The 72,089-nt window shown below is 49.0% G+C and overlaps 1 protein-coding gene across 1 annotated transcript; it reads right to left on the bottom strand.

The window, feature by feature from the left end:
• Positions 1-41,139: 41,139 nt before the first annotated feature.
• On the bottom strand, positions 41,140-70,334 carry LOC140719891 (uncharacterized). Its single transcript, XM_073034817.1, has 8 exons — positions 70,199-70,334; positions 66,043-66,222; positions 57,997-58,116; positions 49,040-49,156; positions 47,147-47,518; positions 43,025-43,173; positions 42,203-42,264; positions 41,140-41,807 (listed from the first exon to the last, which is right to left on the bottom strand). Exons 1-8 carry the CDS (start codon positions 70,332-70,334, stop codon positions 41,612-41,614), a joined length of 1,332 nt encoding a protein of 443 aa, XP_072890918.1. The 3' UTR covers positions 41,140-41,611.
• Positions 70,335-72,089: the final 1,755 nt, after the last annotated feature.

The raw sequence follows: 72,089 nt of genomic DNA, 5'->3' as shown, positions 1-72,089 counted from the left end.
CTCCAGGGGTCAGGCACAGTGTGAATCTCCCTCCACACCGTCCAATCACACACACCCGGTGACAGACACAGATTGAAGCTACCTCCACACTATCACATCACACACTCCCGGGGTCAGACACAGAGTGAATCTCCCTCCACACCGTCCCATCACACTCTCCCGGTGTCAGACACAGAGTGAAGTTCCCTACACACCGTTCCATCACACACTCCCGGGGTCATACACTGAGTGAATCTCCCTCCACACCGTCCCATCACACACTCCCGGGGTCAGGCTCAGTGTGAATCTCCCTCCACACCGTCCCATCACACTCTCCCGGTGTTAGACACAGAGTGAAGCTCCTTCCACACCTTCCCGTCACACACTCCCGTGGTCAGACACAGAGTGAATCTCCCACCACACCGTCCCATCACACACTCCCGGGGTCAGACACAGAGTGAATCTCCCTCGACACCGTCCCATCTCACTCTGCCGGGGTCAGACACAGTGTGAATCTCCCTCCACACCGTCACATCACACGCTCAGGGGTTTAGACACTGAGTGAATCTCCCTCCACACCGTCCATTCATACACTCCCTGTGACAGACACAGAGTGAAGCTCCCTCCACACTATCCCATCACACACTCCCGGGGTCAGACACAGAGTGAATCTCCCTCCACACCGTCCCATCACACACTCCCGGGGTCAGGCACAGAGTGAATCTCCCTCCACACCGTCCCAACACACACTCCCGGGGTCAGACACAGAGTGAATCTCCCTCCACTCTATCCCATCACACACTACCGGGGTCAGACATAGAGTGAATCTCGCTCCACACCGTCCCATCACACACTCCCGGGGTCAGGCACAGAGTGAATCTCCCTCCACACCGTCCCAACACACACTCCCGGGGTCAGACACAGAATGAATCTCCCTCCGCACCGTCCCATCACACTCTCCCGTGGTCAGACACAGAGAGAATCTCCCACCGCACCCAGCATCACACACTCCCGGGGTCAGGCGCTGAGTGAAAGCCCCTCCACACCGTCCCATCACACGCTCAGGGGTTTAGACACTGAGTGAATCTCCCTCCACACCGTCCATTCATAGACTCCCTGTGACAGACACAGAGTGAAGCTCTCCACACTATCCCATCACACACTCCCGGGGTCAGACACAGAGTGAATCTCCCTCCACACCGTTCCATCACACTCTCCCGGTGACAGACACAGAGTGAAGCTCCCTCCACTCTATCCCATCACACACTACCGGGGTCAGACATAGAGTGAATCTCCCTCCACACCGTCCCATCACACACTCCCGGGGTCAGGCACAGAGTGAATCTCCCTCCACACCGTCCCAACACACACTCCCGGGGTCAGACACAGAGTGAATCTCCCTCCGCACCGTCCCATCACACTCTCTCGTGGTCAGACACAGAGAGAATCTCCCACCGCACCGACCATCACACACTCCCGGGGTCAGGCGCTGAGTGAAAGCCCCTCCACACCGTCCCATCACACACTCCCGGGGTCAGACACAGAGTGAATCTCCCTCCACACCGTCCCATCACACACTCCCGGGGTCAGACACAGAGTGAAGCTCCCTCCACACTATCCCATCACACACTCCCGGGGTCAGACATAGAGTGAATCTCCCTCCACACCGTTCCATCACACACTCCCGGTGACAGACACAGAGTGAAGCTCCCACCACACCGTCCCATCACACACTCCCGGGGTCAGACACAGAGTGAATCTCCCTCGACACCGTCCCATCTCACTCTGCCGGGGTCAGACACAGTGTGAATCTCCCTCCACACCGTCACATCACACGCTCAGGGGTTTAGACACTGAGTGAATCTCCCTCCACACCGTCCATTCATACACTCCCGGGGTCAGACACAGAGTGAATCTCCCTCCACACCGTTCCATCACACACTCCCGGTGACAGACACAGAGTGAAGCTCCCTCCACTCTATCCCATCACACACTACCGGGGTCAGACATAGAGTGAATCTCCCTCCACACCGTCCCATCACACACTCCCGGGGTCAGGCACAGAGTGAATCTCCCTCCACACCGTCCCAACACACACTCCCGGGGTCAGACACAGAGTGAATCTCCGTCCACACCGTCCCATCACACACTCCCGGGGTCAGACACAGAGTGAATCTCCCTCCGCACCGTCCCATCACACTCTCCCGTGGTCAGACACAGAGAGAATCTCCCACCGCACCGACCATCACACACTCCCGGTGTCAGGCGCTGAGTGAAAGCCCCTCCACACCGTCCCATCACACACTCCCGGGGTCAGACACAGGGTGAATCTCCCTCGACACCGTCCCATCTCACTCTCCCGGGGTCAGACACAAAGTGAATCTCCCACCACACCGTCCATCACACACTCCCGGGGTCAGGCGCTGAGTGAAGCTCCCTCCACACTATCCCATCACACACTCCCGGGGTCAGACACAGACTGAATCTCCCTCCACACTGTTCCATCACACACTCCCGGTGACAGACACAGAGTGAAGCTCCCTCCACTCTATCCCATCACACACTACCGGGGTCAGACACAGAGTGAATATCCCTCCACACCGTCCCATCACACACTGCCGGGGTCAGACACAGAGTGAATCTCCGTCCATACCGTCCAACACAAACACCCGGGGTCAGGCACAGAGTGAATCTCCCTCCACACCGTCTCATCACACACTCCCTGGGTCAGACACTGAGTGAATCTTCCTCCACACCGTCCACCACACACTCCCGGGGTCAGGCGCTGAGTGAAAGCCCCTCCACACCGTCCACACACTCCCGGGGTCAGTCACAGCCATTACCTCCTTCCATTTTTCTCTTGGTCGTCAGGCACAGAATGGGGATCTTTTTATACCGGTCTATTCACGGCGTCACTTTTAAAATGGAGATCCCACCGAACAGTCCGATCACACAGACACTGACCCATCAAATAATCATTTTATCAGAAAAAGCAGAGAATTTCCCAACACAATCTCCCAAAAGTCATTCCTGGAATCAGACCCAAAGTCAAGAATTCAAAACTCAACCCCAGCGCATACAAACTGTGTTAGACACATAGTAAATTTGCTTCCAACACCGTTCCATCTCACTCTCAGGTGTCCGACTCGGAGTGAAGCCCCTTCCACTCCTTTCCCTCGTACATTCCCGGGGTCAAACACAGAGTGAAACTCCGTCCACACCGTCCCATCAGACATTGCCGGGATCAGACTCAAATTGAAGCTCCCTCGACATCGTTCCGTCACATACTCAAAGGGTTAGATGAAAAATGAAGTTCAACGCACGGTCTCATCACATGTTCCCGAGATCAGACACAGATCAAAGCCTGTAGCTCAAAACGGATTCAGCAAAAAATCTCCCACTTCACTCCCTCTCTCCCTCTCACCAGTTATTCCTTCAGTCTCCAACTGTGTCTGTCTCAGAGATAATAAGTGTGTGTTAGAACAGAGGTCGAACTGAGGAGGGAGGGAGAGAGGAGGGAGGGCTATAGGGTGGTGAGATTCCAGACACTGGGAGGAAGAAGTCCGGAACCACAGGTTCAGAACCGAGAAGCCAATATTCGGTTTATGTGAATAACACAAGCGGTGTGCAGGGACCTTGACCATGTGTCTGACCCAGAGAGTGTGTGATGGGACGGTGTGGAGGGAGATTCACTCTGTGCCTGACCCCGCGAGTGTGTGATGGGACGGTGTGCAGGGAGATTTACTCTGTGCCTGACCATGGGAGTGTGTAATGGGACGGTGTGGAGGGAGTTTCACTCTGTGTCTGACCCCGGTAGCGTGTGATGGGATAGAGTGGAGAGAGCTTCACTCTGTGTCTGAACCTGGGAGTGTGTGATGGGACGGTGTGGAGGGAGATTAACTCTGGGTCTGACCCCGGGAGTGTGTGATGGGACAGTGTGGAGGGAGTTTCACTCTGTGTCTGACCCCGGTAGCGTGTGATGGGATAGAGTGGAGAGAGCTTCACTCTGTGTCTGAACCTGGGAGTGTGTGATGGGACGGTGTGGAGGGAGATTAACTCTGGGTCTGACCCCGGGAGTGTGTGATGGGACAGTGTGGATGGAGATGCACTCTGTGTCTGAACCCGGGAGTGTGTGATGGGACGGTGTGGAGGTAGATTCACCCTGTATCTGACCCCGGGAGTGTGTGATGGGACGGAGTGGCGGGAGCTTCACTCTGTGTCTGACTCCGGGAGTGTGTGATGGGACGGTGTGGAGGTAGATTCACTCTGTATCTGACCCCGGGAGTTTGTGATGGGACGGTGTGGAGGGAGCTTCACTCTGGGTCTGACCCCGGGAGTGTGTGATGGGACAGTGTGGATGGAGATGCACTCTGTGTCTGAACCCGGGAGTGTGTGATGGGACGGTGTGGAGGGAGCTTCACTCTGTGTCTGAACCCAGGAGTGTGTGATGGGACGGAGCGGAGTGAGATTCAATCTGTGTCTGACCCAGGGAGTGTGTGATGGGACGGTGTGGAGGGAGATTCACTCTCTGCCTGACCCCGGGAGTGTGTGATGGGACAGTGTGGGTGGCGATGCACTCTGTGTCTGAACCCGGGAGTGTGTGATGGGACGGTGTGGAGGGAGATTCACTCTGTGTCTGAACCCAGGAGTGTGTGATGGGACGATGTGGAGGGAGATTCACTCTCTGCCTGACCCCGGGAGTGTGTGATGGGACAGTGTGGGTGGCGATGCACTCTGTGTCTGAACCCGGGAGTGTGTGATGGGACGGAGCGGAGTGAGATTCAATCTGTGTCTGACCCAGGGAGTGTGTGATGGGACGGTGTGGAGGGAGATTCACTCTCTGTCTGACCTCGGGAGTGTGTGATGGGACAGTGTGGATGGTGATTCACTCTGTGTCTGACCCCGGGAGTGTGTGATGGGACAGTGTGGATGGAGATGCACTCTGTGTCTGAACACGGGAGTGTGTGATGGGACGGTGTGGATGGAGATTCACTCTGTGTCTGACTCCGGGAGTGTGTGATGGGACGGCGTGGAGGGAGATTCACTCTGTGTCTGACCCCGGGAGTGTGTGATGGGACGGTGTGGAGGGAGCTTCACTCTGTGTCTGAACCCAGGAGTGTGTGATGGGACGGAGCGGAGTGAGATTCAATCTGTGTCTGACCCAGGGAGTGTGTGATGGGACGGTGTGGAGGGAGATTCACTCTCTGCCTGACCCCGGGAGTGTGTGATGGGACAGTGTGGGTGGCGATGCACTCTGTGTCTGAACCCGGGAGTGTGTGATGAGACGGTGTGGAGGGAGATTCACTCTGTGTCTGAACCCAGGAGTGTGTGATGGGATGGAGCGGAGGGAGATTCACTCTGTGTCTGACCCAGGGAGTGTGTGATGGGACGGTGTGGAGGGAGATTCACTCTCTGTCTGACCTCGGGAGTGTGTGATGGGACAGTGTGGATGGTGATTCACTCTGTGTCTGACCCCGGGAGTGTGTGATGGGACGGTGTGGATGGAGATTCACTCTGTGTCTGACCCCGGGAGTGTGTGATGGGACGGTGTGGAGGGAGCTTCACTCTGTGTCTGACTCCGGGAGTGTGTGATGGGACGGCGTGGAGGGAGATTCACTCTGTGTCTGACCCCGGGAGTGTGTGATGGGACGGTGTGGAGGGAGATTCACTCTGTGTCTGACTCCGGGAGTGTGTGAATGGACGGTGTGGAGGGAGATGCACTCTGTGCCTGAACCCGGGAGTGTTTGTTCGGCCCTTTTGCCAATAGCCCCCCACCATTTCCAAAGACCCCTTTTACCTACCGCCTTGCTTACTGTGGTGGATGTAACTACTCCCAGCTGTTCAGTAGGCGACACGTTTCCTAGGCACGGGACAGACAGCCCGGTGATAGGAGAGACTGAGGGTGGGGAGACAAACAGAGAAGGCTTGATGAGGAGGGCAGTGCGATAGAGAGTTAGGGATTATTGGAGAAATGAGAGAGCTGGAGAGAGGAGCGAAATTGAAGTGGGTTAGTGGCATTCATGGGAGAGAAATAGGGAGATAGTGAGGGGAGAGTGAGGGACGCAGAGAGAGAAAATGATAGATAGAAGATGATGGAGGGTTTTTTGAGAGTGCTGCTGAACTTCACGTACTGGGCTGACTTCACTGCTATTTTTATTTTTTGCTGTCTGTATGACGGCCCAGTCAGTGCAGCTGCACGCTTTCAATACTTCTCTGAAATACTGACAACCCCCAGCTTGAATCCTCAGCCTGCGCTGGTTTCCTGAGTATAATAATATCCAATTTCTCTGAAAAGTACTACACAGTCTAAAAATGTCTCGAGAGCCTCGCATTTCCCCGGAACGGGACAGACGGTCCGGTCACATTTCAGTCCGAGAAATGTTCACTGTGAGTGGGAGAGTGTGGGAAGAGGGAAAGTGGGGTAAAGAGGGCGGGGAGACAAAAAGAGAAGGCTTAGTGAGGTGGGCAGTGAGATAGAAAGGCAGAGGAGAGAGAAGGAGGGAGGAAAAAGGAGAGAGCTGGAGAGAGGAGCGAGATTGATGCCGGTTAGAATGGGAGAGAAATAGGGAGATAGTGAGGGGAGATGAGAGACGCAGAGAGAGAAAATGATAGACAGAAGGTGATGGGGGGTTTTTGAGAGAGCTCCTGAACCCCGTCTGTCGGGCTGTCGTCCCTGCTATTTTTACATAATTATTTTTTGCTGTCTGTTTGACGGCCCAGTCAGTGTAACCGCACGCTTTCAATACTTCTCTGAAATACTGAAAACCTCCAGCTTATGTTCCAATGTGTGAAGAGAGTCAAACCTCAAACACTGCTCAGCGTGTGTTTGTTTCCTGCAAACTTCAATATCTAAATGTCACGTTTCTTTGACAAGTACTACACTGTCTAAAAATGGCATTCTATTGTTCTGACGTCTTCTCGGACGGAGGGGGCTCGCTTACTTCGGTGCGTGTTGTGGGTTTTGTCCGGAGCATAGAGGGTCTGAAGCCCCGGCGATAAGCAGAGCAATGGGAGCGCTGACGCTCAAACCATGAATCAACAGGATGTTGGGTTTGGGGAGGGGTATTCGTTGCAAATCTGTCTGTCAAGAAAGCCTATGAATGTCAGAATATATCAGTCCGTCTTTCCATCCTTGTTCACTCATCATCCCTCCCTCCTCCCCCTCTTCCATTCCTTTCTCTCTCCCTTCTCTTCCTATGTCCCACCAACTTCCATATTACTTCAACGTCAATCGTCCCTTCCCTACAACCTTCCGCCCTCTCTGTAGCGCTTTTTCTCTTCTCTCTCTCTCTCTCTCTCTCTCTCTCTCTCTCTCTCTCTCTCTCTCTCTCTCTCCTCTCTCTCTCTCTCTCTCTCTCTCTCTCTCTCTCTCTCTCTCTCTCTCTCTCTCTCTCTCTCTCTCTCTCTCGTCCAGTCAGTGTAACCGCCAGCTTTCAATACTTCTCTGCAATACTGACACCCACAAGCTTATGTTCCAATGGGTGAAGAGAGTCGAACCTCAAACACCTCTCGGCTCCTGTCTTTATCAGCCGCTCATTCGGTGTTTGTTTGTGTCGCTCTGATAATCTTATCAGCACGGGCTTCCTCTGACAACAGATTCTTCACCTCGCTCAGCTCAGAGACGCAAAGGATCCTCGACAGGATGGACCACAGCGAGACTTACGTGAATGTGCAGCTCGTAAAACCGGACTTACCATCTCCATCGAGAAGAGAGTGGGGCAGAGACGGATCGATGGAGATTCACTCAGTGTCTCACCCCTGCAGTGTGTGATGGGACAACGTTGAGGAGCCAGCTTCTCTCGGTCTGACCGCTGGAAAGTGTGACTTGACGGTGTGGAGGGAGATACACTTTGTGTCTGACCCCGGAAGTGTCTGATGGGTCGGTGTGGAGGGAGATTCACTCTGTGAAAGGGGAGAAAGGGAAGGGAGAGTGTGGAGTGTGTCTTACCCCAGGAGTATGTGATTGAACGGAGCGGAGGGAAATTAACTGCGTTTGTTCCCGGAAGTGTATGACCGGACGGTGTGGAGGGAGATTCACTCTGTGTCTGACCCCGGGGGCAGCGGACGGGAAGGGGTGGAGGGAGATTCAGTCTCTGTTTGACCCCGGGAGTGTGTGATTGAACGGTGTGGAGGGAGATTCACTCTGTGTCTGACCCCGGGACGGTGTGATGGGACGGTGTGGTCGATGATTCACTCTGTGTCTGACCCCGGGAGTGTGTTATAGACAGTTTGGAGGGAGATTCACTCTGTGTCTGACCCCAGGAGTGTTTGATGGGACGGTGTGGAGGGTGATTCACTCTGTGTCTGACCCCGGGAGTGTGTTATGGACAGTGTGGAAGGAGTTCCACTCTGTGTCAGACCCCGGGAGTGTGTGATGGGAAGGTGTGGAGGTAGATTCACTCTGTGTCTGACCACGGGAGTGTGTGATGGGACGGTGTGGAAGTAGCTTCACTATATTTCTGAGCTTGATGTATCGTAAGCGGACATTATTATCAAAGCCCTCTCTGCTCCCAGGGTCCGGTCAGGTGGAGGGAAGTTTCACTTTTGTTGTTTTGACTCTGTTTATCTGATGTGTTCTTTCCTGTTGAGAAATTTTATGGCAAGAACACTGTTGACGCTAATGATTCCCTGTGAGACAATAATCCAGAATCAATGCGTGCGACTGGCGATGAGATACGAGCTCCATGTGACAGTCGGAGAGGAGGGAGGGTCGGGGTGCAAGGCAGAGAAGCTATAGGGGCGGTATAGATGGAGAGCTGTGGAAGGCGATGTGGATATTGCGCTGCGTGGGGGTTGGTACAGAGGAAGCCATGGGATGTGTGCTGTGGTGGTAGTACCGCGTAAGGGGGTTAAATTGGGCGCAATGAGGAGGGTGCGCTTTGTGGTTGGAGGCGTGGTGCGAGAGCAGGGAGTGCAGTGTCATGGCCGGTGAGCAGCAGACATCTTGGCAGGAGTGGAGAGGAGGGAGTGGAGTGTAAAGAGGTGGTGAGGATGGGGAACACTCTCCTCGTTAGAACCCCACTCTCTCATTCCTCTCTCTCTCTCCTGCCTCCCACTTTCTTCCCCTATCTCTCACATGCTAATCCTCTCTCATCCTCTCTGGCCGACCAATTCCTTTCTGTCACCCTCCCTCTCAAGCTCACGTCCCTTTCCCAACCCTTTCCTTGACCTTTCCACATCTCTCCCCTTCTACGCCTCCTGCTTTCTCTGTTGCCATTTCCCCTCTATCTATTTCTTTTTTCCCACTCTCCCATTTCCCACACTCTCTGATCTCCCTCTGTCACACTCTCCCTCTCTACTGCTCTCGCTGTCCTCGCGCACCCTTTCCCTCTCCCCTCACTTCGCTCCCTCTAGTCTCAGTCTCCGTACCCTTTTCACCCCCGCTCCCAGGGTCTCTCTCACTCCCTAGGCATAACCACGCTCGTTTTTTCCCTTCCTCTCTCCCTCTCTCCTTTCCTCTTTCTCCGTTGCCTCAGCTCAATTCTCTCCCATTTTTTCGCCCATCACTCCATTCGCTCATTCCCCACTTCATTCATTTTTTTTCATCCACACTCTCCTGCTCTGTCTCATCGGCTTTCTCCCCTCACCTCCACCACCCTGTCACCTTCAATCCCCACCTCTCATCCCTCTCTTTCCGCACTATAATCCCGTCTCTCTGCTCCGTCTCCCTGTCCACACCCCCTCTCCCATTATTTACCGATCTGTCCTCCTTCTATTTCTCTCTCTCTCATTCTCTCACTTTCTTCCCCAGACCGTCTGACCTCCACGACTCAGAGCTGAACTTTGGGAAAGATGAACCCCTCGTCGATGAGGGTGAGAATCCTCCCATTGCCTCGGGACCGGGCGATCTGCGAGTCACTGCACAGACAGGTCAGAGTTCACAGTAGCGAAGCCATTCTGAAGGGGTCACGTGTCATACTCCCCAGGGTCCTAGTTTCCGATGCATCTGCCTTGACCACTTCCTCTGGCAGTTTGTGCCATGGACTGACCACCATCTGGGTAACAAAATGCTGTTACGCGGCTCCCCAGTTAAACGTATTTGCATGTTTCTCGAAGCGTTTGTTTTATGTTCATTTCTTACCGATTCACTTATTTCAACGGTGATGAGAAGACTGATGGGACTGAAGGCTGACAAATCCCCAGGTCCAGATGGTCTGCACCCTAGGGTACTAAAGGAAGTGGCTCTGGAAGTTGCGGATGCATTGGTAATCATTTTTCAATGTTCCTTAGATTCAGGATAAGTTCCTGAGGATTGGAGAATGGCTAATGTTATCCCACTTTTTAAGAAAGGAGGGAGGGAGAAAACAGAGTACTATCGACCTGTCAGTCTGACATCGGTGGTGGGAAAGATGCTAGAGTCCATTATTAAGGATGAAATAGTGGCATATCTAGATAGCAGTGATAGGATTGGGCCGAGCCAGCATGGATTAACCAAGGGTAAATCATGTTTGACTAATCTGTTGGAGTTTTTCGAGGATGTAACCAGGAAGTTAGACGGGGGAGATCCAGTGTATGTAGTGTACCTCGATTTCCAGAAGGCATTTGATAAGGTCCCACATAGAAGATTGGTGGGTAAAATCAAAGCTCAGGGCATCGGGGGGAAGGCATTGACATGGATAGAAAACTGGTTGGCAGGTAAAAAGCAAAGGGCAGCGGTGAATGGGTGTTTCTCGGAATGGCAGGTGGTGACTAGTGGGGTGCCACAGGGCTCGGTATTGGGACCACAGCTGTTTACCATTTACGTTAACGATTTGGATGAAGGCATAGAAATTGACATCAGCAAATTTGCTGATGATACTAAGCTGGGTGGCAGTGTGACATGTGATGAGGATGTTAGGAGAATTCAGGGTGACTTGGATAGGCTGGGTGAGTGGGCAGATACTTGGCAGATGGCGTTTAATGTGAATAAGTGTGAGGTTATCCACTTTGGGAGTAAGAACAGGAAGGCAGATTATTATCTGAACGGTGTAGAGTTGGGTAAGGGAGTAATACAAAGAGATCTCGGAGTCCTTGTTCATCAGTCACTGAAGGTGAATGAGCAAGTGCAGCAGGCAGTGAAGAAGGCTAATGGAATGTTGGCCTTTATTACAAAGGGAATTGAGTACAAGAGCAAGGAAATCCTCTTGCATTCGTACAGAGCCCTGGTGAGACCACACCTGGAGTATTGTGTACAGTTTTGGTCTCCAGGGTTAAGGAAGGACATCCTGGCTGTAGAGGAAGTGCAGCCTAGATACACGAGGTTAATTCCTGGGATGTCTGGACTGTCTTACGCAGAGAGGTTAGAGAGACTGGGCTTGTACACGCTGGAATTAAGGAGATTGAGAGGGGATCTGATTGAAACATATAATATTATTAAGGGATTGGACAAGATAGAAGCAGGAAATATGTTCCAGATGCTGGGAGAGTCCATTACCAGAGGGCATGGTTTGAGAATAAGGGGTAGGTCATTTAGGACAGAGTTAAGGAAAAACTTCTTCTCCCAGAGAGTTGTGGGGGTCTGGAATGCACTGCCTCGGATGGTGGTGGAGGCCAATTCTCTGGATGCTTTCAAGAAGGAGATAGATAGGTATCTTATGGATAGAGGGATCAAGGGGTTATGGGGACAAGGCAGGAACCGGGTATTGATAAGGAATTGATCAGCCATGATCTCAAAATGGCGCTGCAGGCTCGAAGGGCCGAATGGTCTACTTCAGCACCTATTGTCTATTGTCTATTGTCTATTCCAGTGTCATTGGCTGCAGGTCACGTGTCTGACCTTTAACAGTTTCCATTGGCTGTTCCAGGTCAGCATCCATTTATTGTCTTCTTACCAGCAAGTGACCATCTGTCATTTATGGCACTTTGTTCTCAGTCAGCTTGAATCGAGCAGATCAGACAGGCCCAAATCCACGGACTCCATCTACACTGTCCACTGCGCCGTTAAAGCAGCTTCCGTAATAAAGACTCCGACCTACCCTGACCCCCAACCCCACACGGGGAAAGATACGAAACCAAGCCTCGCCAGGTTCAAAGACAGTCTCGACTCGCTTTTATCAGATTATTGAACGGTCCCCTAGGGCGATAACTGGATACTTGACTTCAACGCCTTCCACGTCGAGGCCCCTTGCATCGTATTGTCCACCTGCACTGCACTTTCTCTGTAACTGTGACACTTTACTCTGCATTCTGTTATTCCTTTACCTTTTCTACTCCTGTCAAGTGTTCTGTATCTATGGCATTCCACAGGGACATCTCCTCTTTGTGATGTATGCAAGCGATCTCAGTGAAAATGTAGATGGGTTGGCTAATAGGTTTGCAGATGATGCGACGATAGATGGTGTTGTGCAAAGCGTAGAATACTGGCAAAGAATTCAGTGGGAGAGAGATCAGTTATTAATATGGCTAAAGACATGACAGATTGAATTTGATACGGACCAACGTGAAATGTTGAACTTTGTTAGGTCAAATGGAAAGCGATAATACAACATGAAATCCAAGTTCCAAAGTGGTGTTGATGAGCAGAGACATCTTGGGATCCATGTTTATAGATCCCTTATTATGTCTGCACATGTCAGAACCATAGAACCATATAACGTGACAGCCTTTTGGCCCTTCTTGACTGTGCCGAACCATTTTGTCTGCTTAGTCCCACTGACCTGTACCTGGGAAATTTCACTCCATACACCTCTCATCCATGTAGCTGTCCAAGTATTTCTTAAATGTTAAATGTCAGCCCGCATTTACAACTGCATCTGGCAGCTCATTCCGCACTCCCAACACTCTCTGTGTGAAGAAGCTCCACCTAATGTTCCCTTTAAACTTTTCACCCTTCACACTTCACCCATGTCCTCTGGCCTTTTTCTCTCCTAGCCTCAGTGGGAAAAAAACCTGCTTGCATTCAATCTATCTATACCCATCATAATTCTATATACCTCCATCAAGGCTCTCCTCATTCCTCTCAGCTCCACAGAATACAGTCCTAAACTATTCAACCTTTCTCTGTAACTCAGTTACTCAAGTCCCGGCAACAGCCTTGTAAACCTTTTCTGCAGGTTTTCAACCTTATTAATATCCTTCCTGTAATTAGGTGACCAGACTTCCACACTAGACTCCAAATTCCGCCTCACCAATGTCTTATACAGCCTCGCCATTGCATTCCAAATCTTACACTCAATAGTTTGATTTATAAAGGACAATGTACCAACATTTATCTTTACTACACTATCTACCTGTGACGCCACTTTTAGGGAATTTTGTATCTGTATTCCGAGATCCCTTTGTTCTACTGCACTCCTCAGTGCCCTACCATTTGCCTTGTATGTTCTACCTGGGTTCTTCCTTCCAAAGTGCAATACCTCACACTTGAATGTATTAAACTCCATCTGTCATTTTTCAGCCCATTTCTCAAGCTGGTCCAGATCCCTCTGCGGGCTTTGAAAACGTACCTCATTGTCCACCGCACCTCCAATCTTGGTATCATCAGAAAATTTGCTGAACCAATTTAGCACATTATCATCCTGATCATTGATATAGATGACAAATAACAATGGACCCAGCACTGATGCCTGTTGCACACCACTAGTCACAGGCCTCCACTCAGAGAAGCAATCCTCCACTACCACTCCCTGACTTCTCCCATTGAGCCAATGCCTAATCCAATTTCCTACCTCACCATGTATACCTGGTGATTGAATCTTCCTAACTAACCTCCCATGCCGGACCTTCTCAAGGCCTAACTGAAGTCCATGTAGACAACATCCACTGCCTTCCCTTCATCCACTTTCCTTGTAACCTCCTAGAAGAGCTCTAATAGATTGTTAAACATGGCCTACCACACACAACGCCGTGTTGACTCTCCCTAGTAAGTCCCTGTCTATCGAAACACTTCCAAATCCTATCTCTAAGTAAATCTTTCAATAATTCCCCTACTACCGATGCTAGGTTTAGATCAGCCATGTGATCTCCTGGACTAGTTTTCGATAGCCTGGATGGGTCGGAGAGGAATTTTCCAGATTATTTCTCCTCAATTGGCAACTCGTTTTTTTTATTCCCTGGTGATCACATGGGTGTGGGGCTGGATGAATAATAAAATAAAATGGGCGGCATGGTTGTCACTGTTGCCTTGTGGGATTCGGTGAAAACTAGAGTTAAGATTGGATCAGCCATGATCTTGTTGAATGGCGGAGCAGGCTTGAGGGGCCGATTGGCCTACTCCTGCTCCTATCTCTTATGTTCTTGTGTCGAATTTACCGGCCTGTAATTTCCCGGATTACTTTTAGAGCAATTTTTTAAACAACGGAACAACATGATCTATCCACCAATCCTCCGGCATCTCACCTGTAGATACAGACATTTTAATATATCTGGCAGGGCCCCTGCAATTTCAATACCAGTCCCCTTCAAGCTCCTTCCAGATCCTTGGGATTTATCTAATCTGATTTGTATCAAGGTAGCAAGCACCTCAAACCTGTATAGTTTCCATGACGTCATTACTTGTTTGCCGTATTTCCATGGACTCCATGCCAATTTCCTTAGTAGATACAGACGCAAAAACCCAGTTAAGACCTCCCACATTTCTTTTGGTTCCATACATAGCCGACCACTTCAAGATGACCAAATATATCCTTAACTATCCTTTTGCTTTTGATATACCTGTTGAAGCTCTTAGGATTATATTTCACCTTGAATGTCAAAGCTACCTCTTTTAGTCTTCCTGATTTTTTCTTAAGTTTTTTTGCACGTTTTATATTCCTTAAGTTCCTTATTTGCTCCCTGTTTCCAACACATGTTATACATCTCTCTCTTCTTCTTTATCAGATTTCCAGTATCCCCAGAGAACCAAGGTTCCTTAATTGTTATTCACTTTGCCTTTAAACCTGACAGGAAAACACTGCATTCTCAAAATTTCGCCTTTGACGGCTTCCCACTTACCAACGACATTCTTGCCAGGGAACAACCCGTCCCAATCCACGCATTTTAGATCTTTTTTTCATTTCTTCAAATTTGACCTTTTTCTAGTTTAGAACCTCAACCCTAGGAACAGATCTATCTTTGTACAGGACCAATTTGAAACTAATGGTGTTATGACCACTGGAACCTAAGTGTTACCCTACACACACATTAGTCACCTGTCCTATCTCGGTTCCAAATAGCAGATCTAATATTGCATCCTCTCTAGTCGGTACCTCTATATATTGATAGGGAGTAGAGACTTTCAGGATGTTTGGATAGACCCATGAATGTGATAGACGACAGAGAGACAGACATATTTTTATTGATCCCGAGGGAAATTGGGTTTCGTTACAGCCGCGCCAACCAAGAATAGTGTCGAAATAAAGCAATATAAAATCATGAATAATTAAATAATAATACGTTAATCATGCCAAGTGGAAATAACTCCAGGACCAACCTATTGGCTCAGGGTGTCTGACACTCCGAGAGAGGAGTTGTAAAATTTGATGGTCACAGAAAGGAATGACTTCCTAAGACGCTCAGTGTTGCAACTCGGTGAAATGAGTCTCTGGCTGAATGTACTCCTGTGCCTAACCAGTACATTATGGAGTGGATGGGAGTCATTGTCCAAGATGGCATGCAACTTGGACAGCATCCTCCTTTCAGACACCACCGTCACAGAGTCCAGTTCCACCCCCACAACATCACTGGCCTTACGAATGAGTGTGTTGATTCTGTTGGTGTCTGCTACCCTCAGCCTGCTGCCCCAGCACACAACAGCAAACACTGTGGTTGCATTGGCCACCAGACTCGTAGAACGTCCTCAGCATCATCCGGCAGATGTTAAAGGACCTCAGTCTCCTCAGGAAATAGAGACGGCTCTGACCCTTCTTGTTGACAGTCTCAGTGCTCCTTGACCAATCCGGTTTATTGTCAATTCGTATCCCCAGGTATTTGTAATCCTCCACCATGTCCACACTGACCCCTTGGATGGAAACAGGGGTCACCCGTGCCTTAGCTCTCCTCAGGTCCACCACCAGCTCCTTAGAATTTTTCCAATAAGCTGCAGATGATTCTGCTCGCACCATGTCACAAGTTACCCACCGTAGTCCTGTACTCAGCCTCATCTCCCTTGCTGATACATCCAACTGTGGCAAATTCATCCAAAAACCTCTGAAGATGGCAAGACTCTGTACAGTAGTTGAAGTCCGAGGTGTAGATGGTAAAGTTAAAGGGAGACAGGACAGTCCCCTGTGGAGCCCCAGTGCTGCTGAGCACTCTGTGTGACACACAATGTTGCAAGCGCATGTACTATGGTCTGCCAGTCAGGTAATCAATAATCGATGACTCCAGGGAAGCATCCACGGGCATCACTGCTAGCTTCTCACCCAGCAGAGCAGGGCGAATAATGTTGAACGCACTGGAGAAGTCAAAAAACATGACCCTCACAGTGCTCGCCGGCTTGTCCAGGTGGGCGTAGACACGGTTCAGCGGGTAGACGATGGCATCCTCAACTCCTAGTCGGGACTGATAGGCGAACTGGAGGGGGTCTAAGTGTGGCCTAACCATAGGCCGGAGCTGCCCTAGAACAGGTCTCTCCAGGGTCTTCATGATGTGGGAGGTCAATGCCACCGGTCTGTAGTCATTGGAGCCACTGGGGCGCGGCGTCTTCCGTAAAGGAATGAGGAAGGACGTCTCCCACAGTACAGCAGCCCTCTGGAGACTCAGGCTCAGGTTGAAGACATGCTGAAGTACCCCACATAGCTGGGGGGCACAGGCTTTGAGCACACTGGGGCTGACACCATCCGGTCCTGCAGCCTTGCTTGGGTGCAGACGTTTCAGCTGTCTTCTCACCTGTTCAGCTGTGAAGCCCACCGTGGTGGTTTCAGGTGAGGGAAGGGTGTAGTCACGAGATCAGGGTGGGGGCTGTGAGGAGGGGTAGAAGGGGAGAGCGGAGTATGTGTTGGTTGGGGGTGGGCAACAGATGAATCATGTGGGAGATGGGCAGGGACCAAATTGTCAAATCTGTTAAAGAACAGGTTAAGGCCGTTGGCCCTGTTCACATATGAAGGCGCATGGACACGAGTATGCAGAAGATACGAGGGCAGGAATTGATTTCCAGTGGACAATATCTTGCGCAGAAGGGCCTGTTCCTGTGCTGTACCGGTTGATCTATATGTGACAGTAATAAACCAAATCTGTGTCCGAAACACAGATGCCTTGTTGAAAATCCAGGTTTCTATCCAAATCTTTGCCAGAGACAGCACCTTTAAGTGCGTCACACCACTAGTCAGGGACAGCAACCTGAGATCTTCGCGCTCTTATTTCTGTGGCCAAGCCAATTGGAAAACAATTAGCCCAGTTACTGTGAATCACTTGCAACGCAAACCTATGAATAAATCTCCCAAAGGAGGGACGTTGCCAAAGGGCCGATTACATTCATATCTTTAACTACTCATCGATCTACGCGAACAACACAAAATCGCCTTCTCCGTCGCCACTTAAGTGTCGTGCTATTACCTGTATCCTGTCCTTTCGAATTTGACTTCCTAGAGCCCCGAACCTCACATTAATCCGGGTTAACGTCCGTTTGTCTTTTTTCTACACATCTGCAACCCTCTCCATAACACCACCAATCTTTGTGATGACTGCAAAATTACCAACCCATTCATCTCCATTTTCATTCATAACAGCCCTACGGATTTCGAACACCCGAAGGGTCGTTCTATATCTGTACTACAAACAACCGTGAGATTCATCTTCCTTTTAGAGAAAAAAAATATTTACTTGGCTTTTGAAAAACGGTGCCGCAATTCCCCAATTTAATCCTGGCCTTATAACTGCCCGTTTTGCAATGGCCAACTAACCTACCAGTTGGTATGTCTGCGGACGGTGGGAGGAGACTGGAGTACGTGAACGACACCTTCTCGGTCACGGGGAGAAGGGACAAAGTCCCTCCAGCCAGCGACTGGAAGGCGCTGGTACTGTAGAGCTGTTTGCTAAGCACTAAGTTACCTTACCGCTGTTCCTCTTGCCAGCAGTCACGAAACAAAGAAACACAAACGAGTCTCCGAAAATCCCTCAACATTTTAATTCCGACAAGACAGTCATAGGTCCAATGTGTGAAAAAAGAGCAAACGTTGCAAACAATAATACAACTACCTTATAAATCATATAACCACATAGCAATTACAGAACGGAAACAGGCCATCTCGGCCCTTCTAGTCCGTGCCGAACGCTTACTCTCACTTAGTCCCACTGACCCGCACTCAGCACATCGCCCTCGATTTGTTTCCGGTCCATATACCTATCCAATTTTACTTCAAATGACAATACCGAAACTGTCTCTACCACTTCTACCGGAAGCTCGTTCCACACAGCTACCACTCTCCGAGTATAGGAATTCCCCTAACTCCCCCTAACTCTCAACTCATGTCCTCTGTTTGAAACTCCTCTACTCTCAATGGAAAAAGCATATCCACGTGAACTCCATCAATCACCCTCATAATATTAAATACCTCTATCAAGTCTCCCCTCAACCTTCTACCCTCCAAAGAATAAAGACCTAACTTGTTCTACCTTTCCCTGTAAGTTAGGTGCTGAAACCCAGGTGACATTCTAGTACATCTTCTCTGTACTCTCTCTAATTTGAGAGGGAGCGCGCCCTCTCTCCCTCCCTCTCCTTCACTCTGCCTCCTGTCATTCCGGCTCTCTCTAACCCTCTCTTTCTCCCGTTCTCTACTTCTTTTCTCCCTCCCGCTCCCAATCTCTCGCCGAAACTCCTCATCCTCTATTCTCCACATCCCTCCTCCCACCTCGTGTTTCCCCATTTCTGTCACGCTTACCTTCCATCTCTCTCCGCACTCTCCCCCTTCCCTCTCAATGAAAAAAGCCTATCCACGTCAACTCTATCTTTCCCCCTCATAATTTTAAATACCTCTATCAAGTCCACTCCCAACCTTCGACTATCGAAAGAATAAAGACCTAACTTGTTCAACCTTTCCCTATAACTTAGGTGCAGAATCCCAGGTAACATTCTGGTAAAGCTAAACTGTAGTCCTTCTATTTTGCTGACATCTTTCCTATAATTCGGTGATCATAACTGTACGCAATAGTCCAAATTTGGCCTCACCGATGCCTTGTACAATTTTAACGTTACATTCCAACTCCTATACACAATGCTCTGATTTATAAAGGCCAGTATACCAAAAGCTTTCTTCACCACCCTATCCACATGAGATCCACCTTCTGGGAAATATGCACCAGTATTCCTAGATCACTCTGTTCTACTGCATTTTGCAATGCCCTAATATTTACCATGTGTGTCCTATTTGGATTATTACTACATAGATGTATTACTTCACACTTATCAGCATTAAACTCCATCTGCCATCGCTCAACCCGCTCTTCTAACTGGCCTAAATCTCTCTGCAAACTTTGAAAACCTACTTCATTATCCACAACGCCACCTACCTTTGTATCATCAGCATACTTACCAATCCAATTAACCACCCCATCAGTCAGATCATTAATGTATATGACAAACAACATTGGATCCAGTTCAGATCCCTGAGGCACACCACTAGTCACCGGCCTCCAACCTGACAAACAGTTATCCACCACTACTCTCTAGCATCTCCCATCCAGCCACTGTTGAATCCATTTTACTACTTCAATATTAATACCTGATAATAATTTATTATTATTATACGAAAATAACAACATTACGAAAAATAATATATTAACGGCCCTCTCCCTTTCTCCTCTCAGTCACTAATTCTCTTCGCTCCACTTGTCTCTTCCCTCTCTCTCTTCCACTTTTTCCTCCCTTCAATCTCCCCCTCTCTCCCCCACTCTTTCGTTATCTCACTCATCCTTGTCACCCCTCTTCACAATTCAGCTCGCACCATATTCTCCGTGTAACAATCTCTTTCCAATTTTTCACACCGTTCTCTGTCCCCTCTATTCTTTCCGATATTCCAGCGTATTTCTCCCATATATTACTTTGTCACCCCTCCATGCGTCCCTTTCACCCTCTCTCTCCTGTTTGGTCTCCCCTCACTTCTCCCTCAACTCTCCTTGCCTCTGGGCCCTTTCTCCCTCACTTATTCCTCTCTCTCCCTACGTTCTCAACCCCTCTCTCTCTCTCCGACATCAACCTCCATTCTCTCCCGGTCTCTCCTCCTTCTATTTCACTCTCCCACATTCTTTTTCTCTCCCAGACGGTCTAATATCCATCTACTCAGTGCTGAGCCTTCAGAAAGATGAACTTCTCATCGATGATAATGAAGATCCTCCCACCGCCTCGGGATCAGGCGAACTACCAGTGACTGCACATGCAGGTCAGAGTTCACATTACTGACGTCACTCTGGAGCTATCACGTGCTATGCCCACAAGTGTACCAGCTGTAATGCTTCAGCTTTGACCATTTCCTCTGGCAGCGCGTTGTCACGTGTCGCAGAGTAAATCTCTTTCTGCTAATCTCTGACAGGTGCGCTTTGGTCCTCAGTTCTTCAAGCCCAGAAAAAAAAACTGAGAGTGCCCAATCACCTTGTCTGCGCCTACTTGGTTTTATACACCTCTATAAGGTCGCCCCTGCGCTCCAAAGCCTGTCTAATCTTCGTAATTTAGACCCTCAGGTCCCGTCAACGTTCTCGTAAATATCCTTCTGCACTCTTCCGAGCTCAGTGGCATCTTTCGTTCATCAGGGCGACCAAACCTGGACACCGCCCTCCACGTGCGGCCTTAGGGACGTCTTGTATCAATGCAACGTGACCCAAGTTATGGCACGGCAACACTGAATATAAAATTGAGACAGGTTTTTAATAATAAATATAGCATTTGTTTAAACAGCTCAACAACAAATGAAAAGTAAACAAACGACTAACTTAGCCGGAAATTAACTGCTATATGGCAATGCGAACAGTTCTTAAAGCGATAACTGCAAAAGTCCAAGAGATTTATGCGGTCAATTAGCAGTGACTTCCCGAGTGGGGGCCTCTAAAATTGCCCGAATGTTTGCCTGAACAGGAGCTAATTTACGTTGACCGACAATATAACTATGTTAAGTCACAGTGGCATGCCCAAATTCAATATTAGCAAAGCCAGTAGTTAAGTTAGCTTCTGAAAGCCTTTCAAATAATTTCTCCACCACAGTAATATGTGCTTCCCAAGTATTAAGTAAATCGTCAATGCAGGCATCGGCATCTTTTAACACATAAATCACAGATTTAATCATCCCCTGGAAAGCACCAGGGGCATTCTTCATCCCAAATGGAAGAACATTATATTCATATAACCCAGATGGGGTTAAAAATACAGAAATCTCTCTACCTCTGTCCGTTAATGGGACACACCAATACCCTTTCATCAAATCAATCTTTGTACGGAACTTTGCTTTTCCAACTTTATCTACACAATCCTTCTCTCTAGGAATTGGATATGCATCTGTTTTCGTTACAACATTCACCTTTCTGTATCCTGTACAAAACCGGATACTACCGTATGACTCAGGCACCATAAGACAAGGTGAACTCCAATTCGAATTAGAAGGTCTAAAATATTATTCTCTAACATACGCTTAATTTCTTTCTCAGCAAGTTCACGTTTTTCGATTTTTCAACCTATATGGATGTTGCTTTATGGATTTGGCATGCCCAGCATCTACATCGTGTGAAGCTATTGTGGTTCTTCTAGGCACGTCCGGAAACAGAACCTTATATTTAAAAATTAATTGATTCAGTTGCTACTTCTTCTCTGGCTGTAAATGAGCTAATTTATAATCAATATTTTCCAGAATTGTTGATATTGGTAATCTGGCAGAAACAGTGTTGCAATTAGAATGAGTTTCAGATGATTCATCCATTATGTTCCTAGTCAGATCAGACTCATTATTAGTGACCACAACAGTCACAGTAGCAGACCGTTTCACATAATATGGTTTTATCATAATTATATGGCTAAGTTGTGTCGGCCTTCTTCGATCTGCTGTTTTTAGTCACACAATCCATGTCATTAACTTCAGATATAATTCCATAAGGACCATGAAATTTAGCTTGAAAAATATTCGTTTGCAGTGGGAAAAGAACTAAAACCTTATCTCTAGGCTAAAATGACCTCATCCCAGCTTCTGTATCATACCATGTTTTCATAATCTACTGAGTCAATTTTACTTTTTCCCTGGCTAAGCTAGAAGGTTTATGTAATCTGTCCTTCAATTTTACAACATTATCCAGCAAATCAGTGTGTACCTGTTTATTAATCCATTGTTCTTTTAACATGGCAAAAGGTCCTCCAACTCTGTGCCCAAATGCAAGTTCAAATGGAATAAAACATATTTGATTCCTGTACCGACTCCCTTACTGCCAATAGAGGTAAATGTATGTCCTCATCCCTATCATTTTCATTTTCTTCAAAATACGTCCTAATTATAGTCTTGAGGGTAGAGTTAAACCTCTCCTATGCTCCTTGCGATTCTGGATGGCATGTAGACGAGTTAATATGCTTAGCTCCCCGTTTATAAAATATCTTTTGAAACAATCAAGGCATAAAATTTCTACCTTGATTCGATTGTATTTCCTTAGGCAACCCAAAATAAGTAAAGAATTTTATAAGAGCCTTTATTTGTCAGTATATTCCTAAGTGGTACTGCCTCTGAAAACATTGACGCAGTGCACATGGTGTTCAGCAAGTATTGATAGACAGTTTTTGCTTTTGGTAATGGGTCTCCCCAATCTATAATAATTTTGGAAAACGGTTCACGTAGTGCGGGAATAGGTAGCAGTGATGCCACAGGAGTAAATTGATTAGGTTTACCCACAATTTGGCAAGTAAGACACGTCCTGGAAAACGTCTCCGCATGTATTCTCAAACCAGGCCAGTAAAAGTGTGCAAAAACCTCGCTTACAGTTTTCTTCATTCCTTCATGTCCAGGCAAGGGCACATTATGGGCTAAACTTCAATTCTCATTTCGATAAACTTTAGGAACAGTTACCTGGTGAACAACCTTCCATTCAGCACTTGCAGGAATTGTAGACGGTCTCCACTTCCTCATCAACACTCTTTTCTCAAAATAATACCCAACTGTCACCATATCAATTTCAGTATCCGGAAGAACTTGTTCCTTTAATTTGATAATCTCAGGGTCTCTACTCTGCTCTGCTATCATCTCCTTCCGAGTCAGAGACATATCTTCAGGATCAGACTGATTCCAAGAATCTTCTTCAAACAATGAAGGCAATAAATTTTCTGACACATCCTCAAAATTCGAATCACGAGTTGAACAATCATGGGTAACAACCTCATTCTGCACATCAATCTTTTTAGCCATAGCTCCAGTTACAACACAGGAAGAATATGTGTTAGAATCCTTCTGTGGTTCCTCTGAATCTATTGCCAAAATGCACTTCGGGAAAAACATGTCCATCTGCTAAGTAATTCACTAACAAAAGAGAAACATCATTCACAGGTAAGCTGGGTTGTAGTCTTACTTTAACAAGTCCTGTAACTAACCCTGACCTTAAATTCACTCTATGTCAATGTACAGGCAAAAGGGCACTTCCAACACCTCGTATATAGGTTACCCCATCAGTGTCAGACTCATCATTAAACTTTAACACAAAGTCTAACATCAGTGATTGAGAAGCTTCAATATACCAAAGAATTTTCATTGGCACCGGAGTGGATCCTTCTTTCAAGGATAAAAATCCGTCGGTTATAAAATGATTATATCCCCTCTTAACGTGGTCAGACTCTAACAAAGCTTCATTTGCATTTATCGAACTCTATGGATTTACAGGTCGCTCGCAAGCATGTGGGACTGCTTCCTTCTCCTTCTTCAATCGGAAACAGTTAGCTATTACATGACAGGGTTTCTTACAATAACTACTAATGGGAACAAACTATCTTTCCTTCACAAGTTCTCCTTCATCCGTACCTTTATCACTGACTAGTGATTTATTTTCTGGTCTACATTGACTCTCTGTGTTATTATTCCTTTTAAATTTCTGCCCTGAGGAAACATATTCTTGTGGATTTAGTATACTAATCAGCTAATTTAGCAGAGTGCGGCAATGTAGAAGTGTCCCTCTCATTTGAGTATATCCTTACTTCAACAGAGATGCTCCTTTTAAATTACTCCATTAAACCAGCTCTTTCAATTTATTATACTCCCCATTCACATTCTTAGAGGTAACTGTTCTCTCAAAACACATAGCTTTATAGTAAGCAAATATTACACGCTTTTACACCGATTTCTTCAAATTTCTGAATCTTTCTCTGTATGATTCCCGAGCCAGTTCATACTATTTTAATATATGCTGCTTCACAATATCATAATCAAGTACTTGCTCAGCAGTTAAATCTGTATACTCTTGTCGTGCCTTGCCATTAATTACAGTTTCTAACATGAATGGCCATTTCTCTTTCGGACTATCTGAAATCAGAGCAACAGTTTCAAAATTTTGAAAATATCTCTCTACATCTGTTTCATTAAATTGAGGAGCTAATATAAATTATCGACTGGCAACAAATTGTTTCCTAGATGGAGAAGACAGATTTCCCTACCTTAATTCGGCCATGGCAAGTTCAAACTCCCTCTGTTTATTTTGAGCTTTAACTGACTTACTTCCAAGTTAGCTTCCGATTGTTCCTTTTATATTCAGCTTCCAACGTACATCACTTTAAATCCACTCTTCTAACTTCATTTACTCGATTTGTAACCGCATCTGCAGATTACTTACTGGAAACATATCCAAAACAGCTTCATCAAAATCACCCGACTCTACATAGTGTTACGCGATTTTTCTCTGAATTACAGGCTTTGATGTAACCTTTTAAGTTCCAACCAGCTAGCAATCTGAGATATATCATTCTTTTTCGCTTTCGCTAATAACACTGGGTCCGGCAAAGCCAGAAATTCGTCAATATTCATTTCTGCCGAAAACCATTAACAAACCAATCAAACACTAGAATCGGGTTTAAACAAGTATTTAAGCAAAAAAAAAAGAACAGAGCCGACGAGCCCTCAATTGCTTTGGCACACAACAATGAATACCGAATTGAGAGAGATTTTTTAAAAAGTAACAAATAAAACATTTATTTACATCAGCTCAACAACAAATTAAAAGTAAACAAACCACTAACCTAATCATAACTTAACTGCTATACGGCAACTCGACCAGTTCATAAAGTGATAAATACGAAACACACAGTTCTTAAAGCAATAACTGCAAAACTCCAAGTGATTTTACAGTCAACTAGCGGAGACTTTCCTGAAGTAACGAATTCCTCGACGATGTGACGTTATTGTTGATCCCAACAAAATATGCTGTACCCGAAGGATTGACGATGAAGGAGATAAATTGGCTTTAAGGTACTGACCTTTTCCTTGGGAAATGACGCTGCCTCAGCTCTTTCTGCTTTTCCAGCAGGGACGATCAGGGAAGTAGGTTAATATTTCTTGAACGAAGATCCCATAAGATCGATCCTGTATTACTGCAGACGACACCGGATTTACTCGATCATTCTGCTTCCCGAACTTCGATAATTCTTCACACTCCGACTGGGCTAAAACTGGTGTTGCAGCAAAACTGCCGTCAATAACCATTTCAGACTTAAGATGGAAATTAAAATTCCACTTTGAAATAAAACTGTGTCAGGAGCCGAATACTTAGCTGAACCGAGTCATTGACGAATGGAACTACGAACTGACCTGAGTCACAACAAGGATTTCCCCCTCTATATCTGAAGAAACAGGTCATCACATGACCTCAAACTGGCGGGAAATTACGTCACCCCGCCGTCACAAGATCATTACATCATGCTCACCAGACACATCATGGCCATATGTCACTCACAAGATACCCACGGGGTATGCAACACCCCCTTAATCCTGAATTCGGTGTCCTGACTAATGAGGACCAGCACGTCAGGAGCCTCCTTCACCGTCCCGCATACCTCTGACTTCAATTCCGGAAGCATGTACCTGGGGCGCTTGGTCCCACTGTTGTACAACACACCCCGGGGTTCTTCCCGAAAACTGTGAAAGTTATACACTGGTTTCCCCTCCTGAAATACGATAGGCCACACTTATGCGAAATAAATTGCATTTTCTATTGCTTGGCCCACTTCCTTTACTAATCGTGGTCATAATGTAAGAGATAACTGCCTTCACGGTTTAACACGCCACAAACGTTAGTGTCGTGTGCAAGCTTACCAACCTTGTCTTTATAATCTGATCGATATATTTGACTATGTTGTCTGGTCCCACCACTGGTCCCTAGTGAACCCCACTGGTGTCGGGCTTTCTGTCTGAGAAACAAACTTCAACTTTAAACCTTTTCCCCTACCGCCAAGCTAGTTCTTCCTGAGCCCAAACTAAACTGGGACCAAAGTAAAGTTTGAGTATGTTACATCAGCTACCCAGACTTGATCATTCCTCTGCATTCAGTGAGATCACCTTTGTTTACACATCATCCTCCAGAACAGTCTATCATCTGAACCCCTGTTAATAGCCTTTTTCAAGTGTCTGTATCTACTACGAGTGCCTAATCTGTCCTCCGATGTCAGATTAACCCGTAAACTTTCCGAGGGTCACACGCCATCTGGCATTTCCTTCCCCATTCTGTCTTCTACACTCACGATCTTCACTTCTCCCTTCTAGTCTCACCGCTCCATTCCTTCTCTGTCTCTCCCTACCTCCCTCTCTTCCATCTTTCAAAACGATCTACCAGCTGGGATCTTGTTAATGGATTTGATAAACTTCAGCGTACATTATATCTACAAATATGAACAAATCAGGCAGTCAAATCTCCCTGCGTCCCACACCATTACACAGAGTAGCCTACCAACTGGCAGCATCAAACGCCTTATTGAGTTGTCTATACAGCACGTCTACTACCCTGCTCTCATGGACGGCCCTGGTTCCTCACTCAAAACGTAGAAACTGATCCGCCTGTGGCAGTAAGAAACTGCAGATCTTTGTTAACACAGCTGGGCACATCTCCGAAGCCGGCCCCCGCTCCGTGAACTTGGTCTACACTTCCTGCTGCTCCGATAAAGCAACCAGCATCATCAAAGGTCCATCCCGGACATTCTATCTTCTGCACCCCACCATCGGGGTGAAGATGCAAAAACATGTCTCAATAGGCTCATGGACAGCTTCTGCACCACTGTGTTCAAATTATTGAACTGGGCGCAATACGATAAAGTGGACTCTTGACCTCAGAATCTGCCTCATCGCGGCCCTTGCACCTTATCGACTGCCTGCATTGCACTTTCTATTCTCCTTGAATTGTCACCTTGTCGTGGTGGAGAAGCTTGTGTGGTCCCGAGATCGCGAGAGCGAAGCCGTCTGGAACTATGCTCCTGGTAGGGTCACCCATGACGGTAAGGTCGAGGGTGAGGTCACTGACAAAGAACAAACCAAACAAGACCTCGACGGTGGAACAGGCGGACAACGTTACTTAGATCTCCACGGCTGCATCAAATCCATCAGCTCCAATCGTCGTGGCTCCCATGCCACTGGAATCAGTTGGTTGATTTGTGAAATATCGTGTGCTTCCTACAGTGCAACATCCATTACACGTTAAGCAATACACGCACAGCCGTCATCGCTCTGTGAGCACATCTACGTCACGGGATAGCCAAGACAATTGCACTATCCTGTAACTGTGAACCCCAAGATATGTGAGCTCTCTAATAATATTTACCAAAGTGTCAGAAGGTAATTCGCTTGTTAGGGCTATGGCTTGTTCACAGTCATCGTTAACAAAGACAAGGTGAGGCAAATTTCAAAACTTTACAAATAGCCTGACTCCTCAAACGTTTTCCCTGCAGTCCGCAGCCGTGGGCTCCTCTAAGCAGCTGCCTAGTTGTCCGAAGGCAAAAATAAATCATGCCCACCAAGCAGGAAAAGGCTATAAGATGACAGCAAAGCGTATTCATGTAGCCGTTCTCTCAGTTCGAAATGTACGTAAGAAATAGCAGTTAACCGGAACGGTCAACGTGAGGGCCATGATTTTTTTTTTCCGAGAGAACTGATGGTAGGATTGCTAGAAAGCGATCCAAAACACGCGTTGGACTGCATAAGACCTTCAGGAAGATTTAGCAGACTCTGGAGTGTTGGTGCACTGTTCTACTGTGCAGCGACACCAGCACAAGTATGACCTTCATGGAAGAAACATTAGAAGAAAGCTTTTCTTCCATCCGCACCACAATATTCAGCATAAGAAGTTTGTAAAGGAACATTTAAAAAAGCCTGATGCTTTTTGGAAACAAGACCTGTGGACGGATGAAGTTAAAATAGAATGTTTTGGCCGCGATAAGCAAAGGTACGTTTGAAGAAAAAAAGGGTGAAAAGAACACCTCTCCAACTGTTAAGCGCGGTGGTGGATCTTTGGGCTTGTGTTGCAGCCATTGGCAAGGGGAACTTTTCACTGGCAGAGGGAAGCATGAACACAATTAAGTACCAGCAAATTCTGGAACCAAACATCACACCGTCTGTAAAAAAGCTGTTGAAAAGTGGATGGCTTCTACAACAGGATAATGATCCTAAACACAGCTGAAAATCAGCAATGTACTATCTTAGGAGGGGAAAGCAGAAGGTTTTAACCATATAACCATATAACAATGACAGCACGGAAACAGGCCATCGCTCCCCTTCTAGTCCGTGCCGAACGCTTACTCTCTCCCTAGTCGCACCTACCTGCACTCAGGCCATAACACTCCATTCCTTTCCTGTCCATATACCTGTCCATTTTTATAAAATGACAAAATCGTAGACTGCCATTTAAGAAAGTTGTTTTTTTGCTTAAATGTCAAAAGTGAGCCCGCATTCACCACTTCATCTGGCAGCTTACTTCACACTCCCACCACACTCTGCGTGAAGTAGCAAACCCCCCTCCCCCACTCCAATGTTCCCTTTAAACCTTTCCCCCTTCACCCTTAACCCACGTCCTCTGTTTTATTTTCACCCATAGCCTCAGTGGAAAAAGCCTGCTTGCATTCACTCTATCTATACCCATCATAATTTTATATACCTCTATCAAATCACCCATCATTATTCAACACTCCAGGGAACAAAGACCTAACCTATTCAACCTTTCTCTGTAACTCAGTTTCTTCAGTCCTGGCAACATCCTTGTAAACTTTCTCCGCACTCTTTCAACCTTATTAATATCCTTCCGGTAATTCGATGACCAAAACTGGACACAATACTCCAAATTCGGCCTCAGCAATGTCTTATACAACCTCCCCATTACATTCCATCTCTTACTTCGATACTTTGATTTATTCTGACATTTCAGAAGGTTCACAGAGATTCATGACAACGATTCCACGATTGAAAGGGTCACCCTATTTTCTATTACCCTATGAGGAACGTCTGTCTGCTCTTGGGCTGCATTCCTTGAAGTTCAGTAGAATGAGGGCGGATGTCATGGAAACATTCCGAATGGTAAAAACCCTGAACAGATTAGAAATTGCAAAGTTATTGCGCATGGTAGGGGACTCTAGGCAAGAGGGCACACATTCAGGATTGAAGGATGTCCATTTATAACCTGTGGAATTTCTTGCCACGAGCGTCTGTGCAGGCCAAGTCATTGGGCATTTCAGGCAGAGATAGATAGGTTCTTGATTAGCCAGGGTATCAAAGGGTACGGGGACAAGGCAGGAGAGTGGGGATGACTGGAAGAATTGGATCAGCCCATGATTGAAAGACGGAGCAGACTTCATGGGCTTAATGGCCAAATCTTGACCGAATGCTCACATATCTGATGGCCTTATAGTCATATGCTCTCTCCATAGCTGTGCATGAACTGGAGCCGAAAGAGAGCATCGGAAATAGACCGTACCGTCAGGTCTGCCTGCTCTACTTAGTTACGTCCGCCCTCATCATGATTGTGGCCGGTCTCTCGATCCATGGTGAGTGGAACGGTCTCCGGGTGGTGTCAGACCGACAATAAAGAGAGTGGAATGAATTGCTATTGTAAAATACCACAGTGACACCGAAACGCCCCTTACCGTAACACCGATTAAAATACATCACCATAACACGGCCACAGCCCTAACCGTGATAACGACACGATATTTACCGCAACACAATTTAGACTCATCCCGACACCGACACGCCATTCACTCTAACATCAACAATGCTGTTACCGTAGTAGGGTCACAGCCTTCAACGAGACACAGATACACTCCTGACCGCAACATGGACACGAAAATCGCCGTGACACAGACACGGCGCTCACACTGACGGCAACATACCCCTCACTATAACATTGACATGCCCCTGACCGTGTTACTGAAAAACTCCTCAAAGTAACAATAAAACACAGTGACAGGCCCTGCACCGTGACACTGAGGAACCGTACACCGTGACAACTTCACGCTCCTCAAAGCGCTCTGCCCTGCACAGTATCGTGACAAAGACTCAGAAATCACTATAGCACCCCTTACCGAGAGAATATCGTCCCTCAACATAACACCGATGCACCTCTCACTGAGGCGATTCCTCACACCTCACGGCCACACAGGCGAAGCCGTCATCGTGATACCGACACCTAAAATCACAATAACACCAACATATTACCGACACATACCTCAACTTGCAATAATCACTCACACTGCCCGTGACATGCCTGTCACGGTGACACAGACACACTCCTCTCAATGAGACCAGCACCCACACATTACACAGATACTCCACCCACCGTGAAACTGCCAGACCCCTCACTCTGACATTTCCCTCGCCGTGACGTCGAGAGACAATTCATTGTGACCTGGACCAACTCTCGCCGGGGCACAGAAACTCCTATCACACTGACACCGACACGTCCCTCACAGCAACTGGAACGTGTTCCGCGCTGAGAAAGGGAATCAATCATCACCACGCTATTGACACAGACCGTATTGTAACAACAACAACAAAACCTTCACTACGTCTTTGATATACCCCTCAACGTGACACAGACGGGAGCCTCAAGGTGGCGCCGACGCCACTCACTGTGCCACCAGCACATCCTTCACTGTGACACCCTTCACCGTGAAACTGACACAACACTCTCTGTGTCCCGTTCGGTAGCGTGACACTGACTCACGTGTCACTGTAAACGCTAAACATCCTTCACCATCTCTCTCAGTATCACAGATTCGTCAGTGTAAGGTCACTTCTGACCGAAACTACCATGAGTTAAACTCAACCCTTCAATCCAGGCTTTCTGCGCTCAACTCTAATCTATCCGATCTTAAACGAATGCACAGCGATCTCCGTCACCAGTTCACTGAGATGGAAACGAAGTACAGATCTATCAACGAAATCAAGGCTCAGATCTGTGAATTGCTGACCAGCAGAAGAGGTGAGGCATCATCCCCCTCTTTCACGCGCTCCTAATCACAGGGCAGGCATGGAGAGAGGAAGCGTCACTCTGTGCTTGACATCGGGAGTGTGTGAAGAGATGATGATTCACTCTGTGTTTGACCCGGTGAGTGTGTGATGGGGCTGCGTGGAGGAAGTTTCACTCTATCACTGAATCCAGGAGAGTGTGTTGGGACGCTGTGGAGGTGGATTCACCACTTGTCTGACCACGCTATTGAGAGACGTAACATTAAAACTTCACACTATTTCTCACTCCGGGAATGTCTGATGGAACAATTTGGATCGAGCATCACTCAGTGTCTGAAAGCGGGATTGTGTGATGGGACAGTGCCCAGAGAGATTCATCCCATGTCTGACCTCTGAACTGTGTTATGGCACCGTGGAGAGAAAGAATTTCACCTTGAATCAGGGAGTGTCTGCTGGGACGGTACATCGGGGGATTCACACTGTGTTTGACCACGGGAGTGTGTGAGGGGCGGTGTGGAGGAGCTTCACTCTGTGTCTGAATCTCGGAGTGTGTGATGGAACAATGTGGATGGGAGCTTCTAAGCACGTCTGACCCCGGGAGAGTATGAGATGCAGTGTGCAGAGAACTTCTCTCCATCTCTGATGCCTGAAGTGTGTGATGGGTCCGTGTGATTCAACCTGGGTCTGGCAACGTTAGTGTGTGATCGGACGGTGTGTAAGGAGATTAAATCTTTGTCTCACCCCGTGTGTGGGACTCCGTGTTTGACACAGTGTGCGTGAAATGAGAAGCTATGACGGAAAGGGGGTGGGTGAGTGCGTTTGGCGTCGGGTGGGAGGTCATGTGTTTGTCTGATACCGGGAACAGTGATGCATGCCTGGATGGAGTTTCACTGTGTGTCTGAAGCCAGGGGTGTGTGATAGGACGGTGAGGATGGAGCTTCCATCGTTTTCTGACCCCTGCTTTGTGTAATGTCACAGGCTGGTGTAATGGTGTAGTGTGCAGTGAGCTTCACTCCATGTTTGACCCAAAGAGTATGTAACAGTGTGGTGGAGAGAAAGCTTCAGTCTGAGATTGACCCGGTCTTGTGTGATGGGACAGAGTGGAAGGAGCATCACTTTCTGTCTGACCCCGGGAGTGTGTGATGGGACGGTGTGGATGGAGATTCACTCTGTGTGTGACCCCGGGAGTGTGTGATGGGACGGTATGGAGGGAGATTCACTCTGTGTCTGACCCCTAGAGTGTGTGATGGGACGGTGCGGAGGGAGATTCACTCTGTGTCTGACCTCGGGACTGTGTGATGGGACGGTCTGGAGGGAGCTTCACTCTGTGTCTGTCCCCGGTAGTGTGTGTTGGGATAGTGTGGAGGGAGATTCACTCTGTGTCTGACCCAGGGAGTGTGTGATCGGACGGTGTGGAAGGAGCATCACTCTGTGTCTGACCCCGGGAGTATGTGATGGGACGGTGTGGAAGGAGCATCACTCTGTGTCTGACCCCTAGAGTGTGTGATGGGACGGTGCGGAGGGAGATTCACTCTGTGTCTGACCCCGGGAGTATGTGATGGGACGGTGTGGAGGGAGATTCACTCTGTGTCTGACCCCGGGAGTGTGTGATGGGGCAGTGTGGAGGGAGATTCACTCTGTGTCTGACCCCGGGAGTGTCTGATGGGACGGTGTGGAGGGAGATTCACTCTGTGTCTGACCCAGGGAGTGTGTGATGGGACGGTGTGGAAGGAGATTCACTCTGTGTCTGGCCCCGGGAGATTGTGATGGGACGGTGTGGAAGGAGCATCACTCTGTGTCTGACCCCGGGAATGTGTGATGGGACGATGTGGAGGGAGATTCACTCTGTGTCTGACCCGGGACTGTGTGACGGGACGGTGTGGAGGGAGATTCACTCTGTGTCAGACCCCGGGAGTATGTGATGGGACAGAATGGAGGGCGATTCACTCTGTGTCTGACCACGGCAGTATGTGATGCGACGGTGTGGAGGGAGATTCACTCTGTCTCTGACCCCGGGATTGTGTGATGGGCGGGTGTGGGCGGAGCTTCACTCTCTCTGTCCGCAGGAACGTGTGATTTGACAGTGAGCAGCGTGCAGTCTGAAACCTTGTGTGTGTGATGTCGCAGTGGAGAGAGAGAGAGAGAGAGCGAGAGAGGTAGTTTCACTCTGTGTATGACCACGGGGCTATGCGATGGGAGAGTGTGAAGGTAACTTCACTCTGGGTCCAACCCAGAGTCTGTGTGACGAGGCACAGTGGAACAAACTTCACTCCCTGTTTGATCTCAGGGTCTGTGATGGGACGGTGTGGATAGAGCATCGCTCTGTTTCTGATACACTGAGTGTGTGATAGGATGGTGTGGAGCAAGCATCACTTTGTGTCTGACTCCGTGAGTTTATCAGGGGAGGGGCTAGTATGGGACGTTGCGTAGGGAAATTCATTCTGTGTCTCTCCCCGGGCGTTTGCGATGGGATAGGGTTGTATGAGATTCACTCTGTGTCTTGACTCCAGGAGTGTATGATGGATGGTTTGGAGGGAGCTTCATTGTGCCCGATCCTTGCAAATGTGCGATTGGACGGGGTTGTGGGGGGGGTGGAGGAGAGATTCACTCTTTGCCTGACCTCAGGTGTGCCTTATGTGTTCGCATGGCGAGACATTCACTCTGTGCATCACTGTGGATGTGTCTGATGGGAAACTGTGAGGGGAGTTTCACTGAGTCTCACTGTTCCTAGTTCTTGATTTCCAGAGCAAATCTGTTCCGAGCACTGGGTCACAAATAAAGACCGGTGTTATTTCATATCCACGTTTGAAACGTCTTCCCGCAAAGCCATGCAAGAATGTTCAAGCCGTGATTCAAGGCTGCTGGGAATCAATTCAAGTGATGAAGCGGTATGTGTCACAAAGAGCCCACAGTAACACAAGAATCATCACACGCCCCCGGGGTCAGACACAGAATGAATCTCCCTCCACACCGTTCCCTCACACACTCCCGGGGTCAGACACAGAGTGAATATCCCTCCACACCGTCCCATCACTCACTCCCGTGGTCAGACACAGAGTGAAGCTCGCTTCGTACCGTCCCATCACACACTCTGGGGGTCAGACACAGAATGAAGTTCCTTCCCTCTCTCTCGACCATCCCATCCCACACTCCCTGGTTCAGGCATTGACAGAGGCTTGCTTAACATTAATTGAAGAAGTTTAAATTCCCGGAATGTTGTTTTCAACACTCCCGTACATCTAAACGGAACATACTGGATTGGAAAATGCGAAGACGGGTAAGATTCGGATTCTTACGGGTTTGTGGCTTAGGACTGGGTCAGGGGCATTAGATTGGAGACCCACTGGGCCGTGGGAAGTGAGGGTGTCACGACTGTAGATTAGATTCTGACACAAGGTTGATGGAGAGAGCGTGGTGAAGTGGCATCTGTTTGTGGAGTGATACGGGGGGGATTAGTTTGGAGATCGACACGGGGCTGTGTGGAAAGGGCGATTCAGTGGAATTAGTTTGATGACGGTCTCCGGTGTCCTCCTGGAGATGTTTCGACCCTGTTGAAATTGTTTAACCTTCCTTGACAGGGAAGAAGCTGTTAGTCTTATGACCAAGGATTACACTGGAACGTCCGTCTGCGGTAACTGCGACTCGTACGAATGGAGATTCCATTGCAACGGTCAACACCCTTTCATTTGTGAAAACTCTGCACATTTGTGCACGGATATTGCTGAAAAGATCCAGGATCTCTGTCAACAGTCCCTAGGGCCAACTTGAATCACATTACAATCCGTTTTACTTACTCGTCTATCTTCCTCACTCTTATCCACCTCATCCTCATATTCCCGCTTCAGACACTCTGTCCCTCCCCCAACCATTCTCCTCCACTGTGTTCATCCCCTTCCCCCCACATTCACCTACATTCCTCTTTCACTATCAATTAACTTCCTTCGCGCCACCTCTCCCACTTTTCCCTCCCCCGCACTGTTCTCCACATCTCCTTCTCTTTTATCTCTCTCCCTCCTCTCCAGCCAATCTCACCTCACTCCTCTGCACTCTGGTTCACAGATTCCCCATCCTGGGATAAAGGATTGTGCGCATTCACTCTATCTATGCCCCTCGGGGTTTTGTACACCTCTATAATGTCACCCGTGCTCCTCAAAGAATAAACTCCTCACGCCAGCCCGGTCTCCACAACTCAGCCACGCGACTCCCGGCAACATCCTCGTAAATCTCATTATGCACTCTTTCCAGCTCCTCTTTCCTACAGCAGGGCGACCAGAACCGAACACAGTACTTCAGGTGTGGGCTCACCGATGTCTTGTACAACTGCAATCTGAACTCACGACTCCTGTACTCAGTGAAGACCAGCGTGCCACATGTCCTGTCTATCTGTATCGCGTGTTTGCCGCCGGAATCACCATCTGATTTATTGTCTGTGACTGAAACCACCTGAGAGTTGATCACTTGCATGATCAGTACTGCGTAAAGATGTAAATTTAATGTAAGTTCCAACAATTAATAAATACAACAAACAAGGGATATCTAGGGTGCTGATGGATTCAGGAAGCGTTTACTAATCTGATTGTGGAAGGAAAGTAACTTGTTGCAAATCGTTGAGTGCGGGTCGTCAGACTCCTGTACCTCCTCCCCGATGGTACAAATGATGACAGGGCATTTCCCGGGTGTTGAGGGTCCTCAGTAATGGTCGCGGTCCCTCTTGAATATGTCCTCGTTGGTGGGGAGGATTTTGCCTGCGATGGAGTTGGCTGAGTCTAGAACACTCTGCCGCCTCTGGCGACCCTGTGCGTTGCAGCCTCCACATCAGGCGGCGATGCGACAGACCAGAATGTTCTCCGCCGTACATCCGAAGAATTCGCGCGTTTTCAATGACAAGCCACATCTCCTCAAACTCCTGACGTTGTAATTCCTTCTGTAAAGTGAGATATATGGACGGTGGTGAAGGTACTTGCACAGTCGGGTCTAGAATACACTCAGACTGTCATAAGGTTTGCGTTGAGAGCGGGCCCAAATGCAAGACACAGACACTGAAGTACTCGGGACAGGACCTGGTGTATCAAGAAAGCAAGGGAAGTGGGGAAGAAACGACGCTGGACAAGACAAAGGATCTGGACAAGACGAGGGCAGGGGCTTGGTCTAGAGTAGGAATGTGGGACCTGGAAGAGTAACTTGGAACTGGGAACTTGGACAAGGACCCGAGCCAAAGACTTGACAGGGACCCGGAAACTGTGTCTTGCCTCGGGCTCGGACTCAGAGTCCAGGCTCGGACTGGACGTGGCAAGGCAACCGGACTGGATGTGGGGGCAGGACACGGGGCTCCAGGGCCGGACGAGGAACATAAAGCTCAGACTTGGTTTTGATCGAGGGAGAGCAGAAACGCAGAGCCTAGGTCGAGGGAGAGCAAAGCAGAAGCGGGGAGAGGCGTAGCTAGATACGGACTGGAACCTCCTTGGAACCTTGAACTTGAGCACAGGAGCACTGAACACAGAGCCGGGACCATTCCTTGGGAACAGGACGTAGGGCCGGGACTCATACACGGACAAGATGATGAGGAGCATTGGTCATGTATATGGCCTGAGGCTTTTTCTCAGGGATGAAATGGCTAACACTAGGGGGCACAGTTTTAAGATGTTTGAAAGCAGGTACAGAGGAGATGTCAGGTGATTTTTTTGTTTTAGGCAGGGAGTGGTGAGTGGCATGTATAGCATTATCGCATTGTTTTAATGTTCCATTCCACTTCACATAAATGGTAACATTGCGTTTGCCTTCTTTACCACAAACATAAACTGTAAATAAACATTCTGGGAGCCTTACACGACGACTCCTAAGTCCCTTTGCACCCAGGAGATTTGAAACTTAATCCCGTCTGATAACTGTCCGACCTGTTGTTCTTTAACCAAAATGCATTACCATACGTTTCCCAACGTTACATTTCACCTGCCATTTTTGTCCAATCGTCCAATTTGCCTGTGTCCAGCTGTAATCGATTTAGTTCCTCAGCTCGACATACCCCTCCACCTACTTTTCCGGCATCCCCAAACTTTACCACAGAGTCATCAATTCCATATTTCATATCATTGACAAACAAAGTGAAAGTGACGATCCCAATTCTGACCACTGAGGAACCCCACTCGATACCGGCAGCCAATCAGAAAAGAAACCTTTTATTGCCACTCACTGCCTCCTGCCTGTCAGCCATTCCGCGATCCATGCCAGAATCTCTCCTGTAACGCCATCGGATTTGACATAAGCTGCATCATGTGTGGTGCCTTGACAAATGCAATCTGAAAATGCAAGGAAGTGACATCCACTGCCTCTCCTGTGTCCACTCGGTTTGTTACTCCCTCTGAGAACTCCAACAGGCTTGTCCGGCAAGATACACACTCACAGACACTCACAGTGACATCCACAGCCTCTCTGTGTCCACTCGGTTTGTTACTCCCTCTGAGAACTCTAACAGGCTTGTCCGGCAAGATTCACACTCACAGACACTCACAGTGACACCCACTGCCTCTCCTGTCTCCACTCGGTTTGTTACTCCCTCTGAGAACTCTAACAGCCTTGTCCGGCAAGATTCGCACTCACAGACACTCACAGTGACATCCACTGCCTCTCTGTGTCCACACGGTTTGTTACTCCCTCTGGGAACTCTAACAGGCTTCTCCGGCAAGATTCACACTCACAGACACTCACAGTGACACCCACTGACTCTCCTGTGTCCACTCGGTTTGTTACTCCCTCTGAGAACTCTAACAGCCTTGTCCGGCAAGGGTCACTCTCACGGACACTCACAGTGACATCCACTGTCATTCCTGTGTCCACTCGGTTTGTTACTCCCTCTGAGAACTCTAACAGGTTTGTCCGGCAAGATTCACACTCACAGACACTCACAGTGACATCCACTGCCTCTCCTGTGTCCACTCGGTTTGTTACTCCCTCTGAGAACTCCAACAGGCTTGTCCGGCAAGATTCGCAATCACAGACACTCACAGTGACATCCACTGTCTCTCCTATGTCCACTCGGTTTGTTACTCCCTCTGAGAACCCTAACAGGCTTGTCCGGCAAGATTCGCACTCACAGACACTCACAGTGACATCCACTGCCTCTCCTGTGTCCACTCGGTTTGTCACTCCCTCTGAGAACCTTAACAGGCTTGTCCGGCAAGATTCGCACTCACAGACACTCACAGTGACATCCACTGCCTCTCCTGTGTCCACCCGGTTTGTTACTCCCTCTGAGAACCCTAACAGGCTTGTCCGGCAAGATTCACACTCACAGACACTCACAGTGACATCCACTGTCTCTCCTGTGTCCACTCGGTTTGTTACTCCCTCTGAGATCTCCAACAGGCTTGTCCGGCAATATTCTCACTCACAGACACTCACAGTGACACCCACTGTCTCTCCTATGTCCACTCGGTTTGTTACTCCCTCTGAGAACCCTAACAGGCTTGTCCGGCAAGATTCGCACTCACAGACACTCACAGTGACATCCACTGCCTCTCCTGTGTCCACTCGGTTTGTTACTCCCTCTGAGATCTCCAACAGGCTTGTCCGGCAATATTCTCACTCACAGACACTCACAGTGACATCCACTGCCTCTCCTGTGTCCACTCGGTTTGTTACTCCCTCTGAGAGCTCTAACAGGCTTGTCCGGCAAGATTCGCACTCACAGACACTCACAGTGACATCCACTGCCTCTCTGTGTCCACTCGGTTTGTTACTCCCTCTGGGAACTCTAACAGGCTTGTCCGGCAAGATCCACACTCACAGACACACACAGTGACACCCACTGCCACTCCTGTGTCCACTCGGTTTGTTACTCCCTCTGAGATCTCCAACAGGCTTGTCCGGCAATATTCTCACTCACAGACACTCACAGTGACACCCACTGCCTCTCCTGTGTCCACTCGGTTTGTTACTCCCTCTGAGATCTCCAACAGGCTTGTCCGGCAATATTCTCACTCACAGACACTCACAGTGACACCCACTGCCTCTCCTGTGTCCACTCGGTTTGTTACTTCCTCTGAGAACTCTAACAGGCTTGTCCGGCAAGATGCACACTCACAGACACTCACAGTGACATCCACTGCCTCTCCTGTGTCCACTCGGTTTGTTACTTCCTCTGAGAACTCTAACAGGCTTGTCCGGCAAGATGCACACTCACAGACACTCACAGTGACATCCACTGTCTCTCCTGTGTCCACTCGGTTTGTTACTCCCTCTGAGAACTCCAACAGGCTTGTCCGGCAAGATTCGCACTCACAGACACTCACAGTGACATCCACAGCCTCTCTGTGTCCACTCGGTTTGTTACTCCCTCTGAGAACTTTAACAGTCTTGTCCGGCAAGATGCACACTCACAGACACTCACAGTGACATCCACTGCCTCTCCTGTGTCCACTCGGTTTGTTACTCCCTCTGAGAACCCTAACAGGCTTGTCCGGCAAGATGCACACTCACAGACACTCACAGTGACATCCACAGCCTCTCTGTGTCCACTCGGTTTGTTACTCCCTCTGAGAACTTTAACAGTCTTGTCCGGCAAGATACACACTCACAGACACTCACAGTGACATCCACAGCCTCTCTGTGTCCACTCGGTTTGTTACTCCCTCTGAGAACTCTAACAGTCTTGTCCGGCAAGATGCACACTCACAGACGCTATGCTGAGGTTCACTTATTTTCTGATTCCTCTCAAAGGACCCCAACCTTATACTTAGTAACAGAGACTGATATTTTCTCAGCCAGGTAAGGCTGATTTTGAAATCGACTTCATCATCCAACTTCACACTCACTGTTGCTAACTTACATGCCCTTCCCTTGACTTTAATGTAGTCCTTAATTTCTCTCGTCAGCCGCGGATGCCATATTAGAACTTCTCTATCTCTGGGGCATATCTATCCTGCGCCTTGTGAACTGTTCCCAGAAACTCCACCCAACGCTGCTCTGCCGTGATCGCCCCCGTAACCTCCTCCAACCCACCTGGCCAAGCTCCTCTCTCATGCGTCTGTCATTCCCTTCATTCCATTGTGATAGAAACATGAAAGGTATAAAAAGCAAAAAGTAAGTGTGGAGTTAATTGAAGCGAAGAAAATTCAAGTGTAAAGAAAGAAATATGACAAGATTTTAAAGGCACAATGAGTGTAAAGTCACTTTATCTGAATGTCCGTAGTTTATCAAATAAGGTCGGTGAACTTGTACAAATTAGTACAAATGGGAATGATTTAGTGGCCATTATAGGCACATGGCTGCAGGGTGAAGAAGATTGGGAGTTCAGTATCCAAAGGCATCGGGTAATACCGAAAGATAAGCAGGAAGGTCAAGGAGGTGGATTAGCGCTCTCAATTTAGGGTGAGATTAGAGAGACAGAGAGAGACAATATACGGTAAGATTTGAGGAGCAGAATGTTGAATCCATCTGGTTAGACATAGTTCATTCATTCAAACACGAAGAAGGTGCCATGTTCCCGACTGAACATCCAGGTTTCGGCACGTCCATTCCCCGGAGTCTGGTTCGCTGTCACTTTCCCTTGAAGGCTCAGACTGCCAATTATTGCCTGTTAGCAACCCTCCCCTCCACCGAGAACATGTTCAATAAGGAATGCCTCGGGAAGACCACATCCATCACCGAGGAAATGCCGGTGAAATTCCCAATGACTCCAGCCGGAAAAAGCCCTGTGCTCATCGGTACCATCGGGGAGGGGGCACAGGCGTCTGAAAACTCAACAATTTACAAGCAGTTGCTTCCCCTCCGCCATCAGATTGCGAAAGCTCTATGAACACTTAAGCACTCCCTCGGTATTCACCTTTATGCAGTATTTATTAATTTCCCAATTTATGTTAATTTTACATCTTTGCAGCGTGCTGAGCTCACGTTGAAGTTGTAGAAGACGCTGGTGAGGCCCCGCTTGGAGGGCGGTGTTCAGTTCCGGTCGCCCTCCTGTAGGAAAGATGCCACTGAGGTGGAAAGAGTGCACAGGGAGATAAATGAGGATGTTGCCGGGGCTCGAGGCTCTGAGTCATGGAGAGAAGACAAGAAGGATGTCTCTATATTCCTTGGAGCGTGGGTATGAAGCCAGGAGGGGCACAGATAGGGTGAATGTGCACAGTCTTTTTCCCCTGGGTTGGGGAATTGTGAGACAGAGTGCACAGAATTGAGGTGAGAGTGTGTGGAGAGAACCGAGAGAGGAGAGGCAGAGACTGGGGTCCGAGGGGGACAGGAGGGGTGGAAAGGGAGTGAGTTAGAGAGAAGAAGGGTAAAAAGAGAAAATCAGTGGAAAGGGGGAGATGTAGAAAGGGTTTGAGAGTTGGGTAGATTGAATGGGTAGAAGTGAGGTGTCGTCAGTTGATTGAAGTCGGCCCCATGGGCTGTTGACAGAAACCTCGGATCTCTTCAGGAATATCCGGGGATAAATGTGCCGATTTCTCGCAGATGAATCTGTGTTTCCATTTGCAGTTATAACTCCCGTACATGCCGCAGTTACTGCAGCTGGTCGATCCATAGGACATCTTGTACAGAAGTTCAGAGGCCACATTCCTATCAAAGAGGTTTAGACAATTTCAATAGAGACAAAACAGCTCCAGCAGACAACCGGAGCCGTCGGCAAACTAATCCCACTAATCTGCGCTCTCCCCACAGCCCCCTGTCAGCCTCGGAACTAATGCCATGATACCGCGCTAAATAAATCCACTTCCTCACACTCTGTGGACAACCCTCTGTCAGTCATCAAACTAATCCCACTGTTCCACTCTCCCCACAACACGGATTCTTCCTCCAAACTGATCTCACTGACTCCCTCTGTCCCCACAGATCTGTGTCAGAACTCAAACTAATCCCACTGCCAACTCTCTCCCCACGACCTAGTTTCAGTCTCCAAAATAATCCCACTGACCCACTCCCACACCACAGAGCTGCTACAGTCCAAACCTCACCTGTCCGCGCATTTTCCGATCCAGTATGATACAGATTGATAGACAGCATTAGAAACAAAATTCTGTGAAATGAAATCACATCAGTTACTGTTTAGAACCAGACTCTCCCAATGCATATCCTTGTGAAGGGACGGTACAGAGAGGGAAACACCCATTGACTGAGCTCGGGAGTGTGGAGTGAGCTTCAGTCTGAGTCTGACCCCGGGAGTGTGTGATGGGACGGTGCGGAGGGAGATTCACTCTGTGCCTTACCCCGGGAGAGTGTGATGGGACGGTGTGGAGGGAGATTCACTCTGTGCCTTACCCCGGGAGAGTGTGATGGGAAGGTGTGGAGGGAGATTCTCTCTGAGTCTGACCCCGGGAGTGTGTGATGGGACGGTGTGGAGGGAGATTCACTCTGTGCCTTACCCCGGGAGAGTGTGATGGGAAGGTGTGGAGGGAGATTCTCTCTGAGTCTGACCCCGGGAGTGTGTGATGGGACGGTGTGGAGGGAGATTCTCTCTGAGTCTGACCCCGGGAGTGTGTGATGGGACGGTGTGGAGGGAGATTCTCTCTGAGTCTGACCCCGGGAGTGTGTGATGGGACGGTGTGGAGGGAGATTCACCCTGTGTTGGATCCCGGGAGTGTGAAATATGACGGCGTGGAGGGGAATTCACTCTCTGTCTGACCCCGGTAGAGTGCGACGGGCCAGTGGGGAAGGATCTTCCCAGGAGGGTGGAGGGGTGGAGGGGGGAGGTGTAGGATTATGTGGAGGGAGAATCGCTGTGTGTCTCATCCCGGGAACTCCCGATTATTGATATTTCTTCTCACGGTAAGACCTACCTTTTCCTTGTTTGAATTTATTTCGAGGAGCCCTGAATCAAGTTCTGAACAATGTTGCCTCGCTCCATCATAAGTATTTGCGGTCTTGGATATGAAATAACACCGGTCTTCATATTTGATCCAGATCTGCGGACACGTTTGCTCTGCAACTAAGGATAAAGAAATCATGAATCTCCCCCCATAAATCCCGTTGCATCAACTGGGATCAGGAAAAGTTAACCACCATCAACACGATCCCATCACACAATCCCGTGTTCAGTCACAGAGTGAAACTCCCTCCACACCGCCCCATCACACACTCCTGAGGTCAGACACAGAGAGAATCCCCCTCCACACCGTCCCATCACACACTCCCGGGGTGAGACACAGAGAGAATCCCCCTCCACACCGTCCCATCACACACTCCCGGGGTCAAACACAGAGTGACTCTCCCTCTACACCGTCCCATCACACACTCCCGGGGTCAGACACAGAGTGAATCTCCATCCGCACCGTCCCATCACTCACACTCGAGGTCAGACACAGAGTGAATCTCCATCCGCACCGTCCCATCACACACTCCTGAGGTCAGACACACAGTGAAGCTCCCTGCACACCGTCCCAACACACACTACCAAGGTCACACACAGTGTGAATCTCCCTCCACACCATCCCATCACACACTCCCGGTGTCAGAGACAGAGTGAAGCTCACTCCACAACGTTCTATCACACACTCCCGGGATCAGGCACAGAGTGAATCTCCCTCCACATGGTCCAATCAGTCACTCCCGGGGTCATACACAGAGTGAATCTCCCTCCACGCCGTCCTATCACACTCACCGGTTCAGACACAGACTGAATCTCCCGCCAGACCGTTTCATCACACACTCCGGTGTCGATGTGAAGCTCCCTCCACATCGATCTATCACATTCTTTTGGGATCAGACGTGGAGCGAAGCTCACTCCACACAGTCACGTCACTCATTCTAGTAGTCAAACAGAGAGCAAAACCCGCTTCCTCCGAGCAATCACAGAGATGTCAAACGCAGAGAGAAGCTCCTGATGCATCATCTCTTCACACAGTCAGGGTCAGACGCAAAGTGATGCAATACAGTACCCGACCTGCCGCATCACGCACTCCCGGTAGCAGACAGTTGTTGCCGCTTTTTGCACAAAGTCCCCTCACACTTTCCAGGGTCCGACACAGAAGGAAGCTCCCCTGAATTCTCCACCTTCCAGTAATTCCCTCCCCTTCCCTTCCCGCATCCCAGTTTCACTCTTCCTCCTCCTCCAGCTCCCTATCACCTCCATCATGGTTCCGCCTCCTTCAACTACACATAGAGCTTTCCCCATACATTCGTTAGAACCATAGACCACAACAGCACAATGCAGGCCCTTCAACCCTCCATGTTGTGCCGTCCCATATAATCCTTAAAACAATGTACTAAACCCACACTACCCAGTAACCCTCCATTTCTCTATCAAACATGTGCATGTCCAAGAGGCATTTAAATGCCCCTAATGTTTTAGCCTCCACCACCATCGCTGGCAAGTCATTCCAGGCGCTCACAAACCCTCTGATTAAAAACTCATACCCCTGTGGTCTCCACTAAACGTTCCTCCCTTACTTTTTACATGTGCCCTCTGTTGTTTGCTATTGGTGCCCTGGGAAGCAGGTACCGACTATCCACCCTATCTATGCCTCTCATAATCTTGTAGACCTCTATCAAGTCCCCTCTCATTCTTCTACGCTCCAAAGAGAAAAGTCCCAGCTCTGCTAACCTTGCCTCATACGACTTGATCTCCACATCAGGCAACATCTACAGAGGAGGCCTCTTTACCTCTCCTGCCTATCCCCTTGCTGTTTCCCATAACCCTCATCTTCATCTTCCCGCTTACTTGTTTCTCATCTAGCACCTACCATCTTTATCCCCTGCCCCACCACACAGTCCTGACGAAGGGTCACGGTCATAAAACGTTGACTGTTCCTTTCCACGGAAGCTGCCCGACCTGCTAAGTTCATCAACCGTGTTGTGCGTGTTGCATTGAACGCAGCATCTGCAGAATACTTTGTGTTTAAGCTCCCTCTACACCGTCCTCTAACACACTCCCGGGCTCAGACACTAGATATCGCTCATTCCACACGGTCCCATCACATTTTCCAGTATCAAACACAGAGTAAAGCTCCCTCCACACCGCCCCATCACACACTCCCGGGGTCAGACACAGAATGAATCTCCCTCTGCACCGTCCGATCACAAACTCAAGAGGTCAGACACAGAGTAAATCTCCCTCCACACCGTCCCATCACACACACCAGGGGTCAGACAGAGAGTGAATGTCCCTCCACACCGTCCCATCACACACACCCTGGTTCAGACACCCAGTGAATCTCCCTCCACGCCGTCCCATCACACACATCTGGTGTCAATGTGAAACTCTCTCCACAACTTCCTATCACATTCTTTTGGGATCAGACGTGGAGCGAATCTCATTCCACACAGTCACGTCACTCATTCTAGTAGTCAAACAGAGAGCAAAACTCGCTTTTTCCAAGCTACCACAGAGAGGTCAAACGCAGAGAGAAGCAACTGATGCATCATCTCATCAGAGAGTCAGGATCAGACGCAAATTGAAGTATTACAGTACCCGAATGGCCGCATTACGCAGTCCCGGCACCAGACAGTAGGTGTCGCTGTTTACACACCGTCGCTTCTCACTTTCCAGATTCAGACACAGAACGAAGCTCCCTTGAATTTTCCAACTTCCAGTAATTCCCTCCCCCTCCCTTCCCACATCACAGTTTTAATCACTGGAATTTAGAAGATTAGCGGGGGGGGGGGGGGATTTTATTGAAACATATAAAATTCGAAAGTTATTGGACAGGCTCGAAGCTGGAAGATTGTTTCCGATGTTGGGGAAGTCCAGTACGAGGGGTCAAAGGGCAAAGCCTGTCAGGACCGAGACGAGGAAAAGCTTCTTCACACAGAGAGTGGTGAATCTGTGGAATTCTCTGCCACAAGAAACAGTTGAGGCCGGTTCATTGGCTATATTTAAGAGGAAGTTAAGTATGGCCCTTTTGGCTAAAGGGATCAGGGGGTATGGAGAGAAAGCAGGTACAGGGTTCTGAGTTGAATGATCAGCCATGATCATACTGAATGGCGGTGCTGGCTCGAGGGGCCGAATGGCCTTCTCCTGCACCTACTTTCTGTGTTTCTATGTTTCCTCCTCCTCCAGCTCCCTATCAGATCCCTCATGGTTGCGCTTCCTTCTACTGTCCATAGTGCTTTTCCATTACTTTCCTTAGACCCATGGAACACAACAGCACAATGCAAGCTCTTCAGCCTTCCATGTTGTGCCGACTAATATAATCTTTTAAAAAAGACTAAACTAAAAGATTAAACCCACACTACCCCATAACCCTCCATTTTTCTTTCATCCATGTGCTTGTCCAAAAGGCTCTTAAATACCCCGAATGTTTTAGCCTATTGGCGCCCTGGGAAACAGGTACTGACTATCCACCCTATCTATGCCTTTCATAATCTTGCAGACCTCTATCAAGTCTCCTCTCATTCTTCTACGCTCCAAAGAAATAAGTCCCCGCTCTGCTAACCTTGCTTCATGTCACTTGATCTCCTAACACCGCAACATCCATAGGGGAGGCTTATTTACCTTTCCTGCCTATCCCCTCGCTGCTTCCCATAACTCTCATCTTGATCTTCCTTCTTACCGGTTTCACATCTACAGAGTATTTTGTGCTTAAGCTCCCTCTACCCCGTCCTATAACACACTCCCGGGCTCAGACACTAGATATCGCTCATTCCACACGGTCCCATCACATTTTTCAGTGTCAGACACAGAGTGAATCTACCTCCACACCGCCCCATCACACACTCCCGGGGTCAGGCACAGAGTGAAACTCCCTCCACACCGTACCATCACACACACCCGGGGTCAGACACAGAGTGAATCTCCCTCCAGACCGTCCAATCACACACTCCCGGTGTCAAACACAGAGTCAATCTCCCTCCACACTGTCCCATCACATACTCCCGGGCTAAGTGATGTAGTGAAACTCTCCACATCTTCCCTCCTCAGCCCCTGTTATATTGAGCAGTTGAAACGGGGGATGTCGGCTCACCTGTTCTCCTGGTGAGGTATTGGCAAATCTGAGCTTTGTTTTCGGTGATGTTTCTGTACTTCATTTCGAGCTGATTGAACTGATGACGGAGATCGCTGTGCGTTCGATTCAGCTCCGAGAGATCCGAGTTGAGGACGGAAATGTTGTTTTCGAGGATAGTGAGGTTGCTGTTCATAGCGGAAAGATTATTCAGACAGGTCCTCTGAGAGAGATCCAGGAGGGAGTTATCGGATGTCCTGGATTCAAGGGTGGAGTTCAACTCATGGACTTGCTGTTGACATTGGCGTTGGGTCCTGTTCATCTCCTGATGTTGTTCCCAAAGTCTCCGGGTGTTTCGCACGGAGGTGATCAGTGACTGACGAGTCTGTAATACTGAGAGTGATAGTAAAGGGTGTCAGTGAAACGGTGTGAGGTGAGTTTGTGTCAGATGAGGGGATTGTCTGTGTCACAGTGAGAAGTCTGTCTGTGACGAGGTCTGAGGAGTGTCGATGTCACGGTGTGTGGAGTGTCGGTTTCACACTGAGGTATGTTTCTGTGTCACAGTGAGGGGTGTGTGAGTGTCACAGAGAGGGGTGTGTGAGTGTCACAGTGATATGCCTGTTTGTGTCACAGTGAGGAGCCTGTCGATGTCACAATGTGGGGAGTGCTGGTTTCACGCAAAAGGTTGCATCATTGTCACGGAGAGGTTTGTGCCGGTGTCACAGTGAGGAGAGCGTCGGTGACATGGTGAGTGGTGTGGTGGTGTCACTGTGAGCGGAGTATCAGTGTTGCGGTGTGGGTTGTGTAAGTGTCACGGTGAGAGGGAGTGTCGGTGTAATGGTGTGGGCTTGATGGTGTCACTGTGAGTTGCATGTAAGTGTCATGGTGAGAGGTACTTCGGTGTCACAGTGAGGGGAGTGTCGCTTTGGTGTCACTGTTCGCAGTCTCGGTGTCACTGTTCGCAGTCTCGGTGTCACGTTCAGGGAAGTAGCGGTGTCACAGTAAAGGGAGAGTCGGTGTCACAGTGAGAGGGAGTGTCCATGACGATGTCCCGGTGGGGTCTGTCGGTGACACGGTTAGGAGAGTGTTGGTGTAATGGTGTGGGCTGGACGTTGTCACAGTGAGGGGAGAGCCGGTGTCACGGTGAGAGGGAGTGTCCATGTCACAGTGAGGGGGACTGTCCATGACGATGTCCCGGTGGGGTCTGTCGGTGTCACAGTGAGAGGGAGTGTCCATGTCACAGTGAGGGGGACTGTCCATGACGATGTCCCGGTGGGGTCTGTCGGTGACACGGTTAGGAGAGTTTTGGTGTAATGGTGTGGGCTGGACGGTGTCACAGTGAGGGGAGAGCCGGTGTCACGGTGAGAGGGAGTGTCCATGTCACAGTGAGGGGGACTGTCCATGACGATGTCCCGGTGGGGTCTGTCGGTGTCAGGGTGAGGAACGTGACAGTGTCAGCGTTACGATGTGGGGTAAGTGTCACGGTTAGGGGAGTGTTGGTGTAATGGTGTGGGCTGGACGGTGTCACGGTGTTGGGAGTGTCGGGAATGTTGGTGGCATGGACAGGGGAGTGTCGATGTCACAGAGCAGGGTGTGTAGATCTCACGGTGAAGGCTGTGTCAGTGTCGCGTTGAGAGATGTGTCGGTGTCACGGCAAGTGTACTGTCGTGCACGGTGTGAGGGTACTGTCATATTAATGGTAAGGGTCTTCTCTATGCTATGTTGAGGGTAACGTCTGTGTCACGGCGAGGGCCATGCCGCTGTCACGGTGAGGAACGTGTCGGTGTCACTGTGAGGGGCTTTTTGACGTCACGGTGAGGGGTGTGTCGTTGTCAGTGTGAGCTTTTTGCGCTAACATTTCATTTCACTCTGCTTGTTTACGGTATGACTACACCCGGATCCCGTTCCACTCACCATAGATCGAGAGTACGGCCACTATCGCAACGAAGCCGATCGTAACTGGGCAGAGTAGGCAGATCTTACGGCAGGTTCCATTTCCGATGTTCTGTTTCGGCTCCTGTTTCTGCGCACCTGTAGAGAGCCCATTCAGCGTGTGTGTTTATTCAGCCATCTTCCCCACTGGGACTCCCTTCCACCCCCATTTGCGTTCTCTCCCTCCACCACGATCACGCCTCCCTCCCTCAATCTCATCTACTTTCAGCCGTCATCACCGAGAATCCAAACTCCTTGACTTGGCAAAGGCTGACAGGTGTCTGACGGATTCCAGAGATCAGTCAGATCTCCCCTGAGCCTCCTCCGCTCCAGAGGAAGCGACCCAGGTGTCCGACCTCTCGTTGTAACGCATGCCACCGAATCCCGGCAGAGTCCTGTTAAACTTCTCCGGAGGCTCCCCAACGCCCCGACATCCTTCCGATAATGGGGTGACCAGAACTGTATACAACACGCCTGATTCAGCCTAACCAGTGATTTTTGTTTTTATGAAGTTGCATTTTAACAGCTGAAATTTTAAACTCTGTGCCCCAACTGATAATGGCAAGAGTGATATAAGCCTTCTTCGCCGTCCTATCAGAATGGATAGGATCCATGAACCAATGCATAGGACTACAGGATCCCGCTGCTAAACAACACACTTGAAGGTTTTGGCTTTAATAGTGTGTTATCTCTGAATATTTGACCTACCAAGGTGCAACATTTTAAGTTTGTCCGGGTTAAACAGCATTTAATATTCCTCCATCACATATCAGAAACTGATCCATGTCCTCCGGAATTAATTGCAGGTCCTCTAAGTGATCCACAACACCCATAAACGTATCATCTACAAACATACCAAACCACTCATCTACATTCCCATCCAGATCGTTTATATACATCACAGACAGGAGAGATCCCACCCACATCCATAGATACAGGTCACTTAATTGGAGCAGAAGAAGGTTACTCAATCACAGAATGCAGAATAAAGTATCGAAATTACAGAGAAATTGCTGGGCAGGCGGACTATAAGGTTCAAAAGCCGCGAAGAGGAAGATTTGAGGTCAAGAGTCATCTTATCGTATTAAGGGTCCGTTCGATAGTCTGATTACTGTAGTGTAGAAGCTGTCCTTGAACCTCCGGGTACATGCTTTCGCATTTTCCCTCCGATGGGAGGGTGCAGAGGAGAGAATGTTCGGGGTGGGTGGAGCCATTTTTTTGACGATGCTGGCTGCTTTCCCGAGGCAGCAGGAAGTGCAGTCAGAGTTCATGGAGGAGAGGCTGGTTTCGGAGCTGGGCTCAGCTCTTTCCACAACGCTCTGCAGTTTCCAGCGGTCATGGGCGGAGCAGTGTTTATATTTTTAGTGAGGAACCAGGACGTTTCATAAGAACAGGGAAGACAGTAATTTTTTCACTTTGTAGACAACTCTTCAGAATTTTGTAGGTCCCAGTGTCATAAGGGTGTGGGGGTGGGGCGTTGGGTATAGACTCAAAGGCAGGACACAGACACTGAAGTACTAGGAACAGGACGGGACCAAACTAACGGACGGGACAGGTCGCAGACCAGGATAGGGAAGCAGGACCAGGACGAGGCATTGTGGGCAAGGAGCCTTGGAGTGGACTCCGAGCCCGTGACTGGACAAGGACCGAGTCTTGACTCGGGCTCGGACCCCAATCCAGGCGAAGACGTGACGAGGCCTGGGTTCTGGGAGCTTGAGGCTTGAGATTGGGATCCTTGGTGCTCGAGGGTTGAGTCGGGGGTTCTTGGAAATCGAGGCTTTGGGCTTGGGGAGCTTGGGGCTTGAGTAACTCGGAGGCTGGAGCTTTTAGGCAGACTAGGAACTGTACCTCAACACAAAGCCGGGACTTATCCTTCGACAAGCCGGGACTCCTCTTTAACAAGACACTAACATGACACTGGACAGTACATAGACATGGAGCCGGGACTTATCCTTCGACAAGCCGAGACTCAACTTTCTCTCCACACCAAGGTGGGGCAGGATCATCCGTCGGTAACGGCAGAACGGCCTGACTTTTCCGACGAAGGCAAAGACAAAACAAGACAGATTCCCCGCAGGGCAATCTGTCCTTTTCTCTGATTTATGGGAAGGATGTAATAGAGAAATGGAGGTCATTAAAAGTTGAAATTTTGATGGTAGAATATTTATATTCCTGTTAGGTTGAAAGGAAAGGTTAATGGTTTGAGAGAGCCATGGTTTTCGAGGGATATTGGAGACATGGTTTGGAAATAGAGAGAGAACTAGAATAACTATTGGCAGCACGGAGTAAATCAGGTGCTCGAGGAATATAAAGAATGTAAAAAGAATCTGAAGAAGGAAATTAGAAAAGCTGAAAGAAAATATGAGTTTGCTTTGGCAAGTTAGGTGAAAATAAATCGAAAGTGTTTCTACAGTTATATTGACAGCAAAAGGTTAGCGAGGGATAAAGTTGGTCCCTTAGAGAATCAGAGTGGACAGCTATGAGTGGAGCCGAAAGAGATGGGGGAGATTTGGAACAATTTCTTCTCTTCGGTATTCACGAAGGAGAAGGATATTGAATTGTGTCATATAAGAGAAACAAGTAGGGTAGTTATTGAAATTATGATGATTAAAGAGGAGGAAGTACTGGCGCTTTTAAGGAACATAAAGGTTTTTAAGTCTCCGGGTGCTGACAGGATATTCCATATGACCTTGAGGGAAGTCCATGTAGAAATAGCAGGGGTTCTGACAGAAATATTTCAAATATCATTCGAAACGGGGATGGTGATGGAGGATTGGCGTACTTCTCATGTGGTTGCAGTATTTAAAAATAGTTCTAATAGTACACCTATCAATTATCAGCCTGTACGTTTGACGTCAGTGGTGGGTAAATTAATGGAAAGTATTCTTAGAGGTGGTATATATAATTATCTATATAGACAGGGTCTGATACGGAACAGTCAGCATGGATTTGTGCGTGTTTGACAAATCTTATGGAATTTTGTGAAGAGGTTACTACGAAAGTTGACGAGGGTAAAGCAGTGGATGTCGTCGAAATGGACTTCAGTAAGGCCTTTTACAAATTTCCACACGGAAGGTTGGTACGGAAGGTTGAATCGTTAGGTATTAATATTGAAGTAGTAAAATGGAGTAAACAGTAGCTGTATAGGAGATGCCAAAAGAGTAGTGGTGAATAACTATTTGTCGGGTTGGAGTCCGGTGACTAGTGGTGTGCCCCAGGGATCTGTACTGGGTCCAATGTTGTTTGTCATATACATTAATGATCTGGATGATGGGGTGGTAAATTGGATTAGTAAGTCTGCAGATGATACTAAGATAGGTGGCTTTGTAGATAATGAAGTTGGTTTTTAAAGCTTTCAGAGAGATTTAGGCCAGTTAGAAGAGTGGGCTGAAAAAATGCAGATGGACTTTAATGCTGATAAGTATGAGGTGCTACACTTTGCTGGGACTAATCAAAATAAGACAAACATGCGCCAGGCTTTAGATGCCTCAGAAAGGACAGTGCGGGAATCAAATGTTTTGGGGCCCTGGCTCTGCTGATCAGAGATGGTGTCACCGCAACAGAAAAGGAGGAAGTCATTGCGGGATTGTCTACTGAGTCTGATGATAGAAGCAGAAAGGAGTTAATAAATCTACTTGGACTTTTTTATAGAGCACAGAATAGTTACACGATATTGAGGAGCAGATGGGGTGACCTATTCAGGAAAGGTGTAATAATAACAGAGTTACCGTGGTGGGAGATTAGAAATTCCCGAATGTTTATTGGCATCTCCCTGGATCAAGGGGTTTAGATAGGATAGAGATTGTAAGGTGCCTTCAGAAAAGTTTCTTGACACAAATTGTAGATAAGCCTACAGGAGGAGAGGCTGTACTTGATCTGATATTGGAAAACGAACCTGGCTAGGTGTCAAGTCTCTAGGTGGAAGAGCATTTTGGAGATAGATAAAAAAGTTCTATCTCCTTCACCATTGCATTGCATTGCATTGCACCATTGGAACAAGCAGGTTAGGAAAGAGTTTAAAAACACAAACACGGTGAAATCTGCAGATACTGGAAATTCAAGCAACACACCAGCAGGCCAGGCTGCATCTATAGGGAGAAGCATCATCAATGGGGACGGGAGAGGTTCTGAAGGGTCGTATGGTTGCAGGTGTTGTTCTCCAATTAAAGGAGAGTAGAGATAGCCGAGGCAATTATAGACCAGATAGTCTTAGTTCAGTGGTTGGTAAGTTGCTGGAAAAGATCCCGAGAGGCCGGATTTATGAACATTTGGAGAGGCATAATGGGATTAGGAATAGTTAGCATGGCTTAGTCAAAGACAGGTCGTGCTTTACGAGCCTGATTGAATTTTTTGAGGATGTGTCTGAACACATTGATGAAGGGAGAACAGTAGATGTAGTGTATATGGATTGCAGCAAGACCTTAGATATGATACCCTATGCAAGACTTGTTGATGAAATAAGGTGTCAAGGGATCCAAGAGGACCTTGCTTTGTGGATCCAGAATTGGCTTTCCCACAGAAAATAAAGTGTGGTTTTGGACGGGTCATATTCTGTATGGAGATCGGTGACCAGTGGTGTGTCTCAAGGGATCTATTCCAGGTAGTTCATTCCTGGATTTTATAAATTACCTGGATAGGGAAGTGGATTGATAGGTTAGTAAATTTGCTGATGACACAAAGGTTGGGGGTGTTGAGGGTAGTCGGGACGGCTGTCATAGTTTACAGCGGGGCATCGATAGGATGTCAAACTGGGCTGAGAAGTAGCTGATGGAGTTCAACTCAGATAAGTGTGAGGTGCATTATTTTTCGAGGTCAAATATGATGTTAGAATATAGACTTAATCGTAAGTCTCTTGGCAGTGTGGAAGATCAGCGGGATGCTGGGATCAAAGTCCATTGGACACTCAAAGCTGTTGTACAGGTTGAACTTGTGGTTAAAAAGGCATACGGTGCATTGGCCGTCATCAACCGTGGGATTGAATTGAAGAGCCAACAGGTAATGTTACAGCTATATAACACTCTGCTCAGACACCACTTGGTGTACTCTGCTTAGTTCTGGTCCCCTCACTCCAGGATGTATGTGGAAATTATAGATAAAAGTGCAGAGGAGATTACAAGGATCTGGCCTGGTTTGGGAAGCGTGCCTTAGGAGAGTACATTGTGTGAATTGGGCCTTTTCTCCTTGGAGCGACGGAGGATGAGATGTGACCTGATAGAGGTGTATAAGATGATAAGAAGGATTGATCGTGTGAATAGTCAGAGGCTTTCTCCAAGAGCCTGAAACACTGACAGCCCAAGATCTTAAGGCACAAACTAACGGAGATGGGAGTAGACTCTCACATGGTGGATTGGATAGTGGACTACTTGACAGATAGACCTCAGTATGTGCGGTTGGGAGACTGTGGGTCTGACACGGTGGTAAGCAGCACTGGGGCGCCGCAGGGAACCGTACTCTCTCCGGTCCTGTTCACCCTGTACACATCAGACTTCCAATATAACTCGGAGTCCTGCCATGTGCAAAGGTTCGCTGATGACACGGCCATAGTGGGGTGTGTCAGGAATGGACAGGAGGAGGAGTATAGGAAACTGATACAGGACTTTGTGATATGGTGCAACTCAAACTACCTGCGTCTCAATATCACCAAGACCAAGGAGATGGTGGTGGACTTTAGGAGATCTAGGCCTCATATGGAGCCAGTGATCATTAATGGAGAATGTGTGGAGCAGGTTAAGACCTACAAGTATCCGGGATACAGTTAGACGAGAAGCTAGACTGGACTGCCAACACAGATGCCTTGTGCAGGAAGGCACAGAGTCGACTGTACTTCCTAAGAAGGTTGGCGTCATTCAATGTCTTTAGTGAGATGCTGAAGATGTTCGATAGGTCAGTTGTGGAGAGCGCCCTCTTCTTTGTGGTGGCGTGTTGGGGAGGAAGCATTAAGAAGAGGGACGCCTCACGTCTTAATAAGCTGGTAAGGAAGGCGGGCTCTGTCGTGGGCAAAGTACTGGAGAGTTTAAAATCGGTAGCTGAGCGAAGGGCGCTGAGTAGGCTACGGTCAATTATGGATAACTCTGAACATCCTCTACATAGCACCATCCAGAGACAGAGAAGCAGTTTCAGCGACAGGTTACTATCGATGCAATGCTCCTCAGACAGGATGAAGAGGTCAATACTCCCCAATGCCATTAGGCTTTACAATTCTACCGCCAGGACTTAAGAACTTTTTAAAAGCTACTATTAATGCTTTTTGAGATAGTGATTTAGATGCATATCATATTTTTTTTACTGAGTTGAGTATTGTATGTAATTAGTTTTGCTACAACAAGTGTATGGGACATTGGAAAAAAGTTGAATTTTCCCATGGGGATGAATAAAGTATCTATCTATCTATCTATCTATCTATCTATCTATCTATCTATCTATCTATCTATCTATCTATCTATCTATCTATCTATCTATCTATCTATGAGAAGACACAATTTGTATGTGGTTAAAGGTAAGTACAGAACAGATGTCAGGGGTGAGTTTTTTTTTTACTCAGTGAGTGGTAAGTGGGTGGAATGGGCTGCCGCCGGCGGTGGTGAATACGAAGAAGATAGGGTCTTTTAAGACACTCCTGGAAAGGTACATGTTGCTTAGAAAAATAGAGGGCAATGTGCAACACGATGTAATTTCTAAAGTAGGCAAATGCTCCGAACAGTCCGATGGGTGTGTACAGAAGTGAGAATGTTCGGGGCGGGTGGAGGAGGTTTTTTGATGATGCTGGCTGCTTTACAGAATCAGCAGTGTGTGTGGAACGGGTTCATGGAGGGTAGGCTGGTTTCGGAGCTGGGCTCAGCTCTTTCCACCTCGCTCTGCAGTTTCTTGCGGTCATGGGCGGAGCAGTATTTATATTTTTTAGTGAACCAAGACTTTTCATGAGAACAGGGTAGTAGAAATGGTGAAAATGGAAGACGATAAGACATTTCTTCCCCCTGGTAGACTACTCTGCTGAATGGGGGGGGGGGGGTTAAAAGACTGATATGACCGGATTGATAGACATAATGGACGCTTGACAAGTCCCGTATCAAGATCCCAGATGGTAGATCTGTCTGGAAGATGGGAGAGAGGAATGTAGGGAGAGACCGAGAAGGAATGGAGCGGTGCAAATGGGCCGGATAGGGAAAGGTAGTGAGCGTAGAGGAGAGAATGGGGAAGGAGATGACAGGTGACGTGAGATACAGGGAGAATTGTCGTGCGGATTTGACTGGGGAGGACATACGAGGAACTGGTAGGAGGTGTATCATACAGAAGTTTGACCAAAGCTATTAACAAGGGCTCAGATGGTAGACTGGTCTGGAGATGTTGTCGAACCCAAGGAGATCTGTATGGCTAATTTGATTGTGGAGGATTGATCAGGTCGAGATGCTGGATGCAATGTACACAGATATTAATAACGTCCCAGATGGCATACTGCTCTGGGAGATGATGTGCGACACACGTAGGGATGGATGATTAGATATTAGAATGGCTCGGCAACAAGGTCTAGGGTTACAGTTAATGTCTTAGACTGGAAGCCCGTCACTGGCGCTGCTCACGGGCGGTCGGTGGTAGGACCCGCGATCTTTCTCAACTATATCGACCATTTATAGCAGATTATACAATACACGGTAGGTGAGCTTGCAGACGACGTTGATGGCGTTTTAAACAGTGAAGACAGTTACCTCTTACAGTGGGATCTCGATTCGCCGGGGAATTCGGCTGAACAGGAGAACATGCAATTTAGTTTGTGCTGTCGTATATTAGCAGGGCAAACAACAGAGTTGGACTTTCACGGTGCAGGTGAGGAAACTTGAGAATTGATAAGGAACAGCGTGACGCAGGGCTACAGGTACACGGTTGCTGAAAGTGGAGTCACAGGTAGACAGTGACCCTGGGGCGTGATGTGGAACAGAGGGACCCAGGGCTCGAGGTGCACGGTTGCTGAAACTGGACTCACAGGTAGACAGGGACCCTGGGGCGTGATGTGGAACAGAGGGACCCAGGGCTCGAGGTGCACGGTTGCCAGAAAGTGAAGTCACAGGTAGACAGGGACCCTGGGGAGTGATGTGCAACAAAGGGACCCAGGGCTCGAGGTGCACGGTTGCCAGAAATTGAAGTCACAGGTAGACAGGGACCCTGGGGAGTGATGTGGAACAGAGGGACCCAGGAGTCGAGGTGCACGGTTGCCAGGAAGTGAGGTCACAGGTAGACAAGGCGGTGGGGAGTGATGTGGAACAGAGGGACCCAAGGCTCGAGGTGCACGGTTGCCAGAAAGGGAAGTCACAGATAGACGGGGACCCTGGGGAGTGATGTGGAACAGAGGGAACCAGGGGTCGAGGTGCACGGTTGCCAGGAAGTGAGGTCACAGGTAGACAGGGCGGTGGGGAAGACGTCTGACACGCCGCCCTTCATCAGTCAGGGCAATGAGTGCAGGAGTATGGAGGTCACATTGGAATTGTACAAGTCGTTAGTAGATTGTTCCGTTGCCGTCGTCGTGCTCCAGATAAGAAGCCACTGAGCTGGAGAGAGTGTAGAGGAGATTTACAAGGACATTGCAGGAACTCGAGTAACTGAATTCTGGTGATAAGTTAGACCGGTTGTCAGTTTATATCTCGGAGCGCATAGGTGACCTAACGGAGTTGTATAAAAGCACATGGGGCCCAGACAAGGTGAATGCACAAAGTCGTTTTCCTCTTGGTTTAGAAAATCGAGAACCAGAGCCCACAGGGATCAGGTGACTGTAGAAGGTGGTGTAACTGGGGACACGAGTGAAACCTTTTCTTTTCTGATTGAGATGGAGGTCTGTCTATGGAACGAGCTGCCAGAGGAAGTGATCGATGTTGATGCATTAGAACTTGAACATCTGTGCGTATAGCACGTGACCCCTTCATACTGACGTTAATACTGTGAACTCTGACCTGCCTCTACAGGCACTGATAGTCTGGCGGGTCCGGCGGCGACTGGAGTGTTTTCATCCTCATCGATGAGAAGTTCGTGTCTCCCAAGCTTCAGCACTGAGTAGGTGGATGTTAGATTGTCTGGGAGAGAAAGAGAGAGAATGTGAGGAAGGGTGAGAAACTGAAGGCGGTAGAGAATGATGGGAGTGAGGACAGGGAGACAGAGCAGAGAGAGGAGACACGGAGCGAGAAGGCTGAGAGGTAAGGAGAGAAGGTGAGGAAGAGGGGGAAGTGAGCGGTAAAGACGAGGATTCCAGGTAGGAGAAAGCGGGTAGAACGGATCGATGTGGGGCGGGGGGCTGGTGGAGGGTGACAGAGTGATGTGATGAGCGGGAATATTGAATAAATCTGGGGCGACAGAACAAGGCGAGAATGGGAGGGAATGTGGCGGAGGGAACAGAGGGAGAGAGGTTTTGAGTGAATGGGGAGAGACCAGTGTGAGAGCGGCAGTGCAATTGAGGGAGAGAGGGGGAGAGTGAAGGGGGAATGGGACGGAGAAGGAGAGGGACAGAGTGAGCGCGAGAGAATTCATGCGAGAGAGGGTTGTTTTTCATAGTTGTATTATTTGCAAGCTGTCTACAATCTCCACACTCTGGATATACGACGGTCTTCTGGGGACTAACACGTTGTGGGGAAATTTGCGCTCAATTCTGTTTCTTTGTGTCGTGGCTGCTTGCAAGAGGACGAGCGGTACGGTAACGTGGCGGTTTACAGTACCACAGACCCGGGTGTAGTCCCGCCACTGACTGCAAGGAGCTGGTCCGTTCTACCCGAGACCGATTTGCTCAAATCGCTGCCGGTACACAGATTGGTGGTGTTGTGGAACGTGTGGAACATCGCTGATGGATTCGTTGGGATGGGGATCAGCTGTAGATGGGTGGAGAAATGGCACACGGAGTTTACTGCGGGTAAGAGTGAGGTTCTGAGCTCTGGACAGTCAAATGTGGAGGGACAGGAGACAGTTAACGGCACGACCCTTCCCTATCGACGTAGAAAGGGATCACGGTTAAACATGTTAAACACATGACTTTAGACGGGCATTTGGCCACGTCCCTTTCATGAGAAGTACATTGACAAGATTGTGTTGACTGGAATTCGCAATGAACTGGGAATTTGGGCTCAGAGTTGGGTTGTGTGCAGACCTCAGAGAGTGGCGGACGCTGGTTGGAAGACCGTGACTCCTGGTGTAATGCAAGGATCCGTCCTACGACCTCTGCTGTTTGTGGCAAAGATGTGGATGGAAATCTGGATATTCAACTAGGCTGTGTGTTGTTTATCATGTCCTGCCTCGTAGGGTTAGTGAATTGTTTTATGATTTCGAGTTATAGAGCAGAGACCACCCAGCGGAGTACAGAAACAGGCCTACAATGTTGTCCGAATGCATTCACTCTGGTATTAGACATTTCATCTTTGTTAAAAGGTACTCTCTGTGGACAGTCTGTGTCTCCTGTGATCGTAGGAACCTCTGTCGGACCTCCCGTTCAACATCTCCGGAGGCTGCCCAAGACCTTCCGACCGAACCATTCATCTAAATTGTCATCCGGGTCATTCACATACATCACAGACAGGAGAGGTGCCAGTTACATCCAGAGATACTGATCACTTCATGGCAGTGGAGCAACGTAAATCCATCACAGAATGCAGAATAAAGGGTCACAGTTACAGAGAATGTGCAGTGCAGGCAGAGAATAAGGTGCAGCGGCCAAGGGAAAGCAGATTGCGAGGTCAAGTGTACACATCATGGTAGAGGACGGTTCAATAGTCTGATAACACTGGGGTAGAAGCTGACCTCCAGCCTAGTGAGACATGCCTTCGTATCTCCCCTCCGATGGAAGATCTGACTTTACTCCATGCACTTCTTTCACAGCTCTACAGCTCCGGGTCCCATCCCCCTTGCAAATTAGTTTAAACCCTCCCGAACCATGCTAGCAATCTGCAAGTTCACCAACCGCGTATTGTGTAATTTGTTACAAATGGTAGATATAGTTGACAAAGATCCTTGGTCCCTCCAGCGTTGCTGGAGTTGGTTCTGTGATGCTTCTGGCTGCTTCATCGAGGAGTCAGGAATTATGGACGGAGTTCATGGAAGGGAAGCTGGTTTCCGAGATAGGCTCAGCTCTTTCCACAGCGGTTAGCAGATTCTTGCGGTCACGGGTGAAGTGGTTTCAACATTTCGAGTGAGGAACAACGCTCAGCAGTTACTTGCGGTCACGGGTGAAGCAGTTTCTATACTGTGAGTGAGGAACAACGCTCAGCAGTTACTTGCGGTCACGGGTGAAGCAGTTTCTATATTGTGAGCGAGGAACATATTGAGGAGCGTTTCATGAGAACAGGGAAGTACACTTGTCGAATAGGGAACTCTATAACGCATTTAACGTTTCTAGTTGGTGGGCTACTCTGTAAACTGGTGGGAGGCACAGCGAAATTTGTCTGACTGATTTGTGCGCATTGGCAGAGATAATCAGTAAGGACGGAGAAGCAATGGAGCGGTTAGACAGGGAGGGCGAGGGGAAGATATGGAGTGTGTAAGATAGTGGGGGAAGGGAGATACTAGATTGCGTGAGACCGAGAGAGAGTTGTCGGATAATTTGACAGGGAGGACAGAACAAGCACGGGTAGTGGGCTATGGATAAATGTTCAGATAGTAGACTGCTCTGGAAGATGATGTGAAAGATCTCTGTCTGACTAATTTAACTGCGGAGGACTGATCCGGTCAGTTTGGTAGATGTAATATACACAGATTTAACAAAGTCCCAGATGGTCTACCGCTCTGAAAGTTGGTGTACGGCAAAGGGAGGGATGGCTGACTGGATATAGACAATAGACAATTGACAATAGACAGTAGGTGCAGGAGTAGGCCATTCGGCCCTTCTAGCCAGCACCGCTATTCACTGTGATCATGGCTGATCATACAATATAAAATTGACTCGGCGGTGGGAGCAAAGTTCGAGGGTTGAAGTTCGTTTCTCAGACTGGAGGCCGGTCACTAGCCATGAATACCAGAATGTCGCTAGTGGGACCAAGGATCTTTGTCAACTATATCGAACATTTGTAACAGATTACACAATACGCATTTGATAAGCTTGCAGTTGGTTACCATGCTTCGGGAGGGTTTAAACTAATTTGCAAGCGGGATGGGACCCGGAGCGATAGTGCAGTGAAAGAAGTGCATGGAGTAAAGACAGATCTAACATATAGAGAGGCTTTGAGGAAAGAGAAGCAGAATAAAGGCTGTAAAAGTAGTAAGATAGAAGGGCTAAAGTGTGAGTACTTCAATGCAAGAAGCATCAGGAACAAAGGTGATGAACTGACAGCTTGGATGCATACATGGAATTATGATGTAGCGGCTATTAAGCAGACTTGGCTGGCACCAGGGCAGGAATAGATTCTCATTATTCCTGGATTTCAGTGCTTTAAAAGGGATAGAAAGTGGGTAGAGGAGAAGGGTGGCATTACTGGTCAGGGATACCGTTACACCTACAGAAAGGGTAGGTAATGTAGCAGGATCCTCTTTTGAGTCTGTATGGGTGGAGGTCAGGAACAGGAAGGGAGCAGTTACACTACTATGGGTATTTGTATAGACTCCCTGGTAGCAACAGAGATACCGAGGAACAGATTGGGAGGCAGATTTTGGAAAGGTGCAAAATTAACAGCGTTGTTATCATGAGTGTCTTTAACTTCCCTAATATTGATTGGCACCTGACTAGTTCCAAGGGTGTAGATGGGGCAGAGTTTGTTAAGTGTGTCCAGGATGGATTCCTGTCACAGTATGTTGACAGGCCAACTAGGGTGAATGCCATACTAGATCTTGTATTAGATAACGAACAGGGTCAGGTCACAGATCCGTCAGTGGGTGAGCATCTGGGGGACAGTGATCATCGCTCCCTGGCCTTTAGCGTTATCATGGAAAAGGACAGAATCGGAGAGGACAGCAAAAAATTTAATTGGGGAACGGCAAATTATGAGGCTATAAGGCTAGAACGCGGGTGTGAATTGAAATGATGTTTTTGCCGGGACATCTACTACGGACGTGTGGTCGATGTTTAAGGATGTCTTGCAGGAAGTTTGGGATAAATCTGCACCGGTGAGGAAGATTTAAAAAAAATGATAGTGTGAAGGAACCATGGGTGACAATTGAGATGGAAAATCTAGTGAGGTGGAAGAAGGCAGCAGACATGAGGTTTAGGAAGGAAGGATCAAATGGGTCTATTGAGGAATATGGGGTAGCATGAAAGGAGCTTATTAAGGGACTGAGAAGAGCATGAAGTAGGCAGGAGAAGACCTTGGCGAGTGGGGTAGGCATTCTTCAATTATCAAAAGGATGACAGGAGTGAAGGGAGAACCGATTTGAGATAAAAGTGGGATGGAGGCTGTGGAAGTGAGCGAGGTCCTCAATGGACACTTCGGTATTCACCACGGGGAGGGAACTTGATGACGGTGAGGACAATATGAGTCAGGTTGATGTTCTGGTGCATGTTGATATTAATGGAGAGGAGGTGTTGGGGTTGTTAAAATACATTAGGACGGATAAGTCCCCGAGGACTAGACTGCTCCTCGAGGGTAGAGATTGCTGAGACTCTGGCTAGGATCTTTATGTCCTTGTTATCCACGGGAATGGTACCGGAGGATAGGCGAGTGTTGTCCCCTTGTTCAAAAATGTAATAGGGATAGTCCGGGTAATGATAGACCAGTGAGCCTTACATCTGTGGTGGGAAAGCTGTTGGAAAAGATTCTTAGAAATAGAATCTGTAGGCATTTAGAGAATCATGGTCTGATCAAGGACAGTCCGCATGGCTTTGTGAAAGGCAGAACGTGTCTAACAAGACTGATCTGTGTCTAACAAGAGTTCTGTGAGGAGGTGACCAGGCATATAGATGAGGTTAGTGCAATAGATGTGATCTACCTGGATTTTAGTAAGGTATTTGACAAGGTTCAACACGGTAGTCTTATTTAGAAAGTCGGAGTGCATGGGATCCAGGGACGGCTGGTCATGTGGATTCAGAATTGGCTTGCCTGCAGAAGGCAGAGAGCCGCAGTGGAGGAATTACATTCAGATTGGAGGGTTGTGACGAGTGGTGTCACACAAGGATCTGTTCTGGGACCTCTACTTCTCGTGATTTTTATTAGCGACCTGGATGTGGGGGTAGAAGAGTGGGTTGGAAAGTTTGCAGACGATGCAGAGGTCGGTGGTGTTGTAGATAGTGCAGAGGATTTTTCAAGATTGCAGACAGACATTGATGCAATGCAGAACAGGGCTGAGAAGTGGCAGATGGAGTTCTACCCGGAGAAGTGTGCGGTGGTACACTTTGGAAGGACAAACTCCAAGGCAGAGATCCAAGTAAATGATAGGACACTAGGTAGTGTGGAGGAGCAGAGGGATATGGGGGTACATATACACAGTCCCCTGAAAGTTGTCTCACAGGTAGATAGTGTAGTTATGAAAGCTTATGTGGTGTTAGCTTTCATAAATCAAGGGATCGAGTTTAAGAGACGCGATGTAATGATGCAGCTTTATAAAACTCTGGCTTGGCCACAGCTGGATTACTGTGTCCAGTTCTGGTCGCCTCACTATAGGAAGGATGTGGAAGCATTGGAAAGGGTCCGGGGGAGATTTACCAGGATGCTGCCTGGTTTAGAGAGTATGGATTATGATCAGAGATTAAGGGAGCTAAGGCTTTACTCTTTGGAGAGAAGGAGGATGAGAAGAGTCATGATAGAAATGTACAAGATATTAAGAGGAATAGACAGAGTGGACAGCCAGCACCTCTTCCCCAGGGCACCACTGCTTAGTACAAGAGAACATGGCTTTATGGTAAGGGGAGCGAAGTTCAAGGGGGATATTAGAGGAAGGTTTTTCACCCAGAAATTGGTTGGTACGTGGAATGCACTGCCCGAGTCAGTGGTGGAGGCAGATACACTAGTGAAGTTGAAGATTCTACTAAACAGGCATATTGAGGAATTTAATGTGAGTGGGGCGGTTAGGATTTTATACCTTGGCTTTCATGGGTGACTGACAGAGATTTAAAAACCATGTGTGGCAAGAGGAGGTGAATGCGCAGAGTCATTTTCTATACACTTGCAGAATCGAGGATCAGGACTTAAAATTCTGAGGTGATAGTAGAAAGAGATTTAACTGCGGACCAAAGTGATTTTTTTTTAAATCAGGCGGTGCTATGTCTTTGGAAGGAACTACCTCAGCTGATCAGCGAGAGAGAGATAGACAAGGAAAACTGAGCGCGGTAGAGAATCGGGAACAGTGAGGTGCAGAGGGAAAGGAAGAGAGTACAGAGAGAGAGGGAAGAGAAGGTTGGGGACAGCGAGCGGGATGACGGGAAAAGGCAAGCGGGGGAAGCGAGACGGAGTACAAAGACAGAGAGGCTGAAATGGATGGATGGAGTGGTTCAGAGAGGGGTGATCGAAGAGGGCCAATTGGCGGGAAAATGGAATAGAATGGGGGCAGAGAACAAAGAGAGATAGGGGAGAAAGAGGGGATTAAGTGAGGTGAGGGACTGAGGTAGTCAGCACGGAGAGTAGGATTCAGAGGTGAAACAGAGTAGTGAGAGAATAGAAACGAAAGGGTGAAGAAATGTGGGAGAGGGAGAGGTTGGAAGAGTCAAACGGAGTGAGAGAGTGAGGGAAAGAGTGTAGAAGGGACAGCGAGTGTGAGAGACCGGGGGAGGGTGACAGACGGAAGAGGATTGAGAAAGTGAGCAATGAGAGAGGGAAGATTTAATGGGGAAGAAGGAGTAGAGAGATGCTGGGAGATAGTTAGAGAGCGGGCAGAATGAGCGCGCGACGGAGGCATGAGAGGAGGGAAAGAAGGAGGGAAAGGGAGAGAGGTTTGGAGAGAGGGAATAGAGGGAACGATACCGTGAGAGACAGGGTAGGGGGAGAGGGGGTACGGAGGAGAGAGTGGTTGAAGGAGTGAGGGCGAGGGGAGGGGGCGTTAGAGATAGCAGCATGGGGAGAATGGTGAGACAGCAAAGAGTGAGGACAAGAGAAGGGAGAGTGGATGAGATGGGAAAAGCGGGATCGACGGGAGAAGAGAAAGGAAACAGATGAATGAGCGTGAGAGAGAAAGGGAGAGAGAAGGTGGGACGAGATAAGGCTTGTGCAGAGTGAGAGGTGGGAGAGGAAAGCGGAGAGGCTTGAGGAGATTAAAATACATTTTAGAGGTCTCCCTCATTAAGACATTTCTCATTGCCCTCTCTAAACACCACCCTACCCACGGCGCTCATTATTCACCTGCCATTCCACAGTCCCGCCTCCTTTCGCCCGCTGAACGCTCCCCCCTCAGTCACCCTTCCACCCCACCGCCCCGACCAGGGCACTTCCACAGCACTGCCCCTCCCATGACGTTCCGTTCTCCCACACCACTCTCTCTACACCTCACTCCACACTGCTGCCTCTATACCGCCCTCCTATGCCGGTCGCTCCACGCCACCCTTCCCAAAGCGCGCCACTGTCACTGACCACCCACCCCCTCACATTGCTCCTCCTAGTCGCCTCTCCTGCGCGCTGCCTCCGACATACTCAAACAGCGAATCATTAGAGTCAGCTGTCAGTTTGCCTTTAGTTTTCACGACAGGATTGGACACATTACAAGAACACAGTAAAGGCAAAAGTAATGAAACTGACCTCCATCTCTAGGTACCTGGGGCACAGAGAGGGTCTTGACTTCCGGCCCCACGTACGATACAGCAAGTTCAGAAATTGGCTGAGGATCTCTCATCATCGACCCAGCACGGACACCCGCGATCGGAAACGCAGTGACCCTCGCTCCACACCGGCCCATCACACTCTCCCGGGGTCAAACACCGAGCGAATCACCCACTGCAGCGTTTCACAGACCTGGGTTCAGACACAGAGTGAAGCTCCCTCCCAACTGTGCCATCACAAACCCCCGTGGTCAAACGCTGAAGGGTTTCCATCCATACTGTCTATCACACGCTTTCGGAGTCAGTCTCAGATTGAAACTCCCTCCCTCCGTCTTTCTGCCCCACTCACCTTGGGATGCTGCCCGTGCGGCATTTTTAGTGGGTTTCTTATTCATGAAAGTCTCGCTGTCGTCCATTCTGTCGAGGATCCTCTGTGTCTCTGAGCTCAGAAATGGGAAGTAACCGTTGTCAGAGGAAGGCTGTGTTGACAAGGGAGTCAGACCGACGCCAACAAACACGAGATGAGCAGCTGATAAAGAGGAACCGAGAGCAGGGGGTGGGGAGGTGCCGTGGAGAGGGATTGAGAGTGTGCGAGAGGGTGGCCGACAGAGATAAGAGTGGCGGTGGATAGAGTAGTGAGAGTGAGGAGAATGAGGGGGAGTGAGAGAGGGTTATATAAAGTGTGGGCGGAGAGAAAAGTGGGTGGCAGTGGACTGTGTGGGTTGAGGGGAGTGATGGGAGAGAGGTAGGAGTGAAGGGATAATGATGGAGATGACAAAACGGGAGGGGATGAGGAAGATGGGTAGAGAAATAGAGGGGGAGGAGAATGGGAGAGAGTGGGAGAAATGTGGGCGCTTTTAACGTGAGGAAGAGAGAGAGAGATGAATTGAGAAGTTCGGAGAGGAGGCAAGGAAGGGGAAAGTGATTGTTACAGAGAGGAAAGCGGAGTGCAGCAAAGGGAGGGGTGAGGGAGAAGGAATGTAGACGATGGAGGGATTGAGCAAGGAAGAAAGCGCCAGAGAGGTCGTGAAGGGGTCAGAGCGGAGACGGAGATTAGAGGGGTCGAGTGGGGAAGAGGAGAAGGAGGAGGAGAGGGTACTTCCATGCCCGTCCTCTATCGGGTGATCTCTCTGGCGCTCCGTAGAACGGGAGAGGATGCCTACAGAGTCGCGCTGACCCGGGGAATGCGGGAATGATTCACGGAGGTGGCGGAAAATGAGGCCCAATCACCCTTGCATCCCGACCACAGCTCCCCGCATTTCCGCGGGTGGGGGGGAGGGGGTGTTTGTAAATTAGCTAACGTTTAGCCCGGGATTTCCATCCGTCTCTCGATATCTCTCTCCCTTCTTCCAATTGCCCGACCTCCACCTCTCCTCCTTCGCCCTCTATCCCTCCCTCCCTTCGTTACAACTCCACACAATCCTCCCCCTTCTTTTGCACCACATCTTTTCTCATTCCCTTTTGCCCACTCCCACCCACCTTCGTCTGCCAATCTCCCTCTCTCTCTCTCCTCTCCCAATAACGCCCGTATCTGCAATTTCTCCCCTCCTTGCCTTCCCTTACTCCCCACCACCTCCCAACCTCTCCAGTTCCCTCAACTCAACACCCTCTCCCATAACGACCTTCCCTTCCCCACTCCTGTCCGCCTTCTCTTCACCTCTTCCCTCCCCTTTCCTCATTCTCCTCCGTCATCCTCCAATTTACTTTCATCTCAGCACCCTCCCATCTCTCTCTCACAACCTTCCTAAGTTCCCCTCCATCCCTCCCTCTCTGCTCCGCTCTCCACAGGTTCCGATATCGAGCTGGGACCCGCCCACTCCGTAGGAGCCTCCCCTGCGGAGCGCTGTGATGAGGGAGCTCCACGCCGTCATGTCCACTCGGGCATCGCGCCACGCTGGTGGGCAGTAACCTCCCTCCGGGACAGGAGGACGTGTGGAATTGCGAAGGCCAGGAAGCTTTTCCGGACTTCCCCAGGAGCCGCGATTCCAAGGACGAGTTTCCTCCACCTTATGCGCTCCCCCTCCTTCTCACCCCCACCTTTCACACCCCATTCACCACCCGATGTCCCTCTGCAGGATCCGCCGCCTCTCACTCCTCTCACAAGGCGAGGAAGAGAGCGCCAGAGAGGTGGTGAAGGGGTCAGAGCGGAGAAGACAGAGATTAGAGGGGGACGAGTGGGGAAGAGGAGACGGAGGAGGAGAGGGAACGTCCATGCCCGTCCTCTATCGGGTAATCCCTCTGGTGCACCTTAGAACGGGAGAGGATGTCTACAGCGTCGCGCTTACCCGGGGGATGCGGGAATGATTCACGGAGGTGGCGTAAAGTGAGGGATCCCGTGACCTCATTCCTCCCTCCTACTCGCTCACCCACACTTATATTCACATCCCCTTCTCTCTCCTCCACCTCAAAAATCTGCTTTCTCCCCTCCTTGCCCCACCCCTTGCCTCGGTCCCCTTGGTCCCCTCCCTCATCTGTCTCCCTCCCTCTGTCGCCTTCACCTTCTCGCCCCAACTCTCCCCTCCATTTCTCCCACATCCTACTCCCCTGCTTCTTCCCTTCCCCACTCTTCTCCCCTCTCTCTCCACCCTCCCATTATCGCTCCTGCCCTCCATCCCGCCCTCTGTATCCGCTGTTCCACTCCCCATGATCCTCTCTCCCTCTTCTCTTTCTCCCTCCTGCTGTACCTCAACCTCCCTCCCTAATCCACCGCTATCTTACGTCACCTCTTTCACTCATTTTCCTTTCCCTATCCTCCTCTTTCCGCTTCCTCCCACTATACATATCTCAACCCTTCGTCTTTCTCTTCCTGTCCCACTTCCCACTCCCCACACTCCTCTCTCCCTTTCCCTTTACCCCACCCCTCCCTCTACCTCTGCCCCACCCTCCCTCATCACTACCCTTCTCTCCCTACTCATATCTCCCGCCCGTTGCATGCATCCCTCCCACCCTCCCTTCACCTCAGACAGAGGGACCCCACCCACCCACTCCCTCCGCCCGGCGCACCTCTTTTCTCTTGTATCTCGGCGTTAGGATGCGTTTCCGATTGTCCTCTGCTGTTCTTTGTGGAAAGGCGAGGAGAGCAAGAGGCGAGTTTTGCAATAGAGGGACGAATGGTGGGGCAGAGGATGAGGGAATGGAGAGAGGCGGGAGGGAGGGACATGCAAGCGATATGTGAGGGCGGTAGGTTCATGGGAGTGAAGTGGAGAGAGGAGATGCGTGAGAGGGAATTAATGTTTCGAGAGGGGGAGGCAATCAGCAACGGGACAGAAGGAGATAAGAACCGGGGGGGGGGGAGTGGGGAGGGATCGTTGTCGAGTTATCGTGCGGACAGGTTGGAGCCTCGGATCAACATCAGGAGTGGAGTAGAGGGTGCCGGTGGGGCTGAACAATATAAGCAAGAAAATCTCTCCCCCCTATCTCGTGGGTCCCTCGCTCAGAAGGAGGAGGAGATTCTCAAAGAGAAGTTAGAGACAGACGGGGTAGAATGGTGAGAGGGGGACGCTGGAAGTGAGGAGGTTTGCGGGTTGGCTAACAACTGGGAGAGTTCTCCCTCGTCACCCTGTCCTCCACTCCTGCCGTCTCTGACTGTGGGTCTCTGCCTCTCTGTGAAGGCTCGGAAAATCCGGACGGAAATATCCTGGCGGATGGCAGCGCACGGCAAGGTGAGGGATAGAGTCGATTCCCCGCAACCTCACTCTCCTACTCACGACAACAACGTCGTCTGCCCTACCTCTTCTTCCGCCGTCGCTGTCTCACTCTCCTCTCCATTTAAATCAGAAGTTTTTTTCCCACTCTGCCTCCCTCTCCCTATCCGATATTTTCCATCTCACGGTTCCTCCCCTCTCCGTCCTCTCACTCCTTCCTCCCTGTCTCTCACTCTCTTTCCGTGTCCGCCAGCCACGGATTCTCTATCCGTTTCACTTCTTGTCTCTCCTCAACAGGTACATCTGCATCTGTCACAGACCCTCGCTCTACAACCGTCTCTAACTTTCTCTTCCCCCTCCATATTACCCTTCTCGCCATCATCACCGTCTCTATCGTCTCCTTTCTCCCTCTACGACCACCCTTCTTCATCTCTCTCCCGATATTCCTCACTCTCCCGGGCACTCTTTTACGCCGCTACCCCCCTCTCTAACCCTGCCCATGAGTCCTTTCCCCACTCCCTCTCTCTCTCCCACACCATTCCTATCCGCAACCTCCTTCCTTTCACCCCTCTCCTCACTCCCCCACTCTCACTTTCTCAAGCTCCCTGCCTACCCACTCAATCTGAGACCGTTTCTCTCGGTCTAAACTTATTATACGATTCGTTCTCTGTCTCTCCGTCACTAACCCCTCTCTCTATCCTCCATGTATGTCCCAAGCCTGCTTCAATTTCACTCCTCTGTCCAGCTCGCTTCTGCACTCTACACACTCACTCTCTATCCCTATCTTTCTCACTGTGCTTTTCACTCAGCCCTCTCTTTCACTCTGCCCTCTCCCTTTCTCCAGTACCCTCACTCTCATACTTTCTCTCTTCCCAATCTCTTTCGCCCGCACTGCCCTCGCACCTGACGGATATCCGATAACAAAGCGGCCCACTGTTCCGTTTCCTGGAAAGGCGCCCCCGCTGGACAGGTACGTCCTCGTCACCATTTTTATCATCGCAATCGGGATCGGTCACACTCTCCATTGTAAGTCAGATGCGCGGGGAAAAGAGAACGTATCTTGGAAATGATTGACGTGTAGAGAGGGAGCAGGTGGGGATTGTCCGGACTGGCGAAGGGAGAGAGAGTGACACAGAAAGAGTGACACGGAGAACCTCATCAATGCCCATACACACACTTCGGGGGTCAGACACAGAGTGAAGCTCCCTCCACACCGTCCCATCACACACTGCCGGGGTCAGACACTGAGTGAACTTCCCTCCACACCGTCCAATCACACAATCCCGGCGTTCAGACACAGAGTGAATCTCCCTCCACACCGTCCCATCACACACTCCCGGGGTCAGACACAGAGTGAATCTCCCTCCACAACGTCCAATCACACACTAACGGGGACAGACACAGAGTGAATCTCCCTCCACAACGTCCCATCACACACTCCCAGGGTCAGACACAGAGTGAATCTCCCTCCACACCGTCCCATAACACACCCCGGGGTAAGACACTGAGAGAATTTTCCTCCACACCGTCACATCACACACTCCCGGGGTCAGACACAGAGTGAATCCCCCTCCACACCGTCTCTTCACACACTCCCGGGGTCAGACACAGAAGGAATCTCCATCTACACCGTCCCATCAAACACTCCCGGGGTCAGACACAGAGTGAATCTCCCTCCACACCGTCCCATCATACACTCCAGGGGTCAGACAGGGTGAATCTCCCTCCACACCGTCCCATCACACACTCACGGGGTCAGACACAGGGTGAATCTCCCTCCACACCGTCCCATCACACACTCACGGGGTCAGACACAGAGTGAATCTCCCTCCATACCGTCTCATCACACACTTTCGGGGTCCGACACAGAGTAAAGCTCCGTCCACAGCCTTCCAGCAAACACTCCAGGACTCAGGCAGAGAGCGAAACTCCCTCCACCTGTCCGATCAAACGCACCCGTGATCAGACACGTAATGGAACTCTCTCCCTCCATCTTTCTGCCCCACTCACCTCTGGAAGGAGACCGTGATTCCATCTTGGCGAACTTTGCATTCATGTCAGTATCGCTCAGTACTAATGTCGAGGATCCTCTGCGTCTCTGAGCTCAGAGAGTGGAAGTAACCGTTGTCAGAGGAAGCCCGTGTTGATAAAGGGATCAGAACGACACAAACAAACACCGGATGAGCAGCTGCTAAAGAGACCGTGGGAGGTGAGAGATTGAGGATGTTGGGGAGGGTGATCGAGTGAGTCGAGGTTGGCGGGGCAATGAATAGTGAGAGTGGGGAGATAGGGGGAGGGACAAAGATTATTGTTGCCGGAGAGAGAGAAGCGGCTAACAGGGCGCCGTCTGGTTAGAGAGAAAGAGAGAAGGGGGAGTGTGAGGCGTGACCTGGGAAAGTAAGAGATGGAGACGGCAAACGTGAGGATAGGTAGACTTGGAGAGGGACTGAGAGACAGAGGGAGTAAAGAGAGGTCGAGCAAACGGGGGAAAGAGAGAGTAAGAGATGGAATGTGAGGAACGGAGAGGAGAAGGGTGGACGAGAGGGAGAGCGGGAGAGTGAAGAGGGGCTCATGGAAGGGAGGAGTGAAGGAGAGAGAATGACGATGGAGGGAGAGAATTCTCGAATGAGCAGGACAGAGAGGAAATAATTTGAGCGAGGGGAGTGGGGAGGGAGGGGAGTAGAGAGAGAGGACAGGCGCAAGGAGGTGGAATTGGAGGGAATCTCGGTGGGATTTGTGTCACTAATACACA

The sequence above is a fragment of the Hemitrygon akajei genome, unplaced genomic scaffold, assembly GCF_048418815.1.
Source record: "Hemitrygon akajei unplaced genomic scaffold, sHemAka1.3 Scf000033, whole genome shotgun sequence".
Taxonomy (NCBI): Eukaryota; Metazoa; Chordata; class Chondrichthyes; order Myliobatiformes; family Dasyatidae; genus Hemitrygon; species Hemitrygon akajei.
This window is presented reverse-complemented; position numbering and strand designations above follow the sequence as displayed.

Excerpts from the sequence above, each read along its gene's own strand:
- LOC140719891 (XM_073034817.1), bottom strand. The coding sequence starts at position 70,334 with ATGATAAAAATGGTGACGAGGACGTACCTGTCCAGCGGGGGCGCCTTT. Across the intron at positions 66,223-70,198 it reads AGAGATTGGGAAGAGAGAAA|CTGCTCATCTCGTGTTTGTT; the intron begins GTATGAGAGTGA and ends CCTCTTTATCAG. Across the intron at positions 41,808-42,202 it reads ATCGGAAAATGCGCGGACAG|GAATGTGGCCTCTGAACTTC; the intron begins GTGAGGTTTGGA and ends CCTCTTTGATAG.